This window comes from Chenopodium album, chromosome 11 (assembly GCF_948465745.1).
Source record: "Chenopodium album chromosome 11, dcCheAlbu1.1, whole genome shotgun sequence".
Lineage (NCBI taxonomy): Eukaryota > Viridiplantae > Streptophyta > Magnoliopsida > Caryophyllales > Amaranthaceae > Chenopodium > Chenopodium album.
Window position 1 is genome coordinate 5,864,946 of NC_137844.1, and position 72,089 is coordinate 5,937,034.

Below are 72,089 nucleotides of genomic sequence, written 5' to 3' on the forward strand. Positions count from 1 at the left end.
ACATCATTGAAATTAAACAGCACAAGAACCAATGCATGTTAATTATTAAATAGCAAGAAAAAGAGGAGAGCAACAAACATATTAATACATTGGGTGAATAAGTTAGGAACTTTCAGGCAGCAAACAACTTGAATAAAGACATGATTTGTACATGCACCTTCAAGAATCAGCTCTTTCAAATTATCAAGTTTTCTGAAAAGGGGTTGAAAACAAATCAAGTTTCAATGATTACAATCCAAAATCCAATTTTTTTTTTTTTTAAAGTTTTCTAGTGGGAGATAAACGGAGTTTAAAGAGACACGGTTATGGCATTGAGCCTATTACAATTTAATTGTTCCCTCTTTCTACTAATTCATTTATACCAGATCAATTGAATGTATATGAGCCAGATCTGCCGACAATTCTATCTGACAAGCTCAGTCAGCCACAACTTGTCCATTTCATTAAGATGACTTATCAAGCCCACATTTATTCCGGCAACTAAACAAAAACACAGTACAAATACTTTGTACCATTGGTAAAATCAGAATCTTAACTTCTTTCCCAAGAAAAAGTGAAAAATACAAGTAAAATATTAAAATGGAAAGTTGACTTCCAAACCAGAGTTAGAAAGTTAGTCATCTGATGTCATTACATGTGTTCTCTGTAACGCATACTCCCAATAAAAAGCATAAGATGTTTATATCATGAGATCTAAGAGTTAAATTGGACAAAAACAAAGAACCAGAAATGGAAACATTGACAACAACCTCTATTTTGCTATCAATTTTCAGTATACTTGTTGTGACAGGATTTTTCAAAGTACTAAACTAGATATAGCTGAGGCCAAAGAAGCTGGAGAAATGGTTCAGACAGCAAGGTCTCTCTGGTACTTAATACAAGCACTTGTTTGGAGACATGAAAGATTACTCGTCATTGCACACTCAAGCCTTAGAGAATCCCATGACCAGCTTCACCAATGATTATTTTCCATGTGTTGATCCTTTTGCTCATCGGCTTGTCACCATATTTGGTATGTAATCTAAAATATATTCAAATTCATGAAATCAATGCACTTGTAAAAACACGGGTTCACCATTGTTCCTATCCTTCTAGATACTGTGATTTTGAGTAAAGGGAGAATTAGTATCATTGATGAGCATTCATGCAGGAAAGGACTACTTCGCTTGGGCTGGATCTATACCAATGATTGCATCTCAAAGCCAGAGTTAATCAAGGAGGCGATGAAGACGAATGAATTTCGAAAGGAAAAGTTTTAGCCCCATTAATGATAAGCTTACCGCAGGGTTTGCTAGCTAAGGAGGAAAATGAGCCAGACAGAGGATCATCAACCCTACCTTCCATAAGGAGAAGATAAAGGTCAATCTCAATAATTCTTCATTTAAATTTCATCCACAATTGAATAAAGAAACAGCCTTTCACTATAAAGCAATGAATTCATCACTGTAATAAACACAACTGATAGGAGGCCATTTGAGCAGGGCCGGCCCTTTCCCTGTGCAAACAGACCAACTGCACAGGGCCCCAAATTTTATGGGGCCCATTTTTACTTAAAGCCCACCCTAAAAAAAAAAAAAAAAAAAAAAGAAAAAGAAAACTAAAGTCAGCAACTCAGCATTGTTATCTCCGCACTAAACTACTCAAGCATTCCAACTTCCAAGCAAGCAATTTAATTTCCAAATTCCAATCTACTTGCCATCAATCTACCTTCTATTTTCAATATCAAACTTTCCAAATTCCAATAATCCAATCTCCAATTTAATTTCACTACTTTGAATATGAAATTTCCATTAACCTTCTTATTTTACCCAAAAATAATTAGTAATTATCTCACTTTCCTCTTCCAATTTTCAATGGGAGAATTAAGTTTTCAATCCTTACCATTACTTCTCTTGATTTTCGTTTATCATCAAACATTCAAACGGCTAATTTTTTTACCATTTATAAATTTCCAAACAATTTCAGAATTTTCTACAAATCCTACTCAAAATTATTTTTGGGAGAAAAAAAAAATCGATTTATATATTGTTTGATGAGATTTGATCTTTCTGTTTTGGAATTTTGGTTGTGGAGTTATCGATAGCCTTAATTGCTGGGATTTGCCGATTTGCCGATTTGGGATAGTTGGATTAATGGATTTCTAACCAAGGTATGAAATTCATAAATATATATGATTATTTGATTAATATGATCTAATTAAATTTCAGATTTTTGAGGAATTTGTAGAATTGAAGTAAAATTAACAATACTGTATGTTTTTTTTTACAGATTGAAATATACAAATTGTTCGATTTTTGTTGTCAAGCAACAAACAGCAATTTTCAGCGCAGGATGCCTGGGTTTGACTGTGGTGTTTGATCGATATTGCTGGTCTTAGTGGTCTGCTGGACTTTTTAGGTTGTTTCTATCCTTTCAGAGTTTCAGCTCTTTTTTTTTGTTAATTAAATTTATAACTTGTCTGATTACTGAATAATTATCATACTTTTAATTATGCCTCCTATAACAAGAAAGTATAATTCTGGATATGAGAAGCGGAAGAAAAAGAAAAAATTAGAGGAATTAACTCAATCTCTAAGAGGGGGTCTTTTATAAGATTTCTTTTATATATATATATCCTTGTAATATGACATTATTTTTGATATAATATTTAAGTATTATAATTTTTTTCCGTTAGGGCCCCATTTTATAGTTTAGAACAGGGCCCCGAAATTTAACGGGACGGCCCTGCATTTGAGCAACAATGAATACTCAGATTTCTTTTAAAAAAATTGCATTTGGGGTTTGTTACAGCTTATGTTGCCAGCATTTTGAGATAGTTGTGCAGAGATGATCAGTTAATGGGAGGGTTATCATTGCTGAAATGGCCTGGGTTCAGGGAAGCTAGATGTATGACATGATCTAATAAAACTCACTGCTTATGTGATATCTAGAGCAGCATTAGGTAGCAGCTATGAGGAGGGGAAAAAGATATTTGAACTTGTCAAGGAGCAGACTGATACAGCCCTTCTTTTGCACCCAGTGTATATCCATGACTAAGGTAATACATACTATAGCATAATAAAGTCTTCCTGAATTAGACCAAAGAAATTCAGTCTGTTATTACATAAATTTACTTGAGTAAAATTTGTCCTTTTGTTGGGGTTTTAAGAAGACGTGGATTATATATATATATATATATATATATATATATATATTCAAATTGAGCTGATCCCAAGAAACGAATCTATCCTTAATGGACAAACTCTTCATTGCCATGTTGAAAGGACATGATTTAGCCAACATGTTGACGGTTTGATTACAAAACTAGAAACCTAGAAATAAAAAGAGAGGATCAAACAGACCATTGTTTTTGGAGTTCTCATGCATGAAGACAATCAATTTGTTTGTTGTGCTTAAGATCATCTCCTTCCCATTTTTGGAAGAAAAAGCCTAGTCACTCTAGATTGAGGGGTAGGCCTCGAAACAACTTCTCCTTTTGTCTTACTTCCTTGAATACCCAGTTAATAGGTCTAAATGTCTAATCCTCCACAAAATGTAAGGAATATCCAATTTACATTTAGATCAAAACCAGAAGGAAAAACATAGAGTTTCTCACTCATCTGCTCATTAAGCAAAGTAATGTATGATGCTGCCACGTGTCTTCAGATACATTCCGAAATTCCAACATCAAGAAATAGAAGATTTAAGAACATAGAAGATCAAATTCACAGGTCACTACGTGCAATCATCAACAAGAGAAAGGAGGAAATGGAGGCTGGAGAAGCAATAAAGGGTGATCTGTTGGGTACAGTCATATATGCAATTTAAAAGAAATTCAGCAAGCTGCAGGCAATAAAAGTATCAACATGCTGGGATGAACCTTCAAGAGGTAATCAAGGAGTGTAAACAATTCTATAGCTACATCATCACTATTAGTTTGGACATTGATTTTGAAGGATTGACAATAATAGAAGTCTAGTTGCATTATCACTTCCTATGGGCACAATAATCACTTTCCCAATAATCTTTATTCACGAAGATAAGGAATTTTGGGGTGACGATCCAGACAGGTTCTCTGAAGGGATTTCCAAAGCAGCCAAAGGTAACAGCTCTTTTTTTTTCCCCTAGCTGGGACCAAGAATATGTATAGGAGAAAGATTTGTCTATGACTGAAGCTAAAATGGCAAGAATTTGCACCCATGAATGTTATGTTTCTGTAGCCTCAACATGGAGCTCAAATAATCTTACACACGTTCAGTAAGGAAGGAAAAAGTAATAATCTGATACGGTCTTAAATAATCCACCTGTTATGTTATGTCGCATATTGATTTCTTTTATAGGTGCAGCAATTAATAAAGCATTACGAAACAACTAATGACAGTAAGATATAGATATTTCTGTAAAATGGTGTAGCAGACCAGCAGTAAATTCACCAAAATATGTTCTCAGGCACCAACTGTTTAACTCACCTGAAGAATAAAAGCCTTGTTATCTCTGGATAAACAAGAGCAAATGCTACTCCATCAGCAACTAACTTCGCCTTCCATTAATATGCATTACTGCCAGTCTGCCAATGCCAAATAATACAAGTTTTTACTGTCATTGTATCATTTGAAGATGAAAACATAGAAACAATGAGAATTGCCTTTATATATATATATATATATATATATATATATATATATATATATATATATATATATATATATATATATATATATATATATATATATATATATATAAGCATTAAGTACCAATTACAAAAGCACACAATGCTAGCAATTTATCATATTCCACACCCAAAAAAACAGGCTAAAGAGCAATTTCTCTTCAGAATGCACAACACATTCTGATTTTGTATAATGTACAGTTAAAACTGAAGCAGCATGATATGAATTTAAGTTAAATGAGATCAAATTTTGACAAAGTACACTTTAGTTCATTCTCATTACCACAGAATAAATGAAAAATCATCACCACAATTTATTACCGGCTACCAAACGAAACATTAAAGGAAACGGGAAGGAACCTCATCCCTTCCTCTAAATTAGGCATCAAAATCTCAAAAACATACATACTTTATCTACGGCTAGTAAGTAGTAACTGAATTTTGGCGAAAATTGTTCTAGAAAATTAACTAAAAAGAACCAATTTTGACAAATGTACCTGAATCGGAGCAAGGTTTTCACCGGCGAAATTGCGAAGATCTCCGGCCATAATTTCAGCGGTAAATAGTTTTTTCCGGCAATTTGGCAGCGATTTTCTCCTTGTTTGAGTTCTCGATTCTAGCAGATTACTCTGAATTACTGGAAAGTTTCAGGCGTATAAATTACAGAGTAGGGTTTTGGTGATCAAACGCACTTATAATTGTGATTTTGGAAGCGCTGATCTTCCTCTTTCCGATGGAGTAAATGATTTATGAGTAAATCAATGTAGTAACGTACCACTAGTCCACTACCATGTCACAAACTCACAACTCACAAGGAAGTCCTCAAATCCAGGCGTAGTTCAAGTGGTTAGACCTTACTTTTAGATTCCAAAAGATTTGAGATCGATTTAAACTCCTGTCGACTGTTGTTGTGGCTCTCTAAACACAAAATAAAATAAGTCTTCAGTAATTTTTTTTCTCTTTTTTTTTTTTTTGTGCGCGATTAGAGAGCCACAATCAGATGATCACCAATATTCCTTTGAATCGGGAGGAGAGTTCTAACCAGTTAAGTTATTCCTCACTCTCAAGAAAGTCCCTGTCATGATAAACAAAAATTTTACTAGTAGTTATTTTAATCTAACATTTACCAACCCACATTTAATAAAATATTTTTAATTTATTTAAGATGTTTATATTATACTTGTGTCAAAAAAAAATGTATATATTATACATTTTTTCTTTAAATGTGTATTTTTCGGTCACACATTGTTGCACTTGCATTTTCTAAGCTTTACTTTCTTCGCTTTTTTAAGATTTACTCACTTGCAACTCCAATATATATACTTCCTCCGATCCGTTTTTTAAGTTTTACTCACTTGCATTTTACGCAATCATCAATGCACTACTTTAGCCATTTATATATATCTTGAATAAATGGCAAGATTTAGGGTTTAATTTTTAAGTCATAACTTTTATTATAGCTGTACCTCTGACATCAATCTTGCTCGGGGGAATTCTCTATCTCTAATAATTTGAGGCATTAATGACTCTAATAACGTTAAATTAGTTGGTATAAAATTGTGCTTAGATGGCAAACTATTACCATGATTCAATTACTCTTGCATTAATACCAACAAACGTAAATATTTTATTGGTATCTCTAGTATTAGTTGTTGGTATTAAAATCATACGAGTACCATAAAACTACAATTTTATATCAACATATGTTATTAAAGTCAGTAATAATGACTCAAGATATTAGAGGATGAGAAATGCTCACTTAACCATTCCCATCCCTCCCATTATTACACTTTTGCATCTAATCTTCTATAGTTCCATTCAATTGATATTTTTAGGCACGTAGCTGTCAATATATGATAAATGTATAGTACCAAATATATATATTTAAAAAAAAATTAAAAAAAAAAAAAAAAAAGGCACGTAATAGTACTTTTAGGCAAAAAAAAATTATACGTAGTAGTAGGAGACTAGGAGGGATATTAAGGCAACCAAAACCATCTACTGGTTATTTTATTCATTGAAAACATTATAAGAATTAATTCATTACATATTTTTTCTGGCCTTAATCGAACTTACTTTAGTACTAGAAGAATAAGAACAAGAACAAGAACAAAAACAAAGAAACTAATTAATAAGATCGACTTTATATTTAGAACAACTTTTGCTTATGAATGTTGCTGACTTGACCACGAACAGTAAACCCTTTGATAGATATTATAGGATAATTATAATATTTGTCGCAGAGTAGGATATATTTGTATATATTTGTGATATAGTTTGTATTCTTATCGTACTAGGTTTCCTAACAAGATTAGGACTAGTATTGTAACACTATATATATTATTCAATGGTACACACTCCAACCCAAGGAGTTTTCCCGAAATCTAACATGGTATCACAGCCAAGATTTTTTAGAGTTCCACAAAATTAATTTTTTCTAAAAAATCCGATCCTCTTTTTCTTTCTTCCGCAACCTCTATTCTCACGTGGTAATTCATCACCTAAAATTGCTACTTTTATTTTGGTCCACTTTGCTGCAACATTAAGTTTTTAATTTGCACTTTAGTTTACAGTAGCATCCTTGTTTTGTTTTTATACTAGCAATGGCCAAGGATGATGACCAACCTGCCACGCCTCCTCCTACTCCTCCCCCCTCAAACGACTACCACCCTGCCAACTCTATCAGCAATATCAGGAACGAAGTTCCAGAAATTCTTGATCGTGACAAAGGGAATTATGGTAGTTGGGTTGAGCTCTTCGAGATACATTGCCATTCCTGCAATGTTATTGATCATATAGATCCCAAATCACCTCGTCCTACGGACCTCACCTCGGCGCAGTGGAACCGCCTTGACTCAATTGTGAAAAAGTGGATTTATAATACGATTTCTGCAGACCTACGAAGCACGGTGTTGTACAAGAACGCTACGGCACAGGAAACTTGGGATAGGCTCGCTAATATATTCCAAGATAATGGTGAAATTCGTGCGATCTATCTTGAAAATCAATTTAACAATCTCTTTGTTGAAAATTTTCCGGATGTATCTTCCTACTGCCAGAAATTGAAGGAATTAAAAGACCAACTAGCTAATGTCGGTCAACCTGTGTCTGAAAGAACCTTGGTTCTTCGTCTATGTGCCGGTTTAATTGACTCCGACTACGATGGGGTGGCTCAATCCATCACTCAAATTCGACCTCTTCCCGGGTTTGATGAAGCACGATCAAGAATCTTGCTCGAGGAGTCCCGTAAATCTGCCAAAGACAACTCTGGACAGGCGTTTGTCACTCAGGCAAACAACACCACCACCACCACGGCAGCCGCTCACCAACAGCAGCAGCCGTCGCAACAACAGGGCAGGGGTGGTGGTGGTGGTGGTGGTGGGCGTAACAGTAAAGCAAGGGGTGGAAAGTCCAAGCCTAAAGGCCGTGGACGTGGCCAGCAGCAGAACCAGCAGCAGGCCCAGTCCGGCCCAACCCAGCAGCAGCTTTGGGCCAGCTTCCAGCAGTGGGCTCAGTAAGCCACATGGGCTAGGCCCCCTGCTCCATTCCCTGTTCAACAGCAGCAATCAATCTTGGGCCAGCCCAAGTCGCAGTAGGCCTACACAGCCCAATTCGGACAGCCCATGACTCCTACGGACTTGGCAGCTTCGTTCTCAACAATGACTCTTCCAAATCTCGACAATCAGTGGTACGTGGATTCGGGTGCCACATCTCACATGACGAATAATGCCGGTAATCTCTTACCCCTGTTTAATTTAAGCACTAAAAATCATATTTTAGTTGGTAATGATCATCGTATTCCAGTAACAGGTTATGGTCATGGCACCCTTCCCCATACTAAAACACCTCTTGTCCTTCGTGACGTCCTCCTAGCAACTAAACTCATAAAGAACCTTATTTCAGTTCGTAAATTTACCTCTGATAATTCTGTATCTATTGAGTTTGATCCTTTTGGTTTTTCTGTGAAGGATCTTCGTACGGGGAACATAATAACGAGATGTGATAGTTCGGGAGACCTATATCCAGTCAAAACCACCAAGTCCACTCCGTCAACCCATCTTGCTACTTCTCTCACTGTTGTTTCTCCATCTACTTGGCATAGTCGTCTAGGACACCCTGGGGCTCAAGTTTTTAGCCATCTTAAGTCTAAAAATTATATTTATTGTAATAAGGAGCAAGCCTCCAATTTTTGCAATTCATGTCAATTAGGAAAACATACTCGTCTCCCCTTTGATAATTCTAATAATACTACTATTTGTGCTTTTGATATTATACATGCCGATTTATGGACTTCCCCTATTCGTAGTGTTCAAGGTCACAAATATTATCTAGTTTTATTAGATGATCATACTCATTTTGTGTGGACAATTCCTCTTAAATACAAGTCACAAGCTTTTCAATCATTTATCAATTTCCGAAAATATGTTGAAACCCAATTTGAACGTCAAATTAAATGCTTTCAATGTGATCATGGTAGGGAATTTGACAATGACCCTTTTAAGCAAAAATGTATTGACCATGGAATGCTTTTCCGCTTTTCTTGTCCACACACATCCTCAAAAAATGGCAAAGCCGAGCGCATGATTCGCACTCTTAATAATATTAAGCGTACAATTCTTTTTCATGCGTCTCTTCCCCCCTCGTATTGGTTTTATGCTCTTGAAATGGCCACTTATCTTCTAAATATTTTGCCAACAAAAGCCCTTAAACACAATACTCCTGCTTTCGCCTTATTTGGAAAAACTCCTTCGTATGATCATATCCGTGTCTTTGGGTGTCTATGTTTTCCTAATTTGTCTGCAACAGCTCCACATAAATTAGCTCCTCGGTCAACACCGCGTGTGTTTTTGGGTTATCCTATTGACCATAGAGGGTATAGGTGTCTTGATCTTATCACTAATAAAATAATCATATCGCGTCATGTCACTTTTGATGAAGCGACTTTCCCATTTCGAAATCTAGCCAATTTTCGTACCCAAGATTATGAGTTTTTATGTGATGAAGATCCCCCACCTCACTTGTTGCGTCCCATTATCCACAATCCGCAACAACTAAGCCCACACTCTCCTCCTCTACAAAACAGCAGCCCACTTACAAGAGGCCCATCAGTCACCCCACAAAGCAGCAGCCCACACACTCCACACTCCACGTCTGCCCAGCTCACACATCAGTCCACACCGCAAGTCACACCCACCCACCAGTCCACTCCGCGGCCTGGCTGCGGCAGCCCAGCGTCAGCCGCGGGTGGGCTGCGGACCCCACTGCCCACACCATTTCCGGACAACAGCCCAGCCACGCTTAGTCCAACTTATACACCGCCACCTTTGCGTGGCATTCCACCCATTCAACCCACTCGGCCACCGCCTCCCTCTCCCCGAGTCACCCGTAGTCAACGGGGTATATTTAAGCCAAACCCGAAATATTGTAACCTCACCGTTCAACCTTCGGGTCCCCTTCACCATAAATCACCACTTCCAAAGTCCTATAAACAAGCTTTAAATGACCATAATTGGAATGCGGCGATGAATGATGAATATAGTGCTTTAATTAAAACAGGGACATGGGAATTGGTGCCTAGGCCTGCGGGGGTGAATATTGTTAATTGTATGTGGCTATTTAAGCATAAATACAAGTCTAATGGTGACCTTGAAAGGCACAAAGCTCGTCTTGTATGTGATGGCAGGTCGCAGGAAATTGGTGTGGATTGTGATGAGACTTTCAGTCCGGTAGTTAAACCGGCCACTATTCGTACTGTTCTCAGTTTAGCCATGGCTAAAAAGTGGTCGATACATCAACTAGATGTCAAAAATGCATTTTTACATGGTGACTTGCAGGAAACTGTTTACATGCACCAACCTCCGGGTTTTATTGATCAGAAAGCACCCACTCATGTTTGTCGACTCCGCAGGGCTCTCTATGGTTTGAAACAAGCTCCCAGAGCTTGGTACCAACGCTTTGCTAATTTTCTCATCAAACTGGGCTTTGTCATCTCTCAGAGTGACAACTCTCTGTTTATTTTTCGACAGGGTGATGATATGACATATTTGCTTCTATATGTTGATGATATTATATTAACTACCTCTTCTGACAAGTTGCGTACAGGGATCATATCTCACTTACAAACTGAGTTCCCTATGACTGATTTGGGTCCATTGAGTTATTTTTTAGGGATAGCGGTAACCCGTACTCCCTCTTATTTGCTACTTTCACAGGAAAAGTATGCACAGGAGATTTTAGAGCGTGCAGGTATGGGCTCATGTAAACCTGCAGCTACTCCAGTTGACACTAAGTCAAAACTTAGTGCAGATGCAGGACCACCATTTCGGGATCCGACTTTGTATCGCAGTTTAGCAGGTGCTCTTCAGTACCTCACTTTCACTAGGCCAGATATTGCCTATGCGGTACAACAGGTGTGTCTTTTTATGCATGATCCTCGGGAACCTCACTTTGAGGCATTGAAACACATTCTGCGTTATGTTAAGGGTACCATTGATCACGGCTTACATTTATATCCGACTGTTTCTCATCGACTTATTACTTACACTGACGCTGACTGGGGAGGTTGTCCCGATACCCGACGTTCCACTTCGGGCTATTGTTGTTTCCTTGGGGACAACCTCGTGTCTTGGTCATCTAAGCGTCAGCATACTTTGTCTAAGTCGAGTGCAGAAGCAGAATATCGAAGCGTCGCGAATGTTGTCTCAGAGGCATGTTGGCTTCGTAATCTTTTACTTGAGTTACATTGTCCTCTACGGCAGGCTACTATTGTTTATTGTGATAATGTCAGTGCTATCTACCTTTCTAGCAACCCGGTACAACACCAACGCACCAAACATGTGGAGATGGATATTCATTTTGTTCGAGAAAAGGTTGCTTTGGGACAAGTTCGGGTTTTGCATGTTCCTACTAGATATCAGTTTGCAGACATTTTCACCAAAGGCCTACCACGAGATTTATTTCTGGAATTTAGGTCCAGTCTTAGCGTACGCCCTCCTCCCGCTACGACTGCGGGGGTGGATAGATATTATAGGATAATTATAATATTTGTCGCAGAGTAGGATATATTTGTATATATTTGTGATATAGTTTGTATTCTTATCGTACTAGGTTTCCTAACAAGATTAGGACTAGTATTGTAACACTATATATATTATTCAATGGTACACACTCCAACCCAAGGAGTTTTCCCGAAATCTAACACCCTTCAATTTTATCCTCGCTGGATTTGATGAATTGAAGAAGAAGAAGTGTTTCCCACCAAGGAATGAGCTTGGTTAGCTATATTCATGTTAAGATTCTCCATTGAAGCTCTCAGAATTTCGAGTTCATTTAACCCAAGCTTATCTATAGGTTGCTCCCACCACCATTGGCTAGGATTTTTCTTCAAGTTGTCAAACACTTCGCCCCTAGCCTTTTCAGCCTCTTGGAGTTCAACTATTTTGGATAGTTGCGAGTTGAGTTCGCGCATAGTACCACTTTGTTGACGACCTTCATGGACACCACCGTCAGAATTATTGGTGGTACCATTAGGACATATTTGGTTACGGTTAAGGTAACGATTGACTATAGAATCAACATCTGGTTGACCAAAAGAGAACATCTTTTGACCAGGGGAAAACACGATTATTGTGGCTTCTACACCACAAAGGGTGCAGAGTTCACTAGCCTTCTTAAAGACACCTAAACGGCGTTTTGAGAAGGTCACTTGTCTATGGCTTGGATTCTTAATCTTAGCCATTTTGATCTTTTGACGGCCTCGCGATTCCTTCTTTGGCATGGATGATGATGAAGACATGATGAATTGGAAGAAAGGATTAAATCAATAAGCTATTTTGTGGTGGTGGTGTAAGTATGCATACTAACTTGAGGGGTATTTAAAGGCTAATGTGTTGTTCTTAAGAGAGGCTTTGAAAGTTAATTTTAATAATTCTTCACTAATTACTGTTGATTTAGGAGCTGGTAAAATCTTATCCAATTAATATATTTCTCATTTTGGAGATTTATGTACCATTTAGTTAATAATTGTACTGTTTCATCGTAGAAGAGATTAGCATTTGACTTTATTATATGTGTAATTATTTGAATGGTTGATTGGTTTATGAATCGGCATAAATATCTTCTTTCTTAAAATTATGTTTCCTTAATTCATTTAGAATTTGTTTTAACTATGAGTATGAATACAACATAATGAATCATGTACAACTAAGCAAGACCCTAAAATGATAGATTTATAAAACGCGGAGGCAGTGATCCAAAATCCAAAGTTAGGGTCTCGTATAGAGATATAGAATACAGGGGAAAATGCGTTGAATTTTCCAATATTTTAAGTTCTAAGTGTGTGGAAACCCTTCAAATATATGTGATTGTAATCTCTTATCTTCCCAATGTGATTGATTTATTTTGCCAATGTGATTGTAATCTCTTATCTTGCCAATGTGATTGTAAAAAAGTATATTCGCTAGTTAGCATAGATGGAAAAATATAAGGGAGATTATGTACAAAGATTATGATCATGATAATATAAACAACGGTGTTATGAGTCTTCCAACCAGGTGTAAAATTAGTAAGTTAATTAATCTCGATAATATATACGAACATTGGTGTTACGAGTCTTCCAACCAGGTGTACAATTAGTAAGCTAAGCTCGATAATATATACATCAATGTTACGAGTCTTCCGACCAGGTGTAAAATTAGTAAGCTAAGCACAATAATATATATACACCAATGTTACGAGTCTTTCGACCAAGTGTAAAATTAGTAAATTTATCTCGATATTATATATTTTGATGTTACAAGTCTTCCGACAAGGTGTAAAATTAGTAAACAAATCTGAATAAGATATAATTCGATGTTAGAATCTTCCGACCAGGTATAATATTATTAAATTAACCCTCTCACATAAGAGGATGTAAACCAAGAGTAGGATAGAAATTCTGATTTACGAAGTTTTTAAATAAATGTCATCCTTTACTTTAGTTATCACTTTTTAGGAAAAAAGATCAGGGTTTGCTTATTAAAATTGAAGAGAGGGTAGACTAAGATTCAATGTGGGTTTTATTTCACCGAAGAATGCGGGAATATTAATTAAATTATGTAATAAGTTTAAATTTATTTCTATTTAGCATTGTAAACGTTTACAAGGATTGTGTTAACTTGGTTTCCTATATATGCATCGTAATTTGAACTAGTAACATGATATTTAAATTATAAAGGAGAAAGTACGTACAACATCACAATGAACAATTGCACTACAAAATGAATATGTGGGATAGGGTTCAAGTGTTGTTCAACTCAACAAAAAAGAAAGTTCATTTCGCTACTCCTCGTATTGTAACTGTTAAGATATATATGTAAATATATTTCTGTTATGTTAAGTAAATATTCTTGTATAGCTGTTCCTATTTTATAGCCTTAGATTATGCCTTGTATTGAGCCTTGTACTCGGTTATATATTGCACAGTTTAATGAGAATTCCCTTGAGGAAAATATTCCACAAACTCTTTCATGGTATCAGTTGCCTAGGGCACGATTTCCTTCATCTTCCGCTGCTTTCCTCGGCTATTCTTGCTCACGATCTCTGTTCATCTTTTCTTTCTCATCTCTTCTCTTCTCTGTTTCTTCACCATGGGTGAATCTAAGTCTCAATATCACCCTGCTCTTGTTGTCCCTAACATCAAGGCAAACATTCCCATTACTCTAGAAATGGCGAATATGTAATACTCTACGTGGGCGGAGTTGTTCAAACTTCACGCAAAGTCTCATCGGGTTCTTCACCATATCATTCCCCCTGCTGAAGGCAAGGAGAAAGTTCCGTCTACCGAGGAAGAAAAGGAACTATGGCAGACCCTTGATGCCGCGGTTTTATCGTGGCTTTATGGTACTATTTCGACTGACCTTATCAACACTGTTATTGAACCAGATGCAACAGCAATGGATATATGGAATAGGTTGCGTGACCTATTTCAGGACAATAAACATTCTAGGGCTGTTACTCTCGAGCAGGAGTTTTCAACCACGAATTTAGAGGACTTTCCCAATGTCTCGGCTTATTGTCAGCGTTTGAAGTCTCTTGCAGATCAACTCAAGAATGTAGGTGCACCGATTTCGGACAGTCGAATGGTTCTTCAGATGGTTGGGGGCCTTACGAAGGCGTACAGTGGTGTTGGTACGCTTATTAGGCAGAGCAATCCCTTACCTGCTTTTTATCAAGCACGATCCATGCTCACTCTCGAAGAGGCCGGCTTGGCCAAGGATGCTTCACAAGGTTCGGACTCGGCAATGGTTGCGGCATCATCTGATAATTCTCAGTTTGACTCCGGTTCTCATAGTCACTCGAAAGGGAAAAATCAGAAAAAGGGGAAAAATTCCGGCAACCGCAAAAATTCTGGTGGTGCAGGCCGTGGCTCTGGTGGCGGCAAGGCGGGTCAGTCCTCCGGTGGTGGTTCCGGCGGTGCGCCACGTGGGTCAGGCGGCCAGCAGTCCTTCTCCCCGTTCTGGCAGCAACAGTATCCACCATGGGGGTGGATGCCTCAAGGGTGGCCCGTGCCACCTTGTCCTTACCCAACTCAGAATTGGGCCAGGCCCAATTTCCAACCCAGGCAGCAACCTGGCATCTTGGGGCCACGACCTCAACAAGCCCAGCAGGCCTATGCAGCTTCTTCTCAACCCGGGTCCTATGCTCCGTCGTATGTTCCAACTGACATTGAGTCCGCGATGCACACTATGACTCTTTCTCAACCCGATCCGGCATGGTACATGGACACTGGAGCTACTTCTCATATGACCTCCTCTCCCGGTAATTTCTCGTCTTATTTTAATTTGAGCACTCATCCTAATAATGGCATTGTTGTTGGTAATGGTCATACTATTCCTATACTTGGTTATGGTCATACTAAATTGTCTTCCCCTACTACTCCCCTTACTCTAAAAAATGTTCTTCATGCACCTAAACTCATCAAAAATCTCATTTCTGTTAGAAAATTTACCACCGATAATTCTGTGAAAGTTGAGTTTGATCCTTTTGGATTTTCTGTGAAGGATTTTCGGACGGGGAAGCCAATCATGAGGTGTGATAGCCATGGGGAGCTTTATCCATTTACCACAAATCACGCTCCTCATTCTACTTTTGCCGCCATTTCACCTAAGCTTTGGCATGATCGGTTGGGTCATCCGGGTGCTCCTATCTTAGATGTTCTTAGGCATAATAAAAACATTGATTGTAATAAACATTCTTGTTCTAGCATTTGCAAGTCTTGTGTTTATGGCAAACATGTTAAATTGCCTTTTGCTCCTTCTACTTCTAATACTCTTATGCCTTTTGATATAATTCATAGTGACTTGTGGACTTCACCTATTTTAAGTTCTATAGGCCATCGTTATTACATTGTTTTGTTGGATGATTTTTCGAATTATTTATGGACTTTTCCTATAGCCAAGAAATCGGACGTGTATGACACTTTTCTAGCTTTTAAAGCCCATATCCACACTCAACTTGAACGAAACATCAAAAATATTCAATGTGATAATGGGAGGGAGTTTGATAATGGTCCTTTTTGGGAATTTTGCAAACGCAATGGCCTATCTTTCCGTCTTTCTTGTCCCCATACCTCTCCTCAAAATGGGAAAGCCGAACGGAAAATTAGAACTATTAACAATGTCACTAGAACTCTTCTTGCTCATGCATCTCTACCTCCTTCTTTTTGGCATCATGCCTTGCAAATGGCTACATATCTTCTCAATATTCTTCCAAGTAAGTTGTTGGGTAATAAGTCTCCTTTAGAAATTCTTTATCAACGAATTCCTTCTTACTCACACTTACGGGTTTTTGGGTGTTTATGCTACCCTCTTATTCCTTCTACCACCATTAATAAGTTACAACCAAGGTCTACTCCTTGCGTCTTTTTGGGATTTCCTTCTAATCATCGTGGTTACAAGTGTTTTGATTTGTCGTCTAATAAAATCATTATTTGTCGCCATGTCTTGTTTGATGAAAGTGTGTTCCCATTTGCTAACCTACATACTCCGTCTTCTACCTCGTATGATTTTTTGGGGGATGGTTTACATCCTTTGGTTGTTCATCACTTGACCCAAGCTGCTGGACCTACACCAACCGTCCAACACTATTCCCCACCCTCCTCACCTGCGGCCCAGCCCGTAACTCCTCCCTCCAATCCGGCCCACGCCAAAACTCCTCACGTCTCCCCTGCAGTGAGTACCCAAGAGGCGCTTGGGCCACCCCTGCTGTCAAGCCCACAAAATTCCTCCCCACCCAACTCCTCACCTCCCTCTCTCTCGGCCCAGATCCCACATGGCCCAACCGCACCACCTACTGCCCAAATTCCATTCCAGAAGCCAAATGTTGTGACTAGAAGTCAAAATGGCATTGTAAAGCCTAATAAAAAATATTTTTCCAATGTTGCTGTCACGAGGTCTCCTTTACCTCGTAATCCGATCGCGGCTTTACGTGATCCTAATTGGAAAATAGCCATGGATGATGAATTTAGTGCTCTTATTAACAATAAGACGTGGGAGTTGGTGCCCCGTCCACCTACTGTGAATGTTATTCGTTCTATGTGGATTTTTACTCATAAAGTCAAGTCTAACGGTGATTTTGAGAGGCACAAAGCCCGTCTTGTAGGTGATGGCAAAACTCAACAGGTTGGCATTGATTGTGGCGAGACATTTAGTCCGGTTGTCAAACCGGCTACAATCCGCACTGTTCTTAGCCTTTCTCTATTGAAGGCATGGCCTATTCATCAGTTGGATGTGAAAAATGCTTTCTTACATGGTGAGTTGCAGGAAACAGTTTATATGCATCAACCAGTTGGTTACAGGGATAAGGATCATCCAGATTATGTGTGTCTCTTGAATAAGTCTCTTTATGGACTTAAACATGCACCTCGGGCTTGGTATAAGCGTTTTGCTGATTATATGTTGTCTATTGGTTTTACTAATAGCAGGATGGATAACTCTTTGTTTATCTACCGCAAAGGGTCGGATATGGCTTATCTTTTGTTATATGTGGATGACATTATACTGACAGCCTCTTCTGATGCTCTTCGCCGTTCCATTATCTCTCTTCTTAGCTCTGAGTTTGCTATGAAGGACCTTGGTCCTCTGAATTATTTTTTGGGTATTGCTGTGACGCGACACAAGGGTGGTTTGTTTCTTTCACAGCGGAAATATGCCGAAGAAATAATTGACCGTGCAGGGATGTCATCGTGTAAACCGTCTCAGACACCGGTTGACACGAATTCCAAGATCGGCGCTACTACTAGTGCTCCTTTTGATGATCCTTCTTTGTATAGGAGTCTTGCAGGGGCTCTACAGTACCTCACATTCACCAGACCGGATATTTCTTATTCCGTTCAGCAGGTTTGTCTTCATATGCACGACCCCAGAGTTGATCATATGGCTGCTCTCAAACGGATTATTCGGTATGTTCAGGGTACTCTTGATTATGGCCTTCATTTGTATCCCTCTTCTATTTCTTCTCTGGTTGCATATACTGATGCAGATTGGGGGGGATGCCCTGATACGAGACGATCAACGTCTGGTTATTGTGTTTTTTTAGGGGATAATTTAATCTCTTGGTCGTCTGAACGCCAACCCACATTGTCTAAATCTAGTGCAGAGGCCGAATATCGTGGGGTGGCTAATGTTGTCTCCGAATCATGCTGGATTCGGAATCTTCTCTTGGAGTTACATTGTCCGATCAAAAAGGCTACCCTGGTTTATTGTGACAATGTTAGTGCTATTTATTTGTCAGGAAATCCAGTACAACATCAACGTACGAAACACATAGAGATGGATATTCATTTTGTCCGAGAGAAGGTTGCACGTGGGGAAGTTCGGGTTCTACATGTGCCTTCTAGACATCAGATTGCGGATATCTTTACTAAAGGTCTTCCGCGAGTATTATTTGAGGATTTTCGTGACAGTCTTAGCGTCCGTGGTCCTCCCGCTTCGACTGTGGGGGTGTGTTAAGATATATATGTAAATATATTTCTGTTATGTTAAGTAAATATTCTTGTATAGCTGTTCCTATTTTATAGCCTTAGATTATGCCTTGTATTGAGCCTTGTACTCGGTTATATATTGCACAGTTTAATGAGAATTCCCTTGAGGAAAATATTCCACAAACTCTTTCAGTAACCTTTGCAAAAGGTTATTCGCCCCGTTAGTGTAATGAGATTGCAATGTGGAGGAGGGTATGTTTGGAAAGGGCTGCATATTGGATAGAAGATTGTTCAAACCAACCTAAATATGAGGTTCATCATGTTGTCTGTTTCGACTTTGATCTCGAGGAGTTCAGGTTCATTGAATTGCCAATCCATCTATATATATTCGGATGTTCTATCAGCTTCAAAGGTTTTTCGATTTTGTTATTTCAACTCAATTTTATACTACGGTATATAAGATCTCTAGAGATAATTACATGTATACCTAGGTCACTTAGAAAATGTCTGGCATGCATATAATCTGGTTGTATAGTATTGTAATAATTGTATGGCTATAAGTTAAAATTAAAGTTATATGATCTCGTGATTAATCTGGTTGTATAGTACTACGTATATCATCATTATGTTGTATTTATATTAACCCACTATTCTCAATATGGAGTATATGATGATATGTTTAAAAAGGCAAACATATTACAATCTTCAGAGAAAACAGTGTCATTGTTATTATTTATCATTGTTTGTTTACCGATCTTTTTTAAGGTTTTGTATACAATCATCACTCTTATATCATAATCCATTTCTTCTCCTTTTGAAAATCTTACTCCAAAGTATGTACGACTTTGTATACATGTACGTAGAAACCTCACACGACATCTCAGATTCTCAGATCAAGTAGTAAGCAGTTTTTACAATCATAGAAACTCAAATCCATTGTAATTAAAATACTTAGTGCTACAAAGTATGGATTGATAAACATCAAAACACTAATTAACGATTCAATTTTTTTTCACAGAAAAAGAAAGAAAAGAAAATAAGTATAGATAGCAAACAACCCCTAGATTGATGTGCTATGCTCTTACATGTCGCCTTTTAATATCCACCATTATATATGTACTGATTTTGATTTGTGAGTGAGGCTAAAGTTGCACCTTTGTACCCTTTGTGCAGCACCAAACTTTCCACATAAGTACCAACATTATAACTACGGAAAGTTTTTCTTTGTTGTACTCGATGACTCATAATGTTATAAAAAATCAATTTGTTATAAGTATGTACCAACAACAAGCTGGTATTTTCAATATACATAACCTTAAGCCCGTCACGTGTGAATTCTGTGTAGGTATTTAATATATATAAGCATTTGCGCTATTGTTCTTGTAAATTTTGAAGTGTGTGGAAATAAAATCAGAAGAATCAATAAAAAGAACACCTGGTTTTACAAACACACCTGAATCGTAATAGGTCTTTAATTTTTTTTTTGTTTTTTTTGAGGAATCACAAACTTGTACATGTAAGTATGTATAGTAACATGGGTGTTTTATGATTTTTCTTCTTGATTCTTAATGAACATATTATTATTTCCTAAAATTACAATTGAAATTAAAATTAAAAATAATCATTCGCCAGCAAAACAAAAAAATAAAATAAAAAATCTACATAATTAAAAACTTTAAATCAATTAAAATCTATAATATGATCTTATTATAAAAGGATAGGTTGTAAACAAAAAAAAAATGAAAGATCATTGCAAAAGAAATAAAGTTTTTAATATTTTTCTAAAAGGTTTTGTAACACACACACACACACAAAAAAAAAAAAAAAAAAAAAAAAAAAAAAAAAAAAAAAAAGAAGCTAATGTGTGATAAGTCTAATAAATGCCATTTAGGCATTTATGGGCTAGTTTGATACAACTCGACAAATAATAGTTATCATTTTAGTATAAAACAAATTGACGTTTAAGTTCATCATCCTTATTTATTTATTTATTTTATATTATCTTACTAGAATATATTATCCATGCTAATGTATGGGATATATGTATGTTATAAGGGGAAAAAAACAGTAAAAATGGAAGTTATTGTTTTTTTTTTAAAAAAGTTAATTATTTGAAGTTGTGGGAGTTATTTGAAAGGCATTTTCCAAAAAAAAAAAAAAAAAAAAACAACGACGTAGTAATACTTTTAGGCAAAAAAAAAACTATATCGAGTACGTAGTAGTAGGAGACTAGGAGTGATATAAAGGCAACCAAAACCATCTACTGTTCATTTTATTCATCGAAAACATTATAAAACACAATTCATTACATATTTTTCCTGGCCTTAATCGAACTTACTTTAGTACTAGAATAACAAGAATAAAAACAAAGAAACTAATAATAAGACATTCTATATATATTTAATTTAATTTAGAAGAACTTTTGCTTATGAATGTTGCTGACTTGACCACGAACAGTAAACCCTTCAAATTTATCCTCGATAATCAGCAACTAACCCCGACACTGCTATCCATTCTTAGGGTTGGATCGGAGTAGAAGAAGTTTTTTCCACCAATGAATGAGCTTGGTTAGCTACATTCATATTAAGATTCTCCAATGCAGCCCTCAGAGTTTCGAGTTCATTTAAGCCAAGATAATCAACAGGTTGCTCCCACCAATTTTGGCTAGGAATTTTCTTCAGATTGTTAAGCAACTCACTCCTAGTCTTTTCAGACTCTTGGAGTTCATGTATTTTGGATAGTTGCGAGTTGAGTTTGCGCATAGTACCACTTTGTTGACTACCTTGATGGACACCACCCTCAGAATTGGTGGTGGTACCATTAGGACATATTTGGTTATGGTTAATGTAACGGTCGACTATAGAGTCAACATCTGGTTGACCAAAAGAGAACATCTTTTGACCAGGGGAAAACACGATTATTGTGGCTTCTACACCACAAAGGGTGCAGAGTTCACTAGCCTTCTTAAAGACACCTAAACGGCGTTTTGAGAAGGTCACTTGTCTATGGCTTGGATTCTTAATCTTAGCCATTTTGATCTTTTGACGACCTCTCGATTCCTTCTTCGGCATGGATGATGATGAAGACATGATGGAGGGGAAGAAATGATTGAATCAATAAGCTGTTTTGTGGTGGTGGTGTAAGTATGCATACTGACTTGAGGGGTATTTAAAGGCTAATGTGTGGTTCTTAAGAGAGGCTTTGAAAGTTAATTTTAATAATTCTTCACCAATTATTGTTGATTTAGGAGCTGGTAAAATCTTATCCAATTAATATATTTCTCATTTTGGAGATTTATGTACCATTTAGTTGGTAATTGTACTGTTTCATTGTAAAAGAGATTAGCATTTGACTTTATTATGAAGTCAATTATTATATGTGTAACTATTTGAATGGTGGATTGGTTTATCAACCGGCATGAATATCTTCTTTCTTAATATTATGTTTCCTTATTACATTTAGAATTTGTTTTGATTTTAATTTGAGTATGAATACAACATAATAATGAATCATGTACAACTAAGCAAGACCCTAAAATGATAGATGTATTGAACGCGTAGGCAGTGATCCAAAATCCAAAGTTGGGGTCTTGTATAGAAATATAGAATACAGAGGAAAATGCATTGAATTTTCCAATATTTTAAGTTCTATGTGTGTAGAAACCCTTCAAATATATGTGATTGTAATCTCTTATCTTGCCAATGTGATTAATTCATTTTGTATCTTGCTAACAAAAGAAAGGACATTAGAAAAAATATTCAATAGTTAGCATAGATGGAAAAATATAAGGGAGATTATGTACAAAGATTATGATCGATCATGATAATATAAACAGCGATGTTGCGAGTCTTCCAACCAGGTGTAAAATTAGTAAATTAATCTCAAAAATATATACGAACATCGATGTTACGAGTCTTCCGACCAGGTGTAAAATTAGTAAGTTAATCTCGATAATATATTCATCAATGTTACAAGTCTTCCGACCAGGTGTAAAATTAGTAAATTAATCTCGATAATATATTGCTCGATGTTACAAGTCTTCCGATCAGGTGTAATATTAGTAAATTATACCCTCCTACATAAGGGTTTACTAATTATTTACGGAAATGGGACATTAAGGGTCTGTTCTGCTCATCTCTTATTTTCACTTATTTCATCTCAGATAAGTTCAGTTAAGTTCTAAGTGTTATCCTAGTACAAATTACAACTAAAATAAGTTTTAGTAAGGTCTAATAAGTTCAAATGAGTGAAAATTGTCATATCAGATGAATAGAACACACTCTATTTAATGTATAGTAGGTTTTATGTTATCGAAGAATGCAGGTATTAAATTATATAATAAGCTTTTTTTTTTACAACAAATTTTTTTTTATTTGAGTAATAAAATAAATTCATTAATAAAATGTCATACGATATCTACAAAAGATTTTCAACTTTAACAAATACATAAGATTTTGCATCAAATAAAAATTTCCTTTATAAAAACTACGATCTTCGAGTAGATCTTACACTGTGGAACATCTTCCGCTTATATCACTGGAAAATAATAAAGCTTTGTTGGAGAGACAATCTAACGATCCTTTGTAGCCATGAGGATATTTTCCTTCTGATTTATTCGATTGTATTCGAAAGCTTGCATTGATAACCCTTATGATCTCACGTAATTGTTCACCAACGGAATAATTTCACGACAATCCATTAGATCTAATATCATGGATTCAAACCTAAGAAAATTCTCCCCCGAAAAGAGGAGATAAACCTTGTCTTGAACCCTTTTTTTCAAGGGAGAAAAATTTCTCCCAAAAGGAGGAAGCATTATTATAAACCTAAAAACTTTTAAAGAAACAAGAGTTAGGGCTTCAAAAAACAACAGTGGAGGCTAGCTAAGGTTTAGGAGAGAGGAAGGAGGAGAGGTCCGACAACAAATTATATAATCAAATTAATTTTACTTCTATTTAGCTTCGTAAACGTTTACATGGATTATGTTAACTTGATTTTCTATGCATTGTAATTTGAGCTAGTAACATGACATTTAAAATATAAAGGAGAATCACATCAAAAAAATTATAAAGGAGAAATTATAGTGCATACATTACGGGAAATCCTCTGTTTCTCATATTGAGAAACGAAATTTATTTCTCTTGGGGGCAAAACAATATTTTCCACACCGTTTAGAAGTCACATGTATTGTGATGTGGCAGAGTTGTTTGTCCAGCATTCACACGTGGGTAAATACATGCCAATAAATACATGATCAAGTTGTCCCCACTATGCTCAGTCAGCAGCACAGAATACATGCCAATAATTTCCAAAATGTCATTAGAGAAACAAAAATCGTTTTTCATAATGAGTAACTGGGGTGTCCTCATACATTACAATGAATACATAACTATTAGGATTTTTAATTTATCCAATTTCACTACAAAATGAATATGTAGGATATGTTAGGATTTGTGTGGTGATGGATAAATCAAGGAGGCATAAGGTGAAATCAATGAGGTGAAGAATTTGACCACTTTAAGAAAAGGGCTGACTTCAAATGAGCATATCTCTCAATCTAGGAAAGATTTTGAGATGATTCTAGTTGGAGGTAATAGCTTATCTTAAGAGTTTTCCAACGACTGGTCATAAGCTAAATTTGGCCAAGAAACGAGGAAGATATGACTGTTTTACGAGAAGTTGTCCAGCAGGGGAATACGGAGCGGCCGCTCCTCTCTGTAGGAGCGCCCACTCTTTTCAATGCTCGTTTTGGCTATTTTTCTTCCAGTTTGCTTGAGTGGCCGCTCATGTTCTTTGGAGCGCCCACTCCACTGGGTTTCACGGAGTTGCTCTGTTTTTCGAGCCCGGTTTTCTTTGTGTGGCCTTGATTAACTTTCTCATCCCTCTTGATTAATCTTAGCCTTTGATTATCTCCTAATACCTAGACTATATATATTGCTTTAGATCTCTTATTTTCATAATTCACAAACATTAAACACTAATAGAGGGTTTGAGAGAGTTTGTGAGGAGCATTTGAATTCCATACAATTCATGCTTGTAATCTTGATTTCATTCATCATCAATACTACTCCATAGTGCAAAGGTGGGTTTTTTCTCCTGGTTCTCGGGTTTTCCCACGGTAACATTGTCTCCTTTATTTGCTTAATTTTCTTTCATGGTTGTTCTTGATTGTTATGCTTGTTTGTTCATTGTTGTTGTGGGTAAATTGCAAGTGTTCTGAGTTTGAGCCCTTAATCCTTACAGGATAGGGTTCAACTCAACAAAAAAAAAAAGTTCATTTCGCTACTCCTCGTATTGTAATGTCCTTTGCACAAGGTTATTCGCCCTATTAGTGTAATGAGATTGCAATGTGGGGGAGGGTATGTTTGGAAGGGGCTGCATAATGGATAGAAGATTGTTCAAACCAACATGTATACCTAGCTCACTTAGAAAATGTCTAGCATGCATATAATCTGATCTGGTTGTATAGTATTATATGACTGTAAGTTAAAAGTTATATGATCTCGAGATTAATTTATGTAGTATATCAATAATATCATCATTATGTTGTATTTATATTAACCCACTATATAAATCTTCAGAGAAAACAGTGTCATCCAAGTATGCACGACTTTGTATGTAGAAACCTTACACAACATCTCAGATCAAGTAGTAAGCAGTTTTACTATCATAAAAACTCAAATCTATAGTAATTAAAATACTTAATGCTACAAAATATGGGTTGATAAACATCAAAACTTTAATTTAAAGATGCATTTTTTAAAAAATAAAATAAAAAAAGAAAGAAAAGAAAACAAGCATGGCTATACGCCAATATAATGTTTGATGAAGAAACTTTAAAAACAAGTATTGATAGCAAACAACCACTAGATTGATGTGCTATGCCAAAGTTACACCTTCGTACCCTTTGTGTAGCACTAAGCTCTCCACATAAGTACCAAGATTATAACTACGGAAAATTTTTCTTTGTTGTACTCGATGACTCATAATTAGGGGTGTAAATGAACCAAGCCGATCAATAAACTACTCGTGTTCGGGCTCGGTTGAAGCTCGTTCATGTACGTTTATTTAATAAATGAGCCGAGCTTGAACAAATTTTGAACCTCGTTTAATAAATGAGCTTGAACACGAACATAGATATGCTCGTTTATATAAGTTCATGAACAACTCGTTTATTTATGTTCATAAACTACTCATTTATTTATGTTCATGAATTATTGATTTATTTACAATTGTTAATTTAGTTATTAAATTTATAATTAAGATTCAATTATTATGCTTATTTTGAAATTTTCAAATATTAAAAGTACAAAGCTCATTTATTGGAGAAGCTCGATTATTATTAAGTTTGTTCATGAAAGAGTCATTAAATAAACGAGTTGTTCATGAACCGTTTGTGAACATATAGTGTACTCAATGAGCCGAGCTTGAACAGAAATTTGAGCTCGCTTGAAAGCTCGGGATCGTGCTCGAACTCGCCTAAGTTAAATGAACTTGAACATGAACAAGGTAATACTCGGCTTGGCTCAGCTCGGCTCATTTACACCCCTACTCATAATGTTATAAAAAAATCAATTGGTATTTTCAATATACATAACCTTAAGCCCGTCATGTGTGAAATCCGTATAGGTATTTAAATTAGAATCTCCTGAAAAGAATAGGCGCCATAGATCCTTTCCTTTATTCTTTTCAATTACCCATACGCAAGCTCTTACTCGAGAAATACCAAAAATAGCTAATGATCCCCCGAGGAGGAAAATAAACCTGAACATTTATTTCCCAATATCAGGCATCTTCACATAGCTAAATTCCTCAGATCCAATGTCAAACGAAAAAAGACGGGTTTCTTCTCCTTGAAACCTAGGATGAGGTTTCCAATACCAAGCTCCTTGATAAAAAAAATAACCTTATTATGATCAATTAATTCAAAACACCACTTGGTAACATTCGTCTAGGGGTGTAAATGAACCAAGGCGATCAATAAACAACTCGTGTTCGGGCTCGGTTGAAGCTCGTTCAGGTACGTTTATTTAATAAATGAGCCGAGCTTGAACAAATTTTGAAGCTCGTTTAATAAATGAGGTTGAACACGAACATAAATATGCTTGTTTAGATAAGTTCATGAACAACTCGTTTATTTATGTTCATGAACTACTGTTATTTATGTTCATGAATTATTGATTTATTTACAATTGTTAATTTAGTTATTAAATTTAGGCAAAATTGGTATAAACCACCTTTTTTGTCCAACTTTTTTGAAAAAACCACCTTTTATATTTTTTTATTTACTAAACCACCTTTAAAGAACCAAAATTCTTGATTGCACCACCCCTATTTCGGTCAAAGACCTATTACGATTTGACTTTAACATTATTTAAACTTCGTATGTACCACTTTTGACTAGCTGCTATGATGATTTATATTTAAGAAAAAATATAGTGATGTGATTTCGTGTTAGATTCATCCCAATTAATATTAATCATATGTTTATAATTTTAATTAAAATAATACATTGCCAAACATGAAAAAATAAATGTTATAAAAAAACAGAGGAAGTATATATAACGCTTAAAAATGAGGTAGTCCCAATTAATCAATTTGATAAACAAAATTTGTTTATCAAATGACAAAATGGTAAATAAAACAACATATAAACATATATGTCTAGTCATCATGACATTTCTGTAAATAAATCAACAATAGCAGGACCCATATTTAATACGAAAATGTTGATTTATTTACAATTTTGCCATTTGATGAATAAATTTTGTTTCTCAAATTGATTAACTGGTATTTCTGCTTAAAAATTAACAAAATGGTAAATAAAACAACATATGTCCAGTCATCATGGCACTTTCGTAAATAAATCAACAATAGTGGGACCCATATTTAATACAAAATTGTTGATTTATTTATAATTTCTCCATTTGATGAACAAATTTTGTTTATCAAATTGATTAACTGGTATTTTCTGCTTAAAAATTAACGTTACATTTAGATGTATTAAAAATAAAACAAACCTGAACAAGTCAATTTAGATTTCAACTTAAATAAAACACTGAATAACCAGTAGTTGAAGGCTGGTCTCGAGACCAGGTAGATATTTATGGCCCCTTGTTCAAAAATGAACATTTACTATAACAAAAATGAATATTTTCTAATTGAACATATTTTACAATAATGTTGTATTTTTCAATAATTAAATGTTCATTTTCATGCAGTATGATGTTCATTCTTAATAAATAAATGTTCATTTATATAATATTAAATGTATATTTTTTTTTCAGTGTCATATTCTCTTTATTTTATATTATATTATAAATGTTTATTTTTATATATTGCAATGTTCAATTACTAAATGAACATTTACTTACACGAAGTGTACAAAATAACATGTGCACTTTTTATTGCATAGATGTTAAAAAATAACATTAAAGAAACTATGAAATGATATGTTCATTTTTTACAACTCAAATGTTCAGTTATATAACATTAGATGTACAATCTTTTTTTCAGTTTCATAGTCTCTTTGTTTTATTCTTATATATTATAAATGTTCATTTTTATATATTGCAATGTTCAATTACTAAATGTTCATTTTTTTTCTAATAAATGTTCATTTTTTTCTAGTAAATGTTCATTTTTTTCTAGTAAATAAACTTAAACAAGGAATATACTCACAATCAACCGTAAAGAAGGAATTAAAAACACACAAAATTATTCAATAAAAAAAACGTTGAATCAAAAAAGCAATAAATAAACTTACTTCATCCAATAATGAAGGAAGAATTGCAGATGAACAATCAGTAGCAACCTCCATTGCTATTCATAAACAAAAAAAATAAAAAATCTTGAATACCTTGAATATGTAGAACAATTCAACACTAGAAATTAAAAAAAAAAATCGAATATGAATAATGAAAGAGAAAATATTGTAAAATCTAGAAGAGAGAGAAAGTTTGAATTAAATGAAAAAAAATACTTTATATACTCAACAAAGGAAATAAATATAACTAGAAATTAAAAATGGAAATATAAGCTGAAAAAAAAAGCAACGTCGTTTAGAGGAAGGATCAGCCAAATAAGAGTGGGCTCCATATTACAAAACGACGTCGTTTTGACAAGGGACCATCAAATGATAGCTGGTCACGAGATCAGGCAAAAATTTACGCTGAATAACCTCGACCCGACCTCATCAGACCCGACAAGGTGACAACCCATGGCCAATAAAAAAACCAAGGGACCAGGAAGTAACACAATATACAAGACGACTCGCCAAAAAAAAAAAAAAAAAAAAAATAAAAATTCTCATAAGAAAAACCCCAAATGCAAAACCCCATCAACTAACAGTCCGTCTTCTTCCTCTTACAGTGATCCTCCATTCTGCAAATCGCTCAAAATGAGGGGTCGGAAAAGGCAAACACCATTGCTAGAACACCAGTATTTAACCCCAGATCTATGGAGGGAGATCTTGGCCAGGTCGCCAGTGGAAACCCTTTTACGATTCAGGTGTGTTTGTAAAACCTGGTGTTCTTTAATTGATTCTCCTGATTTCATTTCTATGCATCTCAAATTTTACAAGAATCCTCGAATTTTAACTGTTGAACCTATACCCAAAACATTTTCTGATTTCAAATTTATAACTCGTCGGAGTGATTCAATGAGAAAACTTGCTCAACTTGATACGAATTTAGAATCCCGAATGAATTTTGAAAGTGTAATGGTTGATGGGTTGATGTTGATTGGGCGATTTACTTTCCATGATTCGGATTCGAAAGAATTGAGTTTGTTGAACCCTTCTATTAGGAAAACCATGTTACTTCTCCATTGCCCTCTTAAATGTATTAAGTTTAGTAATGTTGGATATTATCTAGGATTTGCTCCTTTAAGTAAGGTTTATAAGGTGGTTGCTTTGGAGGCAGTGGAGCTTGGTGGTGCTCAAGCTTCGGAGTTGTCGATTGAGATTGCCATTTATTCGCTTAGTGGCCGTGTTTGGAGGGTTAAACCCGTCTGGAGAAATGTTCCAAGGTGGTGTTTTAGTTTAATGAGGTTGAGGAATGGGGCTGTTTTCTGCCAAGGGGCATTGTACTGGAGACCTTATTATGGATTCATAGGGAAAGATACTCATCTTCTTTCTTTTGACTTGGATTCCGAGGAATTTAGTTTTCTGAAGATGCCGGATTTTGGGGAGGAAATGCGCAAGTTTCTTTTTCTGTTTGGTGGGTCATTAGCAGTTTTTGGTATTTCTCGTGTTAGAGCTTGTGTATGGGTAATTGAAAAGAATCACGGAGAGGAGCCATGGTGCCAATTTTCTTCTGGAGATTCTAATTTGGATGCCTATAATTTCTTTGACTGTTGTTCAATGCTTTCGTTGTTCATGTCTGGATACTTATGTGGAGAGCTTGGTGTTGCACAAAGGATGTGAAGGCACAACTTTGACCTCACTCGCATAAAAAGGACTACAATGTAAACCGGTAGATGCTGAATGATGACAGGTAACAGTAATGCATTTTATCTACGGGCTGTTTGTTGTTTGTTTTTAAAGCTTCGTCAAGGTCATATTATTGGATGTTGTTTGTCTTGCTGTTTGGCCTGCTATATCCCACAACAAATTTGTTACAAAAGCTTTATAATAATGTTTGTTTTTGGACTGTTTCTCAGTTCTGTCTGCCAATTTTTATTTCTAAGCTCAATTTTGCTAATTACTCTGTAACACTACCTTGGAAGCTAAGCTAATAAAGAATGTTTGGAACAATTTTGCCCAATAATCTGATACTGTGTCTTCAATAATTAACTGAGCAATACTTTTGTAGGATAGACAATGGGATAGAGTAAACATTTGTAGGATAGACAATGGGGCAGAGTAAGATGTCTTAAAATTTACTTCAGTAAGCCTGTGAATTAGCTTTTGAGAGTATCTCTTATGTTACCTAGTATTGATGGTGGACTTGTGGTTGATATGTACAATGTTAATGCCTGAATGTAAGTACTGTTTTAGCATAGAAATTGAAACATGCATATAGGTGGCTTGGTGGGTTCTTTATATTAGCAAGAATTGGGCAAAGATGATATAGGTAGAACTCTGAAGTACACTCTGAAATACAGTAAGGTGCTTGTTTGCCAATCACGTGGATGGCTGAGTTATGCTCTACTTTAGTCACCATCATTAAAGTCTGTATGAAATTATGAATTTGTAACCGCTGTGACTGAATTCACTGAACTGCAAATTTATAATAATTCTTGGTACATGAGCATAGGCTGGAAATTACAACTAAGATTTGTGAGATGATGTTTCAAGTAAAGTTTGAGACTAGATAGCAACCTGTGGAAAAATTAACGCATGTAAAAAAAAGTATATCATGAGAGTTCAATAACTGTGTAAAAAATAGCTATTCAGAAGCACCAAACATACTCTGCTGTGTCCAGAGTCAAGTAGAACCACACTTACATATAATGTCCAATGTTTAACTCAACAGTCATCTGAATAAGTAATTAAATGGGTTCTATCTTTCGGTTGGATGTAAATCTGGTCTTCATAATTCAAGTTTTGGCTCCAAGAAAGAGATATTCTACGAAACTACAAGAATAAATTACCACAAATTGTAACCATTTGTATAACTAGAGTTATAGGCCTTATAGCATTGTGAAAAGAAAAAGATTCTGCTCTCATCTACTCATTACCGAGACCCAGATTCCAGGGCTTAATTGGATGAGGTGCCACCAAAAAATGAACCATGTTGTAAAGTATTGAGTTTTCCCTAGTGATATGGAGTCTTCTATATGTGGTAGAAATCAGTCAACAAAAGTGTATGGAAACCAGTGTATCTCACCAATTTTGGAATATGATTAATTATTTTTTCTCTCAGGTGTAACATTGAGTGTATGTTCCTGTTGTAGAACTCTTGAGTACCCAAAAATGAAAAATGGGTACTTTTCATGAAATGTGGAATTTAAAACATAAGTTAAAATTCCATTGTAGACATTATATTTCTCTTTTTCATGAATGTTAATGTTAACCTTGATTTTTCATGTAGGCATAGTGTCTTGCAAGTCTAACTTGTTGGTTTCATGGGTGAAAGGATATGTTTTCTTCTAATTTATTTATTTATTTTTATACCACATACATATGCAGACAATGCAATTTTGCTGGAGTAATGGGTTAGCAATTGGTGCAAACTTACATTAATCAATGAAAACCGAAGATTGTGAAGAGAAATCCCAATAGTTAACTTGAGATTTTGCTGAAAGTGCTCTGTCCAAAAGAAAGAAGAAGAAAGAAGAGGAAGCCGTGATCTTGAATAGATTCAGAAGTCAGAACCATCATTGTTCTTCAGGTCAGTTCTTAAAATTAAATTTTCTTAATTGCATTTAAATTTGTTCTAACTTTAATTTGAGTATAAATACGACATAATTATTCCTGGACAACAAAGCTATAAGTGTATAGAATACAGAGGCAGCGACATGAAATCTAAATTCCAAAATCCTAAGTTTGGGTCTTGTATAGAAATAATAGAATGCAGAGGAAAAGGCATTGAGTTCATCTATTTTTTGAGATTTGTGTTTGTAAAATTTCTTCAAATATGTGGTTGTTAATCTCATTGTCTTGAAAATGTGTTTCATGTTGTATCTTGTTAAACAAAGAGTGAACTTAAAAAAAAAATCCCTAGTTATCATAGATGATAAATATATAGGAGATTTTTTCCAATTTTGCAAACAATTTGTAGTTACATACCCTTTATGATCACGATAATGTATATGTCAATGTTACAACCAGGTGTTAAATAAGTAAATTATACTGTACCCTCTACATTTTTTTTGTTGCGCTATGTAGAGGTGTCAATTCGGGTCACTGATTGGGTTCAGGTTGGGTCTAGTCGGGGGAGTTATGCTAAATTATTGTGCCTATGCACATCGAATTTTGGATTTGTACTGGTCACGTCAGTTGTTGATAGCTCTAGTCCTGTGCGTATGAGCATGTGTGGATAAATATATAAGTAGTAAGTGGATGTAAACCTGGGGTAGGATGGAAATTCTGATTTACTCGTACAAAATTTAAATATATGTCATTCTTTGCTTTAGTCAACACCATTGCTTTGTTAGTCATACATGTAAAGGATACAACAGACTTTTCATTCATTCATGGCTAGAAATACACAATGAAGTAGGTGGCTCTGATGTGGTTTGGACTACAACAGTAGCAGATCATCTGGAACAAAGATAAGGGGGTAGTTAGTAGTATTACTAAAGTCGAGTTGATATGGAAATTTGTGTTCTGAAATAAACATGTCGACTGATATTAGCTAACCTGTTAGAGGATCTAAACAACTAGATCTTATTGCTAATCCTGTACAGCATGACCGTAGTAACTAATAAGCATATAGATGTTTATAATTTTGCTAGCGTGATGGTTGCTAGGGGTGGTTGCGGGTTGACATATTCCTTCTCGTTTTTGTTGCGGATTTTCTTACAAAATGCCTCACTAATGAATTATTTTCCGTCACAAGTGCAATATTTCCATCTGTCATTTCACCCTGTGCAGATTGAGGGGTGTTTTCTAAAGTTTCAACTAGTATTTAACGGAGGTAGTATCTTCTTTGTATATACGGCTCCCGTATCAGGGTTGAGCCATTATTCATTCTGTTGCTTGGGGTTTGGGGTTACTTGTTGAGAGTGGAGAAGGGAGATTAATATTCAAGGGGGTTATTGAAGAATATGGGGATATTAAATTTTTAACTAGCGTGATTTTACTTTTATTCAACATTATGGACATCTACAAGAAATATGTTAGCTTGGTCTCCTAAACACTGTAATTTTAACTAGTGATATGAGTCATATGACCTTTAAATCTATAAAAAGAAAGCATAATATGATGAATATGAAACTATCGTGATTTTCAATTTACTCAATTGCACTACCAAAAGAATATGTAGGATAGGGTTCGTTTTACCAAAATAGAATAAAAAAGGCAGGTTCAAATCTCACTCGCTGCTAAGGTGTGGTTTTATAGACAACCACTCTATGTTGCTACTTCTAATGCTAATTCTCACCACTATAATCTTGCTAAACACTTTATATGATATCAACTATGTTTTGACTTAGTCAAACCATTAACCTTTACATGAAAAGCTATCACGTGTTGGTAGTAGACGGGTTGTCCAAATATCAGCTGGCTTTATGTTATTCTTCTCCAATCTTGGGATGTATATCTTATATTGATTCTGTGTTGTAGTAGTAGGGTAAATTATTATCAATTTTGATTCCTTATCATGCATGATATTTCAGGGATAGTTGTTGTTGTGTTTGCTTTAATTCCTTTATCAATAATCGCTGCTTTGTACTGCCTTGTTCTTTGCTTATGTTGTTAAGCATACGTGAGTTTACAATATGAAAGCAAAACTCACCATGGAACATCCAATAATTGACTTACCATGAATTTGATCTTAATTTGATGCAGGTTATGTAGGTTTGAGCTTAGCTTCCTTCAGTTCTTTCGTACAAAGTTCATATTGGGATTCTTCATTTTCTTGGGTTTTCAAGACATCAATACTTTAATGATTATGAAACAATTAAGATTTTTGGCCCCTCCATACAGGTTCTGGGTAGGTAATACTTCGATTTTTTGAATTGGGCTTGAATCTTTCTTACTAGAGTATTTATTCAGTGCCTAGTGTTTTTGCCCTTTATTATAAAATAAATAAATAAATAAATATGGACTATATATTCTTATTTCCTAAGCAAAATCCTTTTTTTTTTTTTTTTTTTTTTTTTTTTTGGGTTCACTATGTTCCAGTGGTTCCCATGATATCTCTGGTTGGCTTCGTGCTCCATGAACTTGGTTTTCCCAGGGTTTTATTTTAATGTCAATCACTTCTTTATTTTCACTTTTTCTGAGTGTAGTTTGGCTCATCTTAACATATGAGCAAATTTTATGCTACGTAGAAGACATGTTGCATTGAGCCATTGTGGCCAGGGAACCCACATGATGATGGAGTTCTATTTTTTTAAAAATTAATTTATTTTGCTGTAAAAATCCTATATTATTAACCTACTTTTGTCAATTTTTAACCTGATTAGTGATAACTTTTTATTATAATTTTAATGTTATCACTTATCAGGTATTCAGGTTATAAGATAATAATTACTTTTGTACAATTTTTTTTACAAAAAAAAAAAAAAATGAACTCTTAACCCAATCTGTATAAAACTTTGTTTTCAACCAATTCAAAACTTATAAGATAACCAAATCTCTAATTAATTTTCCAGTTAAAGGTTAAACGTTTATTATAATTTTACTAAGTACATACCATGATACCAACCTCTGACTTTCGGCAGTCAAGTCTCCTTCTACCTTAACAATTTCACTTTGAAAAAAAAAATGAATTGCAGATGACAAGTATTTACCAATGGAATTATGGACGGAAATCATGGCGAGGCTACCGGTGAAAACCCTTTTACAATACAGGCGTGTTTGCAAAATATGGTGTTCTTTAATTGATTCCCCGGATTTCATGTATAAGCATCTTCAATGTTACAACAATAATCATGACATAACTCTTGTATCAACCCAAGAGCAACTCGACCCCTGTAAAAACATAGGATGCACTTTCGCTCTACATAAAAATTACACTTTCAAGATGTATATTGATAATTTGCGTTCAACTCTTAAAACTTACACCTATTTTGGAGTTTGTAAAGGTTTGACGTTATGGTATCAAAAATATGGTGTTGAGCTCAGATTGTGGAACCCTTCTACTAGAAATTCAATGGTACTTCCCCAAATCATTGGAATAATATAAGAGTCTTTTCGACGGATATATAATCGCTATCTTGTAGGATATGCCCTTTCTAGTAATGATTATAAGGTGGTTGAATTCGATCTTTTCAATATTTATAAGGGGTCCAACATATGCTCTTGTGTTTATTCCTTCAATGATAAGCGTTGGAGGCTTAAGAACATTAATACTGTGAATTTCCCAGTTGATGTTAAATTTTCATTATATGCATGTCGAAGAGCCTATGTTTATTTTGAAGGGGCTGCATATTGGATTGGAGGTTACCATAAAAGTCATCCTTCGACTGAGACTCGTGTTGTTTACTTTGATTTTGATATTGAGGAATTTGGTTTCGTCAAATTGCCTGATGTTGGGAAACAAATAATTGCCAGGTTAATCTTCGTTTTGGGAGATTCAATAGCTGTTTTGAGCATATATTTTGAAAGCACCCGTGTTTGGGTTATGGAGAAGACGGATTGTAAAAAGGATTCGTGGAGGTTATGGTTTTCTGGAGGTGCTTATTTATGTGCTACCGTGGATCTTGTAAGTAGCCGGGTGATTGATTTTGATTCAGAGGTTCTGTATGACCAGAAGAGCTGTACAGTTTTGATACGAATCTCCAATAAGATATATTATTATGACTCCAACAATCAGAAATTACAACCGATTAGAAGAAAGAGTGATTTTCCAATGTGCTTTACTTATGAGGAGAGCTTGCTGTTTTCCAAAGGGCAGACTTTGATTCCCCTTGCTCGCTCTACTTTGATTAATTTTAGTGATTACTTATGACAGTCTCACTGAGTTGTTGTTTGGTTACTCTGAACTTATCATAAACTGATTACTTGGTTATTGCTCTTTAAAGATTGCATTCCTTACATACCGCGATTATTTTATATCATTGTTTCAACTATGGAAGGGGTGATATGATGTCATCTAGCTTTAACTTCTCCATATTCCAATCATTAGTCATGAAAACTTTCCTATTGTAATTACATATTTACATTTTTTTTTTTTTGAAAGAATTACATATTTACATTTGTAGCAAATAGAATAGAGTTTTTGAATGCATTGTTAAAGGAAAAATTTGCATGCCACCGGCCTGTGTTGAATTTCAATGGTTGGAGCTTCTTAGTCTTCTTCTACCAACGTGAAGCTTGGTTGGCTTCAATGGATTCATTGGAGCAGTCATGTTCTTCGGTTGTTGGCTTCATCAGTTGGCCTCAAAGATCAAAGAGTTCTTGAAATTTGCAAACAAATTACTTTGCATTGTAGTAATTTTCTTGACATCTTCTGCTATACTCCTCAAAAAAAATCAATATATTATTATTAAAAAAAAAAAAAAAAAATCATCAAAAAGATTGAAAAAACGATCGGCAAAGTAGCGTGAAGATATTGGGGTTTAATTAGTTATTTGTTATGTTTAAAAAGATATACTAACGTATAAATAAAAGATGTAGAATAGGTAAATAGGTAATTATTGATTACTAAAGAATAGGTATAAGTAATAAGTGGCTGCTAAGCAACTCATAATCTATGAACTAATTTTTTTTTTTTTTTTTTTTTTGGTGTTCACTCGGTTCACCCTTTGGGCTAATCCCGGAAAAAAAAAAAAAAAAGATTAACTTGGCAATCATTTCTTTCCCAGCATTAGGCGATTTGACAAATCCTCAAGATCAAAATTAAACTAAACAGCAAGAGTCTCAGTCAAAGGTCTTCTAAGTTTACGTACGATCCAACCCTTCCAAGAAACATATACTCTTATCAACTGGAAATATCACAGTATAAATGTTCTCAACATTCCAATGGTGATCATTGACAGAATAAACAAAAGCAGACCATACGTTCGACACCTTATAATCGACAGTGTCGAATCCTACAACCTTATATTCATTGCTAGAGAGGGGCAAATCCCATTAGAAAGTATTCATATTTTTCCACATTTAAACTATGCATAAGCATAGTACAAATCAGAAACGTGGTTGCTATCTCTCTAATGCCCGGGGTTACCTGGCTCAGCTGGCTGTTACCTGTTCACAATGTCTAAGGGGTGCAGTACATATTCTGCCAGATGTTTAAAGATCACATAATATAGAACAAAGAAATTGGTTGCCCGCAACATTTTTCATTAAAAACAATTAGAGTATTCTGTATTTGACATGACAAATGATCACCAAAACATCTATCCTCAACTGCATCCTACTAATGAAGAGCATGTACAAATCAGATTTATCAGAAGCCTGTTTATATAATCTTCAGAATGCTGAGACGATCCCAGGATATCCAAGTGCAGCAAGTTCAGCAAGAATAATCTTAAGTCCACAAGTTCCTGCTCCCATTAATCATTGTAGCTCATAGACTCATACCTTAAGTCCTTAATTCAATGCTGCTCCTTTAAAAACTGTTACTATAGAGAAAATGCATATGAATTAATGAATGAGGAGTAAAAATAACGAACAATGGAAGAAACTTGATCATGGATTATATTGTTATCTGCAGCTCTCTGAATCAAGGTACATCAACTAGTCAACTACACATCATTTTTCAGAAACAATTGGGTCTAGACATTAGAGGGTATAGACTAAAGTAAATCTTTGTGGTTTTAGAATCAGTACTAAGTTTGGGAAATTAAAGTGTCCAGAAATTTAACAGAGGGCCAAGCAAGGTTGATTCCTGTTATTCATATTCAAATACATTTCAACAGCAAATATAGGGACTTGAAAAAAAAGGGGAATTGTCAGAGAGGAAGGAGGCAACAGAGAAAAGGCTTCCAAAATATACTCGTGAAGAAGATTTCTAAAAAGATTCTACAAGTCACCGTTGAAGACAAGAATTAACAATTGATAAAAGTCTTGAAGAGGTAATCAATGAATATGAGATTACATCACAGGACAAGAGAGTGACAGACTACTCTGGTACTTGCTAGTGTGAAAAAAATTAAATGAGATATCACTAGATTCTTATTATAGAACTATTTTCCAACATGAAATTAGCATATTTTATAAATTAAAATATTTAGCGATACAATATTTGCTTAAATTAGCTGAATTGAACATAGTTTAATTTTTGTTTTAAGCGACCTACAAATAGGATCTTACAGTTAATCTACACAAACAAATCAACTAGCCTGAATGGATTGTAACGACACAAGTAGGATTGCAAAACATATAATTTATAATATTACTATGCCAAAACATTTGAATATATCATAAATTCTAATGAATATTTGTGTAGTTCACATCCATAAATCTTTCCAATGATCTTCCATAGTTGGCCAGGCCACAACCTTCTTGTCATGGGCAGGATATGATGATGTCAAATTCTGACCGTTGTTTCCTTTGTACAACACCAAGCTCTCTGCATAAGCATCTAGAGTTACTACATTACTATAGCTATAGAATGATCTCAACGTTTGTACTTTCCGGGTAGAAATTGAGTAAGAAAACACTTCATTGCTGGTCTGAAAGATAAATGTATCTCTATCCCATCCATTATAGAAAATCCTTGAATGTATGTACGACAAACCGTGAATTTGACATGATAAATCCTCAATAATAGTTGAGTCTCTTGAAAGCCACGGCCTCCACGATGGCTTCTTTCTGCTATCCTTATCCATAATCCATACACAAAAGCAATTAGAAGCTAGACACACTCAAAACCGCTAATTTCTCACAAAGAAGGAAAATAAACCTAGTGATTTTTCCTTCCATGACATCCACCGGCAACTCCACATAGCTTAAATCCACGGAATCAAAATCAAAGGAGACGAGATGAGTCTTGGTAATCCAGTACCAAGCCCCTTGATAAAATACACGATTGTTTAGAGATGGTGGGAAGAGGACATCATTCCTCTTTATTGCAGAACTCCAGCTATGACCTGGAGATGAATAAATTGCAATCGAAATATTAGTTCCTCCATGAAAAGAACTTTCTTCATGACATTCAAAGGCAGCCACCTTAAAATTATTGTCTTCATCGTCAGAAGAAGGATATCCTAGCATATATGTCAATGGATGACATGGGTAGGAACTTATTGGAGTTCTTGAACTCAGAACTCAGAAAAATACAGAGAAAAAATGTAGAAAAAGAGGAGAGAATTTTATTATGACTAAAAACTGATGATTTCATACAAGCTAGAAGAAATATATAGCATACATCACTAAGGGAATCTCTAACAAACTCAATACATCACCAAAAGCGTGGGAAGTCAGTCATAACAGAATTATGCCAGCTCATCAACATCATAACATAATGTGCCAGCTCATCGATCCAAACCTTAGGGAAAAACTGTTGTGTCATCTTCAGCTTGATCAAAAGTTATATGCTTCAATGTATGGTCTTGATCTTCTGCAGTGAGATCATCATGATCAAGGTGATCATGATTCTCATTACCCCCCCCCCCTCAAGCTAGGAGGTGGCTGAGAGAAAGACATCCCTAGCTTGGACAACAGCTCTAGAAGATGAGGAGAAGGTAAAGACTTAGTAAAAAGATCAGCTAACTGATCTTTAGTAGGTAGATAGGTAAGCTCAATAAGACCTTCCAAGACCTTTTCCCTAGTGAAATGACAATCAAGCTCAATGTGCTTGGTCCTTTCATGTTGAACTGGATTTTTGCCCAAGTGAATAGCAGAGAGATTATCAACATTCAGCCTGACAGGTTTCAGATCTGTCACACCCAAATCTTGCAATAATCTGACTAACCAAGTAATCTCATAGGAAGCAGCAGCCATAGCCCTGTATTATGCTTCTGTAGAAGACATAGAAAGAGTAGTCTGCTTTTTAGACTTCCAAGATATAGGACTTTTGCCAAGTAACATGAGGTAGCCAGTAACTGATCTTCTAGTATTAGGACAGGTTGCCCAATCAGAATCTGAATATCCTTGCAGAGTCAGCTGTTGGGAAGACTGACAAGATGCCTTGACCAATAGAACCAGCTACATATCTTAGAACATGTATTAGAGCTTGAACATGTTGAAGCCTTGGTGACTGTAAGAACTGACTGAGAGATTGAACAGCAAAGGAAAGATCAGGTCTAGTGTGAGTGAGGAAGTTCAATTTACCAACCAAACACCTATACTTGCTAGGATCACCATAGAAATCCCCTTCTTCTGCAAACAACTTCAAGTTGACAGGCAATGGTGTTTTTGCAGATTTTGAGACATCAAATTCACAATTTTCCAAGAGTTCCTTTGTGAATTTCTTTTGACTGAGAATGAGTCCATTTGAAACTCTAGTAATCTCAATGCCAAGGAAATAGCTAAGCTCACCCAAGTCCTTTATGCTGAAAACAGTATGCAGATGCTGCTTCAAATCCTCCAGAATAGAAACATTAGTGCCAGTCAAAATAATGTCATCTACATAGACTGCAGCAATGCAAAGATCAATTTCTGACTTGTAGATGAACAAGGAATAATCATTTTTGTTTTGAACAAAACCTTTCAACTGCAATTCTGAATTCAGCCTAGAAAACCACTGTCTGCTAGCCTGTTACAGCCCATAGAGTGATTTCAGCAACTTGCAGACTTTGTTTTGTGGATTAGGAAGACCAGGAGGCATTCTCATATAGACTTATTCATCAAGAGTGCCATGAAGAAAGGCATTATTGATGTCAAGTTGAAATAAAGGCCAACTTTTACTTGCTGCAATAGCCAACAGACACCTTATTGTAGCCATTTTAACTACAGGTGAGAATGTCTCATCATAATCCAACCCATATTTCTGAGTGTAACCTTTAGCTACAAGCCTTGCCTTGAACCTTTCAACTGTTCCATCCTTTTTTAACTTGATTTTAAACACCCATTTGCATTCAATAGCTTTCTTGCCCTTAGGTAAATCTGTCACCTCCCAAGTACCAGTAGAAGCCAGGGCTTCCAGTTCTTTGTTCATAGCTTCTACCCATTCTGGGTATTGAGAAGCCTCAAAAAATGTTGCAGGCTCAGTGAGAGAACAAAAGCTAGTGATCAAAGCTTTACAAGGTGTTGGAAGCTCATCAAAACTCACCAAATTACACCAATGCGAAGAACCAGTCACAACACACACAAAATTATCCATCCAACTTGGTCTTTTTGTGGGTCTAGTTGATTGTCTTATTGGTAAAAGAGGTTGAATATGTGTATGAGTATGTGTTTGGGTTTGGGGTTGAGGTATTTGGGTAAGTGTTTGGTCATTTTGTGGAGTTAGAACAGGAGAATCAGGAATAACAGACTCAGAATCAGAAAAATTCTGTTGTCCAGTTCCTGAGTTAGGGTCTGGATTCTGAACAAAAATATCAGGAATCTCAAGATCAGTTCCAAAGTTAAAGGGTGTATCTGCTGGTAAGAAAATAGGGTAAGGCTGTTGGGAAGAATTTGAGAAATGAAAGGGAAAGTGTTTCTCATGAAAGGTAACATCTCTTGAAACAAATATTTTGTTTGATTCAAGATTAAGCAATTTATAAGCCTTTTGGCCAGTTGGATAGCCAATGAAAACACATGGAGAAGCTCTTGGATCAAACTTAGACCTTTGTGTCTTCAGAGTATTGGCAAAAGCAAGACATCCAAAAACCCTCAAATGATCTATGTTAGGTTTTGTTGAAAACAACTATTCATATGGAGTCACAAACCCAATACTACTCAAAGGCATTCTATTAATCAAGTGTGTGGCTGTCAAAAGACATTCTCCCCAAAATTTTATAGGTAATTTTGACTGGAAGAATAAGGATCTAGCTGTCTCCAAAAGATGTATATGCTTCCTTTCTACAACGCCATTTTGCTGTGGTGTATCAACACAGCTAGTTTGATGAAAAATCCCAAACTTCTGATAAACTGGCAAAATCCTGCCCTCACATAACTCCTTGGCATTATCAGTCCTAATAGACTTGACCTAAACCTCAAACTGATTTTGGATGATGCCAAACAAATAATCCAAAATATCAACAGAATCTGATTTATTTTTCATTAAAAAAGTCCAAGTGTGTCTTGACATATCATCAACTACAGTGAGAAAATATGTACAATTATCATGTGTCATAGCCTTGTAAGGCCCCTAAACATCAATGTGTAACAAATCAAAGCATCTATTACACTTAGAACTAGAGATAGGAAAAGGTTTCCTAGTTTGTTTAGCCATGGGACAAATTTGGCAAACAGAATCTAAACAACATTTAGAAGGAATACTTGCATTCAAATAATGCAGTTTATTGAATGGCAAGTGCCCTAATCTTAAATGCAGAAGTTTTGCTTCTTCAGCTACTGCCAGATTCACAGTCAGAGTGTTCTCCATATGATCTTCATCAACAGCATAAAGACCAGACTCCAAGTTACCAAGAACTAGGGAATTTTTCTGAAAATCCTGAATCATGCACTTGTCATGAGTGAAAACAATTTCACAACTCATGTCCTTACACAATTTATGTGTAGAAATCAAATTAAACTGTAAATTTGGGACATGCAGGACATTATTCAATATTATGCCATTGCCAAATTTTATAGTTCCTATATGCTGAACCTCAACCTTTTTACCATCAGCTACTGTAATCTTATTAGGCAGTTTATCAAAAGGCACATAAGAATCAAAGAGATCTAATCTTGAGCATATGTGATCAGTAGCTCCACTATCTATAATCCATTTGGAATTAAGACAAGTGATTAAGCAAGTGTTTATACCTGCCATATTTGCCATTCCAACTGAATTTCCAGATTCATCAGCTTTGTTCTGTTTGATGAAGCTTAAGAATTGATTGAACTGTTCTTTGGAGATATGTGCAGCATCAGGATCTTCATGATCTGAATCATCATCACCATATACAACAGCTGCAACTCGTTTTCCTTTGGAAAATCTGCTTTGGTGAGGCCTGGGAGGATAACCTTTTAACTTGTAGCACTTATCAACAGTATGATTAGTCATCTTGCAGTACTCACAAAACAAGTTAGGTTTCCTGTAACCTCCAGCATAAGCTTGTCTTGCATCAAAATTAACAGAACCAAACCTGTGATTATCACCAGTTGCAAAAGCCATGCCTGAGTGTTTGTTATACACATCAGTAATCTCTTTCTGTCTCTCATCTTGAATCAGTAAATTATAAGCAGCTGAGATTGTAGGAAGAGGATTCATCATCAAGATATTAGTTCTCACACTTGCATGCTTGGGATCAAGTTTCATAAGAAACTGAATCAACCTCTCATCCTGCTGAGCTTTCAGAAACTTCTTAGTCAAGCTACAGGAACAACCATTGCAAGAGCATACAGGAATAGGATTTGCTGCACTAATTTGATCCCAAACACCTTTAATCCGAGTGAAATATTCTGCAACTGATGAATTATCTTGACTTATTTGACCTAATGACTGCTGAAGAGAATACAGTTGAGGTCCTGAGATTATAGAGTACCTATCTTCCAGATCCTTCCAGATTTCATGTGCTGTAGTAAAATAGAGAACACTTTTAGACAGAGTATTATCCAGAGATCTCAGCAAATATGAGATGATCATATTATTGCATCTAGTCCAGGCATTGTATTCTGAAGCTGTAGGATCTGGTTTTGGCAAAGATCCATCAATGAAAGCCATCTTATTCTTCATAGAAAGAGCCAAAACCATGCCTCTCTTCCAATCTGCATAGTTATCACCATTGAACTTCTCTGAAACCAAAGAAACTGTTGGATTCTCACTAGGATGAATGTAGTAAACTGAACTAGGATCTGAAGTAACAACTGAAGTGAAATTGTTTGATTCTTCTGATGCTGCAGCCATTTTTGGTAATTCTGAAGAACAAAAAATGATCACAGATTTGTGATGTAGAGGATGAAATTTAGCACAAAACTCTTCGAATTTTGGCTAATTAATCTGGAAAAATGAATTTGATCTTCGATCAAACATAGAATTGAATGAATTTTTTTTTTTTGTTTTTTTTTGTGATTTGTGCGGAAAAATTAGCAGGAAATCTTCTGCTCTGATACCATATTGGAGTTCTTGAACTCAGAACTCAGAAAAATACAGAGAAAAAATGTAGAAAAAGAGGAGAGAATTTTATTATGACTAAAAACTGATGATTTCATACAAGCTAGAAGAAATATATAGCATACATCACTAAGGGAATCTCTAACAAACTCAATACATCACCAAAAGCGTGGGAAGTCAGTCATAACAGAATTATGCCAGCTCATCAACATCATAACAGAATGTGCCAGCTCATCGATCCAAACCTTAGGGAAAAACTGTTGTGTCATCTTCAGCTTGATCAAAAGTTATATGCTTCAATGTATGGTCTTGATCTTCTGCAGTGAGATCATCATGATCAAGGTGATCATGATTCTCATTAGAACTCAAAGGACACGAGGAAAGTACCAAGGACTTTCGAATAGAAGGATTCCATATTCTCAATAAACTCTTGTCTTGTAACAACTTCTGAGACATTAACATTAACCCATTACAGGTTTCATGAAATTCATATGTTCCATATGTTTTACAAAGATTATCTACTGTCTCAAATGTATCAATGCTTTGAAGAGTAAATATATTTTGACCGGTCCAACTGTGGCCTTTCGAATCAATGTAGAGTAGATGAGGGCTTTTACGAATTTTAGGATGTATCCTAAAATCTTGGGAATCAATTATAGAGCACCATAGCTTACAAACACACCTAAGTTTTAGTAGGGATTTCACCGGTAGCTTTGGTAATATTTCTTCCCTTAGTAAATCCGTTGGTATGTAAATTTCTCTGTCAATTAATTGGTCGTCCGACATCCTCATCTTTTTGCACTCCATGTTAAACTTCCTACAAAAATAAACTGTTAAGTTTTTGTAAATTGTAATTATATTGTATATTGTATTTATAAAGTATAATAAACTTTACAATACCTTAAGGCACATGTAACAACCATATACAACGATACCCTAGTATGGTTAGGAATATAAGATACTTTACATAAATATAATACTCTGCTTATCCTAATGCTAGATTATATATTAATCCTTTTCTTTCCAAAAAAAAAAAAATTATTAATCCTTATTTGTTTTTATCTTTTTTCGTCTGAATCTTCCATTCATTTTTTTCCTGTCTTTATTTTTGATGAATTTTTAATATTGAAGGTTAAGATCAGTTATAAATAAATCAATATGAGTAGTTGCTATCAAAAGAATGCTTCGTAACGTATGATGGTTTTTTCTTTAATTATTAATTCTAGAACTAGACCATAACTGTCCAAATTATATATACATTGAATCGATTTAAACAACATATAACCTATTTTTTGTAAACTTTTAACGTGATTTGTGACAGCTCAGCTTTAAATTTGATACAAGAATGTAACACAGGTTATGGATTAGTTTCCTAAAGAAGTAAGGATAATATGATTGCTTTTGTACAATTTTTATTTTTTTTTAAAAAAGAAGTAAACCCAGTCTATATAAAATTTTGTTTTCAATGAATTCAAAACTTATAAGTTTATTGCATTATTTTACCAAATACCTAACACTAAGCTTCGGTAGTTAAGTCTTCCTCCATTCTTACAGTTCTATTTTGAAAAAAAAAAGATGCAGCTGATAAGTATTAACCAACGGAATTATGGACAGAAATCTTGGCGAGGCTGCCGGTGAAAACCCTTTTACGATTCAGGTGTGTTTGCAAAACATGGTGTTCTTTAATTGATTCCTCGGATTTCATGTCTATGCATCTTCAATGTTACAACAACAACCGCGACAAATCTTTTGTATTAACACAAGATGGCGATCCTGACACACGTAGACACACTTTCACTCTACGTTATAATTACACTTTTGAGAAATTCTATCAGCTGCATTCAACTCACAAATTTTACAGTATTATTGGATGTTGTAGTGGTTTGATATTATTGAGTGATATATTTTGCCTTGATGGGAAAAAGAGTCTCATATTGTGGAACCCTTGTATTAGAAAATCGTTTGTTGAGCAATTAGGTTTTGATGATTATAAACTAATGATGATTATCTATCTAACGTGTATGTTAAGTTGTGCATAGAAAGAGCAAGTTATGTTTGGAACAGGATACAAGGAACCTGAGCAATGACAAGTATATATACAAGGAACTTGAGCAATATAGGATAAGCAATAGAGGAACAAGAACAATGATAAGTGTTACGGTTGATAAGCATGATGATGGCTAAGGAACCATGAAGGTAACTATGTAAATAGGTGTTTACATATGTTAGCTTCACGAGGTAAGTATCCTATACATATATAGGTCATGTATGTGTAGGAGTCTTTTAATTTAGTTTAGTTTTCTTTATTGTTTTTATAAATGAAAAAACTAACCTTCTGAGTTACTTTGTTATCCTCAGAAGTTTGCTCAGTTTGTCATCATTAAAAAGGGGCAACTTGTTGACCCTTATGAGGTTTTGATGATGATGTTAAGAATTGAGCAAACTTCTATTTAATAAGGATTTTCTAGTGTTGTGATGTTTGCAGATTCAGTAAGCGTTGAGGGCTGAAGTAGGAACTGAAACAGAGGAACTTTAGAAGATCCACGAGGATACAAGTAAAGTTAGAAGAAGAGTTCCAGAAATGGAACTTCCAGAAGTTTCTTAACAGGAACTTCGAAACGGGTGTAACGACCTGGTTCTGGTGTAATGCTGGGGCAAACCCTAAGATCCAGAATATATCAAGACTACAGGATTCCAGAACAAGAGTTTCAGAGAAGCAACATGAAGACAGAGAAATAGAAGTATATTGCTCTAGGATTCATGTAAGTATGTTGGACATAAAAGTCGGTCTGGAACAAGTCTATATGGAACCAAGGTGAACTCCAAACAGTTAATGAAATTAGAGTGACTGACTTGTCAGGAACTCAGAGACTGTCAGAGTTCAGGAACCTAATAGGAACTTAAGTATGCACGTCGTTAAAAGTCGGTTTTAATGATATATATTTACTTAATACGTGCATATCTTTTAGGGATTTGGTTTTACTGAATAAAGATATTTATCTTCTAATAAATCCCTTTTGGAAAAAGATAAATTTTGTTTAAAAAGTATTTTTAAACTAAAAGATAAGATTGGAATTAAATCTGATTTTATGTTAAGTTTATCTTATTATTATTGACAGATTTTATTCTGAACAAAAAGATATATTTTCGGAAAACTTGTTTTTAGAAAATATCTTTTAAACTTATCTTTTCAGAAAATCTATCTTTTTCAAGATGAAATGAATATTTCGAGTGTACTATAAATATGCTCATAAGTATTCATTCAAAGTTGAGGCTGACGAAGTGTAGTGGTCGTGCTTAATGGTTTTAGCCTTCACCACGAAGCTAAGTCAGTTCTCCTGGTCAAAGTTCCTATCAGGTTTTGGTTACAGTATGTCCAGTGAGTTCCAGACAGGTCTCGAGTGTTCAACATATTAGTTTTATCTCTTTATTCATAGATATGTATTTAGGGATATTCAATGAGATCTTGTAATGGGAAAAAGGGTTTTTGAGTGTTTTGTATTTTGGGGTGAGATTGTGGATTCTCTTAAATTCACACAAGTGATGAGTTTGAAATCTCGTAAAATTCGAGTGGTAGCTGTGAGTGCACAGTGAGTGAAAGGAACCTGAGAAGTGTCTTGGGTCACCTAGGAAGTGTCCTGGGTAAGGGGAGAAAAAGGGTCCTGAGAAGTGTCTTAGGTCTGGTAGGAAGTGTCCTATCATAGAGTCAAGTGTCCGTGGTGGAACTTGCAAAGCAAAGGTCTGTGTAATAGGTTGTACTAGGAGAGTTGCCTATTATAGTGGAATTTGTTTATAAGTCCCAATGGGCCGAGGTTTTACTTCCAGTTAGGCACTGGATGGTTTCCTCGTAAAACTTGCTGTGTGCTTTAAGTTCCTTTACGCTTTAATTGTTTATTTCCGCTTAAGTTCCGCGATTGGAACCTACTACCATTCACCCCCCCTCTTGTAGTAGTTCATCTAAACTAACAATTGGTATCAGAGCCGGTGCTCTTGATAAACCGGGCAACCCCGAGGAGCAAGTTCCAGGCTAGGATGGATATCTACAAGGAATGCAGCGAATGGAACTCAACCCTAGAACATTCCCAATACCACGTGAAGACCAAAGTCTGCTTGTGAAGCAGAAGTGATTCAAAGATGAACATCTTTGAGGTAAGTGTCTCGTCTTGAAATCTTGATTATATGCATGATACTATGTGCAAAAGTTTCTTGCAGTATTTCTAGTTAAATTTTGGATTTTGTTTTGGAAGATTGTAAATCAATTTTGTGTAACCTCAAATCTGATTTATAGTGTGAAAAGTATTTGTCAGATTTACAAATTGATTTATTTTCAAAGAATCGGTTTACTAGAAATAGTTCAAGGAACGTATTGTGTAGAATTATGCATATTTGGTCTCTTGGAACCTGGATTACTGCTGTATGGAAACTTAATTCTTTGGGCAAGGTAATGAACGTATATTTTGAATATTTGCCAAAGAATGACCTTATCATGTGTATGTGTTATTCTGAATATTTATTATGTAGACACATGATGCTTATTGTTAGTAAAGATAGTTGGTTTAACCGTAGTTGTTTTAATTATGGATTATTGACGTCAATTACTAACATGAAGGTACCCAATATATATTGGGTAACCAAAGCCAAAAGATGACTGATTTTGCAGGCTATATGAGTGGAGACAACTGATTAATAACGATGATCTTTGGTTGTTTGTATATAAGGAATTATGTGCAAGTTCCTCTCACTAGAAAGCCTTTATAAGAGGGTTATAGTAGGTGAAGCGACAATATGGATAAGTGTGTAAGTCACCTATACATCTCTCTGTAAATATTGGTCATGTGCTTTTAGTATGTATTAATCCTTCACAAATTCCTATTGAAATTCAATTCCCTATTCTTATGAAGGTTATTTGTGAATGGATGAAAAGAGAAGTTGCTTTGATGTTTATAATGTATATCATGACAAACTAACTTCTCTTCTAGTTTTGTGCAAGTTATTAATGATTGTTTTGTAGGTTTGTCCATTGAGACAAATTGGTGCATAAAAGTTTGTTCCATTAGGAGCTCAGTGCTTAAATTGGTTGGAACTTGGTGAACTTGAAATGATAGAACGAATTAGGGATACAGGAACAACAAAGCTTCTATATCAAGGTGCTATAGGAGATAGTGTATACGTTCCTGTAAAGATTCTGGTTCAATTTCCAGTTAAGTTCTTATTATTCAAAGTTCCTTGGAACAAAGCATGAATTCCTGTAGCAGACTCTTATGAAGGATGATGAGTAAAGATGATTATCTTTGACTGCGTGTTGGAGATTCATCATTTCGTTGATGGAACGACATCTAAAAGGGAGTATTCTTACAGGAACTTTATGTTTCAACACTTTTATGCTTTAGGTTTTATCTATCTCTTTTGACTAACCTACTGACATTTTAAAGGCACAAAGGAATCTCTTGGGTTGTGAACTTTCAGGTTATATCTTTTGAATGATAATATGAGGGACTTTGATAAGGTGTTGAAGAATTTGAGATTAAATCAACACGTTCCTCTACCCAAGATACAATGGTCTAAAGGACCAGAAGGACATGTTCCAACTTTATGTCAAAAGGAACATGGAAGAGTTGAAGGTTTATAATAGGAGGGAACTCGCAATATCTCGACAGCGAGGTTCCAAAAGAGATGATGATAGCCAAATCAAGGTATCTCTTACTATAAACCTACAATGGAAGAACTTTGACTTATAATACTAACACAAAAGGTAAAATTTCTACATAACAAGAAGTTAGTAAGTCAAGTTCCTATCCCATTGTGAATATTTTTCTCGTCGAGTTTTTAATGCACATTCTGGTTTTAAATTGCTTGTAACTCTAGCTGTTTCATGGCTTCAAGATGACATCATCAATAAAGAGTGGAAATGTCACATGTGAAGGGAATCAAAAAGGGAACACATCATTTGTGGATCTCAAGGTGATTCCTAACAACAACCTGACATTTCTAGGTTTTATTGAAGATGAGATACTTCTATGCTTCAAACTGTGAACATGTAAATCTTTTCATGCTTGATAAACCTAGTAGGAACTCGATAATAGGTATATGTATATGTAAGTTCCAAACAGGTTAAGATCGAGAAGCATGAGAATCAAACACATGTTACATTCTCTTTCAACATCAGGTAGTTGGTAAGCAACACTAATCCATTTGATCTTAGTGATATGGATATGTTTACCATGTGATATGTAGAGACTAATTGAAAGAGATGTCTTGTTTATAAGTAATGAAAGCAAATGTGCACTTGGTTACTTTTCTTAATAGAAGAGACGATGAATTGTTTGTTGAAAGTCTTTTCTATCACAGGGTAAGTGGCTAAGTGTTCATCATCTATGAGGTTATAGATCTAACAACGGAACCTAGTTCCAGTCATGTTTAGTGTTTGTTGCAGGAACACAGATTGATAACAAGTTTCCAATTTTGAATCATGAAAGACAAGAAGAGAACAAAGTTATATACTAATGGTCTTTGCAGGTTCTTTGGAATAGTTTTCAATGCCTCTTGCTACATCATTAACACTGAAGCAACAGATCTTTGATTAACAAGACACCCTATGTTCCACTTAGGGATGTTTGATGATAGAAGTGCCAAGGCGATTTATCCATAAACGCCGAGAACAGCAAAACATAAAGAGTTTACCCTATCTTGTTTAATGTGCAATAAGTGAACATATTTTGAGACTAACATGTTTGTTCCTATCAGACAGGTGATAAAAGGTGAACTCGCAAGTTCTTGAAGAACTATATGAGTTCCTAGTAAAGAAATATGTCACTAAGAATAACAGCAAGGGATAGCTACATATGTTGAGGAACTTCGAGATGTTAAGTTCCAACTGATGCAGCAAAGTTCAAAGAACTCAATACAAGAAAGCAAGTTCCAACGAAGTTCCAGAGCTGAGATAATATTTGTTCCGACCAGCAATATCTCAAGAAACTATGGAACTAAAGTGTCTTTCATGCATATGTAACCAAAGGGAAAACCTCAACAACCAAGGATCAGAGAAGAGCTCAAGATATCAACCGAAAAAGATGGACTTCATAACTCATAGTTGTATAAAAGATAAGTTTGTTTTTAAGGTTGATGTAAACATATAATTGGTTGTTATCAGGTTAGATGTGCAGCAGGAACTTAATAAGCTTAAAAGGAAGAGGATGCATGTCACATCCTGAACCTATTCTAGAACACCTAAAAAGGGTCGGAGATTAAAAAGGGTGTTCTGGAAAATGCTTATTGAGTAAGGCACGTGGATGGAACAAGGCCAGGTTGGATCTTAAAAGAAACAACCAATACAAAGGTATGTAGTATCTTTAAGGAACTTGTTGCGTGTGTAGCTAGACTTGAAGCAAATTGAATAATATTTGTTCTTGCTGTTTATATGGGATTAGAGTTGTACCACATGGATGTCCTGATATGAATTTTTGTAGACGTCTATGTGGAACATACTCTAGGATAGAATGCTATCCAAGTTCCTTCTTGAAAATTGAGTTTTAAAAGTATCAATTTTTGTTTTCAAGATGAGCTGAGTTATTAGTAGTACTTGTTTAAATTGATATATCTCTAGTACTACTAACGAGCCATTGTGCAGTGGTTTTTGCTAATTTATGATAAGAAAATATATTTGTGAGCATTAACCACTGACAATGGAACTTGAGTTAGAAGTGGAAGTTCATATTAGATTCGAAGATCATCAAGGAACATAACAGCCACTTCAAGAACTCCAAGGTAAGCCATCATATTCAACCAATGCTTTAAAGTTATATTTTTATTGGTAAGAGACTACATAAGATATAAGTTCCTTTTCACATGTCGGCATTAGATGAATTGAATTGATATATTTTTGGTATGAATGCAATATGTGAATTTTTGAATTGATTCTCTTATGGTTTTGTCTTGACTTGTCATATTCTTGTTTATTGCTTAATGGAACAAGACTTGATGAAACATAACATGAGTATAAAGTATTTTTTTTCATAAGTTATGTCAAGCTGGGGGTTCCTATGCATGTTATACTTAAAGTAAAGAATATGCGCTTATTGTTTATGTGTCACACTTAGTTCTTGTGTTGTAAAAGACATACTCACTTGCCTAAGAGTATTAGAGGTCTCATAATAGAACTATGGGTGCTGTCAAACACGAAGTTCCTAAGTTGCCAAAGGAACAATGAAAGAAACTTTGATGGAACAAGACAGGTAAGTTCCCAGATCGTTTGTAACTCACTTGTTTAAATTTCAGAGGGAACTAACCTATCTTTTAGCCAACTTTCAAGCATCCACGCCATATATCTTTGATCGCAACATTATTCTACAACTCTAAGTTGTGTGTCCGTGTTGCATATACTTTAATTGTCCCATATTCAGAAAATCGAAGATTCTTATTCACCCAATTCAATTTCCTCTTTCTGTTCACACACTTTTACTTCTTATTCTTGATTCCCATGTGCTCTAAGTTTGTTGATCATCTTTTTATGATTCGATGAAAGATGAAAAATGGTGATTATATGTTGAGGGGGAAGTTGAAGAAAAACAAAGAAGTAAGTACTTGAAAAGGAAGAAGAATGGTGAGGGACTTAGGGGGAATAAGGTAGGAACCAAGAAATCAAAATGGATCATGTCTGGTTGTGGAAATCAAGTGTATGATTACGTAATATCTTCATTGATTTAACATGTGTTGTTCCAGGAAAGCATGCAAAATTTGTATAATGACACCCTTTAAAAAAAAAAAAAAAAAAAAAAAAAAAAAAAAAAAAAAAAAAAAAAAAAAAAAAAAAGAAAAGAAAAGGGTGATCAAATATTTAATTTCCTGGATATCTAAAGATGAAGAATATTGACTATAACGATGTAGTGTACTCGTATACTTGGTGAGCTAGTGAAGGAACAATAAAAAAAAAAAAAAAAAAAAAAAAAAAAAACGATGAAGGAACTTGACTATGATGAAACTGAAATCTATTTAAGTTCCAGTGTGCAGAATGTTCCTCAAAGTAGTTGGTAGTTGAAGTAAGGGAACTTGGTTATTAATTAGCAAGATGAATATGTGTTGTGTTTAGCAGGAGGTTCAAGAGTATGAAATGAAGAACAAATGTGATGAACCTCGTCAAACGAAGAGCACAAATTCCACTTCATGTTCCCTCTACTTATTTTGTTCCATATGCTTCTTTATTTATCCTTTGAGCTTGCGCTTTCATTTGTTTATTCATGCAATCCACTTCTAACTTTTTAGCTCTGATCTTTCCTTGATTCTTAACTTCTTATTTGTCAAGTTCAATTAAGGGTTTTGAAGTTGGGCCTTTGGATTGTGAGTTGGAAATTAGTGTGAAAATGGTATTCGTGTTTGAAAAGTGAGTACCTTGAGGCTTTTAGGAACAACAAGTGTTTAACCATTATATATTTACTTATTATATGGTGGTAGGTGTGACATATGACTTTAAGTGTGTATAATTTACGAAAAACAAACATGTGGAACAATACCCTTTTTGATAATGACAAAAGGGGGAAGAATATGTATGATGCTTATGGTATGCAGTAATTAAGTCTAAAGTTCATACATCATGATCGTTGAAAGTATATATATATATTGATAATGATGTGTATTGCTAAGTTCCTAACTATGTTAAGTTCTTGTGTATGTTCTTAATGTTCTTAACTTGTTCATATGGTATTTCCTTGAAAAACTAAGGGGGAATAAATGTACAATGATTATCCTTTAATATGTGATAAGCATCATTAGTTTGTCATCATCAAAAAGGGGGAAATTGTTGAGCAATTAGGTTTTGATGATTATAAACTAATGATGATTATCTATCTAACGTGTATGTTAAGTTGTGCATAGAAAGAGCAAGTTATGTTTGGAACAGGATACAAGGAACCTGAGCAATGACAAGTATATATACAAGGAACTTGAGCAATATAGGATAAGCAATAGAGGAACAAGAACAATGATAAGTGTTACGGTTGATAAGCATGATGATGGCTAAGGAACCATGAAGGTAACTATGTAAATAGGTGTTTACATATGTTAGCTTCACGAGGTAAGTATCCTATACATATATAGGTCATGTATGTGTAGGAGTCTTTTAATTTAGTTTAGTTTTCTTTATTGTTTTTATAAATGAAAAAACTAACCTTCTGAGTTACTTTGTTATCCTCAGAAGTTTGCTCAGTTTGTCATCATTAAAAAGGGGCAACTTGTTGACCCTTATGAGGTTTTGATGATGATGTTAAGAATTGAGCAAACTTCTATTTAATAAGGATTTTCTAGTGTTGTGATGTTTGCAGATTCAGTAAGCGTTGAGGGCTGAAGTAGGAACTGAAACAGAGGAACTTTAGAAGATCCACGAGGATACAAGTAAAGTTAGAAGAAGAGTTCCAGAAATGGAACTTCCAGAAGTTTCTTAACAGGAACTTCGAAACGGGTGTAACGACCTGGTTCTGGTGTAATGCTGGGGCAAACCCTAAGATCCAGAATATATCAAGACTACAGGATTCCAGAACAAGAGTTTCAGAGAAGCAACATGAAGACAGAGAAATAGAAGTATATTGCTCTAGGATTCATGTAAGTATGTTGGACATAAAAGTCGGTCTGGAACAAGTCTATATGGAACCAAGGTGAACTCCAAACAGTTAATGAAATTAGAGTGACTGACTTGTCAGGAACTCAGAGACTGTCAGAGTTCAGGAACCTAATAGGAACTTAAGTATGCACGTCGTTAAAAGTCGGTTTTAATGATATATATTTACTTAATACGTGCATATCTTTTAGGGATTTGGTTTTACTGAATAAAGATATTTATCTTCTAATAAATCCCTTTTGGAAAAAGATAAATTTTGTTTAAAAAGTATTTTTAAACTAAAAGATAAGATTGGAATTAAATCTGATTTTATGTTAAGTTTATCTTATTATTATTGACAGATTTTATTCTGAACAAAAAGATATATTTTCGGAAAACTTGTTTTTAGAAAATATCTTTTAAACTTATCTTTTCAGAAAATCTATCTTTTTCAAGATGAAATGAATATTTCGAGTGTACTATAAATATGCTCATAAGTATTCATTCAAAGTTGAGGCTGACGAAGTGTAGTGGTCGTGCTTAATGGTTTTAGCCTTCACCACGAAGCTAAGTCAGTTCTCCTGGTCAAAGTTCCTATCAGGTTTTGGTTACAGTATGTCCAGTGAGTTCCAGACAGGTCTCGAGTGTTCAACATATTAGTTTTATCTCTTTATTCATAGATATGTATTTAGGGATATTCAATGAGATCTTGTAATGGGAAAAAGGGTTTTTGAGTGTTTTGTATTTTGGGGTGAGATTGTGGATTCTCTTAAATTCACACAAGTGATGAGTTTGAAATCTCGTAAAATTCGAGTGGTAGCTGTGAGTGCACAGTGAGTGAAAGGAACCTGAGAAGTGTCTTGGGTCACCTAGGAAGTGTCCTGGGTAAGGGGAGAAAAAGGGTCCTGAGAAGTGTCTTAGGTCTGGTAGGAAGTGTCCTATCATAGAGTCAAGTGTCCGTGGTGGAACTTGCAAAGCAAAGGTCTGTGTAATAGGTTGTACTAGGAGAGTTGCCTATTATAGTGGAATTTGTTTATAAGTCCCAATGGGCCGAGGTTTTACTTCCAGTTAGGCACTGGATGGTTTCCTCGTAAAACTTGCTGTGTGCTTTAAGTTCCTTTACGCTTTAATTGTTTATTTCCGCTTAAGTTCCGCGATTGGAACCTACTACCATTCACCCCCCCTCTTGTAGTAGTTCATCTAAACTAACATCGTTGCTACTTCCCCCGAATCCTTATAACGAAATTGTTCAACAAAAACATGGTTACTATCTTGTGGGATATGCCCCTTCTAGTAATGACTATAAGGTCGTCAGATTTGATGATGATACTATTGATGGTAAGGTGTTTGTAGTTGTTTATTCCGTCAATGATCACCATTGGAGAATTAAAAACATTGATAAGGCGAATTTCCCACTTGGTGTTGGTTTTTGGTTGTTTCAATCAAAGAATGTTTACTTTCAAGGGGCTACGTATTGGATTGGAAGTGCACCTACAATGCCTTGGACTAGGACTCACGTTGTTTACTTTGATTTTGATCTTGAGCAATTTGGTTTCGTCGAATTGCCTGATGCTGGAAAAGAAATGATTGAGAGGTTGATTTTCGTCCTTGGAGATTCAATAGCAGTGATGAGTACATGCTCAGAAAGCACCCGAATATGGGTTATGGAGAAAGATTGTGATCAAAAGGAGTCTTGGAGGTTATGGTTTTCGTCAGGAGGTACGGATTTAGATGCTTCCGGTGTTGTTATACAATACCGGTGGAAATATTTTGATTCAGAGATTCCGTATATTCGGAATAGTGATACACTTTTGTTAACAATCTCTGAAATGCTATATTCTTATGACATTAGAAATCGACAATTACAACAGATTGGAAAAAGGCTTCATGATAAGCCTTTCGGTACTCATACTTACGTCAAGAGCTTGGTGCTGCACAAAGGATCCGAAGGGCAAGATTTTATTCCTCTCTCATGAAACTATTGTATTATAGGTTACATTTCTTAATTTTATGCAATTTGGCTTGTTCTCGACAAAATCTCTCTTTCAATTGTTTTGTTGCAAACAAATTTGGATGTATCCGGAATTAGGGTGAAATTATTTACATTCGCGAATTGGATTTCATCAAGAAATTAATGAAGATTAAAGATGTTGATGGGATGTTGTGTTCTTTAGATTGTGAATATTACGAAATTTTCATGAAGTCACTTTGATTTTAATCTCGATTTCAGTTACTTTTTCATTCATAAATTGTTGGTATTTATGTACTCTGTCTGATTAAATAAAATTATGCATTGCAATTTTAAAATTGATGGTCAAAAGATGGAATTTTAATTCTTTTTTAGGAATTTATACCAAAATGTTTGTTTCTGAAACTACTTTTATGGGGCTGTTCTTGAACAAATTAAGGACCCGTTCACATTTACTTAATTTCAGTTCAGTTCAGCTCAATTCAGTTCAGTTCCAATCAGTTCAGTTCGGCTCTTAATTTCCCTCTCTCATAAAATATTCATTTCAGCTCAGTTCAGTTCAGTTTAGCTCCAATCAGTTCACTTCAGTTCAGTTCAGCTCAGTTCAGTTTAGTTTAGTAAATGTGAACAGGCCCTAAATTAGTTTAATCTTTCAATAAAATAAATAAAATAATAAATTAGTTATTTTAGGTTCTAGAACATTAAGGTTCAAATGAAGGAACTCCATGTGCATAGTGCATAGTGCATAGTGCATAGTGCATTACATGGGCTGATTGTACTTTGTACTGGGTACATGACACTGCATATATATGGAATTGCTTCCAATCCTAAAAGTATATTTAGATGTTGTGGAAAACAAGCGAAATTGAATATATTTAAGAAATTTAACCTAAAGGGAATTGGCTGTTGGTAAAGGAAGCACGAAATACAGGAGAAGGATTATTAATCAGCAAACCCTAAACTATACTCATTTGATAAAATGTGTTAATACTTTATATTAACTAAAGTAATGGATGGCATTTTTCTAAAAATTCGTAAATCAAAATTATATATTATCTAGATTACTTTACTAAAGTTACACTTGATTGGAAGACTCGTAACATGGAATTACATATTATCGAGATTAATTACATATATTACTAATTTTACACTTGGTCGGAAGACTCGTAACATTGATGTATATATTATCGTGAAGTTAATTAACTAATTTTACACCTGGTTGGAAGACTCGTAACATCGATGTATATATCATCATGAATTCATGATCATGATCTTTGTACAAAATCTCCATATATTTTACCATCTATGCCAACTAGTGAATACTTTTTTTTTTTTTTTTTTAAATGTTCTTTCTTAAGTTAGCAAGATTCAAAATGAATCACATTGGCAAGATAAGAGATAATAACCACATAATATATTTGAAGAGTTTCTACAAACTTAGAACTTAAAAATTGAATAATTCAATGCATTGTCCTCAATATTTTATAGTTCTACACAAGACCTCTTTGGATTTTGGATCACTGCCTCTGTATGGTAGTCTATACTCTATCATTTTAGGGTCTGGTTTAGTTGTACATGATTCATTATGTTGTATTTATACTCAAATTAAAAGTTAAATTTTTTTCTAAATGCAATAAGGAAACATAAGTTTAAGAAAGAGGAATCCAAAGTATTCATTCCGGTTCATAATAACCACTGATCAAATAATTACAATACATTATTGATACGTACTAATTGACTTTATAAAAGTCAAATGCTAATCTCTATGTTTTAATTTTTCTATGATGAAACAGTATCATTATCAACTAAATGGTAACATAAATCTCCATAATGAGAAATATATTAATTAGATAAGATATTATAAACTCCTAAATCAACAATAATTGGTAAGGAATTATTAATATTAACTCTCAAAGCCTCTCTCAAGAACCACACATTACCCTTTAAATACCCCTCAAGTTAGTATGCATTCTTACAACACCACAAAATAGCTTATTAATTTTATCTTTTCTTCCAATCCTTCATGTCTTCATCCATGGCGAAGAAGGAATCCAGAGGTCGTCAAAAGATCAAAATGGCTAGGATTAAGAATTCAAGTCATAGGCAAGTGACCTTCTCAAAACGCCGTTTAGGTCTCTTTAAAAAGGCTAGTGAAATATGCACTCTTTGTGGTGTAGAAGCCATAATAATTGTGTTTTCCCCTGGCCAAAAAATCTTCTCTTTTGGTCAACCAGATGTTGAATCTATAGTCAATCGTTACCTTAACCGTAACCAAATATGTCCTAATGGTACCAATTCTAAGGGTGTCCATGAAGGCCAACAAAGTAGTACTATGCGCGAACTCAACTCGCAACTATCCAAAATAGTTGATCTCTTAGAGGTTGAAAAGGCTAGGGGCGAAGTGTTTAACAACTTGAAGAGAAATCCCACCCAATATTGGTGGGAGGCACCTATCGATAAACTTGGCTTACTTGAACTCGAAGTTCTAAAATCTTCAATGGAGGATCTTAAGATGAATATAGCTAACCAAGCTTGTTTTTTGGAGAAAAAAACTTCTTCCTCCTCAATATCGAGGATGGATAGCGGTGTTGGAGTTAATGATCATCAACATTTTGACATCAAATCAATCGAGGCAAAAATTGAAGGGTTTTCTGTTCCTAATCAAGTTAGCAACATTCATAAACAAAAGTTCTTCTAAATAGAATAATTGTCTTAGTTTTTGTTTCTAATCTTCCAGTATTGAAATAAGTTCGATTATGGCTAGGAAAAATCAATTATGATAAGCCTTTAAATAATTTTATGTAATAAAATAATCAGCATATGCTTTTAGGTGTCTTTATATCACTTCTTCTATAATAATTTGGCTAAATATTATTTACAAGTATAGTTACTTGCCAGGTTGATTATGTTTCTTCTACTATAATTATTCGCCTAAATGATTATATACCTAAATCAAGTATATTGACAGCTAGTCATTTTACTAGCTTAAGTCCTGTGTAACATACGATTTTACCATATACGAAGTACTACCTAATTCAAGATATTTAAGTTATACGGAGTATTATTTTGTCATAATTGGTAGATTATATATATATACTACCTCCGTTTCATATTATTTGTACGATTAGACATTTTTTCTCTCTACTTTATGTCAAATCATTGCAAATAATATGAAGCAAAGGTATGTAATAATTTCTTAAGCTCAAAACAGATGAAAAATGTGGAAATTTTCAAGTAACGGGTTCACAACTCGTAATTTTTTTTTTACCCTAATCGTTTATACTTTCAACGAATCGTATCGAATCTGACCTTAACCACGCACTAATAGTCTAAGACTAAATAGCACACAAGGAATTTGCAGATTTATTCATATATATATATATATACTTGTTAGTATGGTTAGTTTTTATATGGCAAATTAGTAAATTATTAATCACGGTGACTCCAAAAGTGAGTAACATTCAATTCATTGATTTGTAAAAAGTCTAATAAACACAACAATCAATAGAGAACATCAATCGAATAATAAATTAGTAACCTTTCTTCAACTAATTTAAGGTATACTAACACCCTCACAACGCACCATCAATTAGGGGGTTACAAAAGTTGTATTGAACAACTCAAAAGAATCCCAAGGGACGAACAATGTTATAAGTGACGCTTTTCTTATTAATCACTAACATTAATCACTAATAAATTCTCGGTTACAAGCTAAGGGAGGGGAATCAAAGTCTGGCCTTGGGATCCTTTGTGAAGCACCAAGCTCTCGACATAATTAAAGCAGTTTGGAATATCCCTCATAGTTTGTAATCGGTTGTAATTGCTGATTTTTGAAGTCATAAGAATAAATCATATCTGAGAATCCAAACAATAGTGTACCACTCTTCTCGTCATACAGAACCTCTAAATTAACGTATGGCCACCAATCAGACTCAAGAACCTCATTAGCATCTAAATAAGCACCTCCTGAAAACCATAACCTCCAAGACTCCTTTTGATCACGGTCTTTCTCCATAACCCATATTCGGGTGCTTTCAGAACATATGCTCATCACAGCTATTGAATCTCCAAGGATGAACATTATTCTGGCAATCTTATCTTTCCCTGCATCAGGCAATTCCACGAACCCAAATTCCTCAACTTCAAAATTAAAGTAAACAACACGAGTCTGAGTCCAAGGTTCGTCAAGGTCACCTCCAATCCAATACGTAGCCCCTTCAAAGTAAACATAGACTGTCCGATGAATCAAAAACTCAAAATCAACTGGGAAATTGGTGTTCTTACGCTTCCAAAGGTGATCATTGACGGAATAAATAAAAACAAGATCCTTAAAATTATCGTCGAATTCAACCACCTTATAATCATTACTAGAAGGGGCAAATCCCACAAGATATTTACCGTCTATCCATTCAGGAAGACGGTTATTCCAAGGATTCGAAGGAAGTATCATTGAATTTCTAGTGGAAGGGTTCCACAATACGTAAACATAACCATGTACCTGCCACACTAACATCAAGCCTAGACAATCTCCAGCATACTGGTAAAGTTGATTAGTTGAATGCAGATTATCATCATACATATCAAAAGTGTAATTATTAAGTAGACGGAAATTGCATCCTAAATCTATTTCATAGCCATAGCCGAGATCCTCTTCACGTGATACACGATCCTCTTGGAGTAATACAAGAGTTTTGTCGCGATTGTTTTTGTATAATTGAAGATGCATAGACATGAAATCAGAGGAATCAATTAAAGAACACCATGTTTTGCAAACACGCCTGAATCGTAGAAGGGTCTTCACCGGCAGCCTCGCTAAGATTTCTGTCCATAACTCCACCGGTAGATGCTTGTTTTCTGCAAAATCCATCCTTGTATTTTTAATTTTTTTTTTTCAAAGTACAATTGTAAAGAGGGAAGGAGGCTTTGGTACTTGGTAAATATAAATAGGGATTTGGTTTATTTATCAGATTTGAGACGATATGAAACACATAGACTGTATTGTATGTCGGTAGTAAAATTACCATAAATAATCAAAAGTAATCCAGTTAAAATAAAAATTACCTATTCATCATCGAAAAGCCAATTTCCTAAAAAAATTAAAACTCCCAATGTGGGAAGGTAATCCTATTATACTTATCCCATAATCTGTTTTTACTGTAGTATAATTATAACAAAAAGTCAAAAATTAATTATAGAATGTTTTTTTCCCTTCTAAGACAACCATCATAATCTTTTCATCTCAAGTCGCAAACATTGATTAATAAATGTTAGATGGTGTTGAATTGCAAAGATGGAGGTTTTTTTTTTTTTTTGAATGGACAAAGATGGAGTTTGGCGCTCTCTCATTGATACAATTTCCAGTAACCTAGGCACGAGCTTAAAAATTATAGGTAAAGGGGCTGTTACTTTTTAGTACTAATATTAATGGAGGTAAACAACCAAGCCACACAAAATTTCCAATACTTCTATACGACATGATACAAACGAGCAAGATACCTGTGCAGCAGAAAAGGCGCCTTAACATACTGATCCATCTCGATGACAGTGTTCGATACAGGTTTAAGAACAGGTTCCCAAGGGATCGGAGCAGGACAAAGTCAGGTCCCTAAACATATCAAGGTCGCGCAGTTAGACGAAATTGCATCCTTAACAAGAGAGATGAGTATGTAAAAAGCGACACAAGTTCGGTGATCCCACACGTACCTAAGGAAACATCACATTTTGCAGCAGTCGAAATAGCAGGAACAGGAATAAGAACATGTTTGTCACAAATTTTTCCACGGAGACAATTTTAAACAAAGTCAGCACCAATCGAAGGAGCTAAGGCAGGGGTAAACAGAACTACAGAGTGAGAAACTAAATTACAAAGCTCTGAGCCGGTAGGAGTTTGATACCCACAGTCATGAGCATCAAGAGCAGCCGGTACTCAGTAGAGTATACTATAGTACAGCAAACAACGCACATACAAAGAGTGCAACACAAGAGTACAACGTTACAAACCACATGAACATAAAACTATTGTCACATACACATACAGCAGTTTATTAGTTGGGAATTCAAATCCTGTGGTAAAATGTGGCGAGCAGGAAATATAATATTCCAGGCTTTACATGGAGAACTTTGAAGAAAGGGTGTAGTTAAGAATCCAAACAACGTGATCCTCAGGCAAAAAGTGGCAAATAGGAACACTTCCAGGCTTGACATTGAGAACTTGGAAGGCCAGGTGTTTTGGGTTCCAAGCGCGGGTATCTTTATGGCATATAGCCACTGCCCTAACTTTTGATCCATCCACATTCATCAGGGATACCATGTACGCAGATGTGTCAGCGGTCTTGTGGCAATAGAACACAGCATATGGATAGTTCTGCTTGTGGCACACTATAGTTTCATTACTTTCACCAACCTTTTCCACCGCACTAATTATGTACTTTTGGACCTTGTTGTCGACCACTTTGGCCTCCGTAGATATGGCCTTCACATTCTTTCCTATAGTGTTTGTTGCATAATCAACCATGGATTCCAGAGAAGTTGCGCAATACTTCTGCTCCCCTTGGATGCCCTTAAGCTCACACCTTTCGATTGTTTCCGCAAAAATCTTGGCTTCATCAGAGTTGGGTTGAATTGAAAACTCCTGAATGATTACCGGAATTTTATTGGAAGAAAAAGGCAGCAATTCTACCTCTTCCCTTGGCAAAAATGTGGCTGTATTAGTGCTTTCTGTAAATTGCAAATTCATCCAGATTCCATGTTTCATGTCCTTTTTTAAGAAAAAAAGAGTATGGATTGGATCACCATGTAATTGGGCAGGAGAAGCTGCATAATAATAATCAAACGGACTCAGACCAAGATGTATTCCAACATAACCAAGGATCTTCTTTGGGCCTGCTTCAACAAAATCAATAATACTTGTATTAATAGGTATTTAGTATAGTATATACTGTATATAACTAGAGCTATTAAAACTAATCCAATTCGTGAGACCACCCAAACCCAGCAACATACAACCCAATATCAACACGGGAAATGGTGACCCATAACCAACTCAACCCTACCAGAAGTCAGCCTGAATTTTACCATAAATACATACTTGTATTATATAGTAGAATAATACAACACAACAATAACAAACGTTTTATTATAAGTATTATTATTTTCTTTAGGAGTGAAATATCTAGTGGTTTAATGTATTATTGGAAAAAACTTGTAGGTAATTACACCAACAGAGATAAACATATAGCATTCCATGGGTTTTAAACACACACCTTGTGATACTGAAGAAGCAATACTAGGCTTAGGCAATGAACTCTTGACAGCTCTTGGCATGTCAACATTTGGTAAGATATTCTTCCAATAAAGTTCAGGTGGTAGAGCTGCCTGGCTGCTAACCACTACAGCAATCTGAAAAAGATAATAAAAATTAGTCATGAGAAAGAGGAAAAACTATAATCCTATGCAAATAGTGGGAGTTGTATATAAATAAAATCAGTGCATTAAGGTTTTTTTTTTTTTTTTTTTTTTTTTTTTTTGAATGGATATTAAACTTACATATAGAAAGGTGATAATTGGCTGAGTATTGTACTCCATCTGAAAAAGTTACTTTGTCTTGCAAAGGATGGAAAGAATAAGTGAATAATTATGTATTTATAAACAAATGTCATACCCTTTAAAAAAAACGAACATGATTAATTATGGTGAGGTATGTGTCATCCACTTATGTGAAATACTCCCTCTGTTATTTTTAAAAAAATAATTTAAATACTCACTATCCTTTTTTGGATTTTTTTTTTTTTTTTAATAATTTACTCACTCTCACGGTGAATATTTATTAATTGTCACTTTCACAGTACATTTTCTTTCTCTTATAATTAACTTTATATACGTTGTACAATTTTTGGTTTCCATGAAAAGAGAAATGTGTTAGAAAAATACAGAGGAGTAGAATACCAAGTGAAGGATCTTAATCTAGAAAACAGGAAAACTTCAGGACATGAGGTTTCTCCATGTTTCAGAAACCTCAATGTTTCCCAAGCTTTTGAGGCTCATAAATGGTTAATACTTGGAAATTTTCCATATTTGTAATGTTCCTACTACTGGATTTCAAATTAATTTCATACCATTGCTACACAGATTATTATATAATATAGTAAAATAAAACACATACTTCCTCGATTTCTCTTTTACTTGCAACAGAACCTTTATGCACACACTTTTAGGAGGTCATAAATGAAGATAAACAAACAATTTTATCAAAGTAATTTTAACATCAGGATAACGAAAGGGGTAGTAGGTACCATGTGCAATAATTATTTCGAATACTTAATCCGTTTACATTATATAATCTCAATCTCATAGTGTGTGTCACATAACTGTAATGCAGGTAAAAAAAAACAGATGAAGTAACATGTGAAAATAGAAGGCAAAGTAAAAAAACAAAAAGGTGATATATCTTATCTTATTGAATAAAGCATAGTGGAAACATGACATAAATAGAATAATGTTCTTTTCCTTTCTTTTAATGCTTTTTTTATAGTAAGAGAAAGCAAAAATAAATCATTCTATAAAAGGCTTAATTAGAAAGGAAAAGAACAATATTCTATTATGTCACGTTTCCACTATACTTTGCTCAATAGGATGAGATATATCACCTTTGTTTTGCTTTTCCTTCTATTTTCACATGTTACTTCCTCCGTTTTTATTTACTTGCATTACAGTTATGTGATACATACTTTAAGGTCGAGATTATATAATGTTTGCCATCACTTATGTACTCTCATGAGAGAAATTCTTAGTGGCAAAAATCTATTCCGTAAAATAACTTCCACTTCTAAGGAAAGGAAGCCTCATTGTCTATCCTCCTTTTTACTTCTCTAGTTCTCCATCTCCTTCCTTCTATCTTCACCTTTTCACTTCCATTTTCTATTTCTCTAGGGGGCGAAAAATTATAAAATAAATAAAAAAGAAAGAAAGAAATTTGAAATTATTTTCGTCAAACCAGACGTAGTCTAATTTGCAAAACCACATTTACATAACTGAATATCTCATTTCAAAACTCGCATGCAAATCAATAAGTAGTGTTAAAATCACCAGTTTGGTGCTGTCCTCTATTTTAGCTTATAACAAACAAATCAAACATACTCCTATACAAAGATAAGATGCTTTACATCATAAAATTTGTGAATAACAACCACCAATGGAGTCAGCAATCGCAATCATAAAAGTAAATGTTATTACAGGATAGTCAATTAACCAAGGTTATAAACGAGGAGAGGGTGAAGCCTAAAAGGCAAAAGGGTCATCAGCTTGTGACAAACATAAAATATAATAAATAAGTCGTGGCATGTTCATTCTGACGTCTTTGATGAAGTGATAAAGCAGCTATACAACTGTGATATAGTCTTGAGGCATAGTAAATATGGTTAAATGAAACCAGAGTTTCTATTTCAAGGCTGAATCATACACTGATATGGGAGCCAGCTTTTGTAACTTAGTTGTGTTAGGATGATCAATAAATGAGAGATGATAGTTTCTGATCGAGTTACACTGTTTCAGAGAGATAGCAGGTGGCCATATCTCATGACATTCATTATTAATGTAATCTCTGCAGCACCATTTGGTAGAAGCTATGAGAGAGTTTATATAAGCCTGCCGCAGTTTTCCAACTTATGAGCAATGTTTAAATTACTGTCAGTATATATATAAATTACAGTACAGAAGAAGGTTTAAGGAAGCTGTAGATCGAATACTAGCTCAATAACATGCAATTGTCACCAAGAGGGAGGAGGAAACTGAGACCGGTAAGGCGGTAAGACAGTAAGTTTATTGTCAGCTTAACATGATGTTGTATAATATTAATCAGGTACTTAAACTATTTTATATGTTTGTCTTAGATGACAACAGGTGTAATGAAAAATATGCAAGGGTTGCTATGTCATTGCTCAGAAGCAACATTCCTGGCACCCGAAGGTGGTGTCAAATATGCAAGGGTTCCCACATGACGGACAAATGCAGGCAAAGAAGCTAGTCCATGGAAATAGTAATAGTAGTAGGATGTGTTTAGGGGCATGGAATACATATATAGAAATTTCACAGCAAAGACCGATGAAATTTGCAATGTTCTATAATACAAGACCTATCAAAATGTGAATACGTTACATACCTGTTAATACCACCATCTTATGGCCATAAAACAGAACTTGAACACCTTTGAAAGCCCCTGTTGCTTTGGCAAAAGAAAACCACAGAGAGCATCACCTCTGTTAGCATGCAGCTTAACTCCTACCAATTTGCAAAACTTCCCAATCCAAAGTTCCCAGCACAGCTGACTTTTTACTGTAATACAACATTATTACTTTATGGAGTAGATATGATATTAAAGAAAAAAATACCAAGTTTACTACTTCCATACACCAAAGAGCAAGCACAAATTGCAATGACACATGATTAAAATATTTAGCAGATCAACAAGCTAGAAACAAGAATATAGTGAATTGCTAGTCAATACAATACGGAGTAACATTTAATGAATAATGAACATTGAACCATCATAGAGGAATCTAGTGCAAGGGTGATCGCGACCAATCTCAAGGTCTTGCAGCATTACATTTCCATCTAACTAATTTAATCCAAGGACAAAATATGATGAAGGCATCAAATTGTTACAACACTTGAAAATTCAACACATTGTTATTAAAATTAGATTTGCCTAGTCTTTCAAAAGTTAATGTGGGAAAATTCAACACATTGTTATTAAAATTTCAGATATTATCATTAATTGAATAACCTCTAAACAATCTATTGCATAATTATTCTGGAAAACACTACCTTGAAATCGTTAATTCATTATTGTAAGGGGAAAATCCCACAACTCTAATGATTAATGGGAAAAGTACTAATGACTTTCTAAATTCTAATTGAAGAGTTTCAAATCAACAAATTCATGCAATTTTGTTCAGAGAATAATCGCCACAACAAATGTAACCCATTACAGGTTCCGATACTCAAATAATTTCAGTAAATTTTCAACAATTGTTAGAATTATACATGGAAAAACTGTAATTGCTGTTGTAAAATTGAAAATTTAGAGGGATCAATTAAAGATCACTAGGTTTTATGTATACCTGAATTTCAGTTGCGAAGACCTATATGGCCATTTTGGTGTCAAATACTTGTTTTCCGATTACTGGTTTTCCACATACTCTGGTTTTCCGATTACTGGTTTTCCACATACTCTGGTTTCCCGGCAACCCCTTTCGACATATTAGGGTTTTGCAACTCCGGAGGTGAATCACGCTGGCACGACTAAGAACCTGCGCGCCATTAGGCTAACCACGGCCAATTTACATGGGGGTTAATCCGGTTATTCTTAATAAGTTCAGGTTTTTAGTTTATTTTTCGTTTTTTCACAAAATAACCTTGAGTTTTCATTTTATCCATTTTATAACCATTAAAATTTTCAAATTCACTGAACAAACAAAAAAAGTTAATTGTGTCACGCAATAGCCTTTAATTGATTATTATTTAAACTATTTAATTAAGTAATCAAAAACAAGTTTTTAAAAATTAATTTTTTAAAAATGAATAAGCTATTGATTTTTAATGGTTGTTGATTCTTTGGGTGCTAATTTTCTAAATTCAATGTCACTCAAGCAATTACAGTATACAAAATGATATTTACATAAGTTATTACTTCATTATGTTTCAAAAAAAAAAAAAAAAAAAAAAAAAAAGTTATTACTTCATTATGTCAAGTAAAATGAATAAAAACTAGCTAGCACCCATTAATCTTAAACTAGTGTGTGTTCTAGGCGATGCCTCGTATTGCTAGTTTATACTTTGTACTTGTTTAATCTCATAATCATATTCAACTGTTTATATAGCTAGTGTGTGATCCAGGCGTTGACTCGGATGTTACGATTTTTTTTTACCTCTTATGCAATTATTTTCTAATGTTGTGACTAATAAATAAATTAAAATTCTTCTAATTTGAAAGGAATATATAATGTTAATTATGAGAAATTTAAAACAATAATAAAAGCCGGATGAGATGGTAAGTGTATAATCTTTATTTGTTGGAGGTTGCGGGTTTGAATCTAGATCACTTGGTCGAACCAATAGTTCATGTAAAAATCCAACAAAAAATCAAAATAACCAAACTTATATTTTAGTTGTTCGATCACATCTAAAAATATGAAAAGCCACTTGTCAAACAAGTCCATTATGATATTAGAGGTGAATCATTTTTCCAACATAACAAGGTCGTGTATCTAAACGTCTTCATTCTTGTATGTATGCTCCATTGTTTGGGCATCCATAAAAGAATGACTTGTTACATCGATAGGAATGTGCATACATTTTTTGTACAAAATTTGTTAATACTGGATTTAAGAGCAACTCCAATAACAAGCTAATTATCTTTCTAGTTAGTTTGAATTTCAATGACTAGCTAATTATTAATTTATTGTCTTCATCTTAAATTCTTAATTACTAATTTACTTTAAACATTTTCTTTTTGACAATTTTTTTTTTTCAAACAAATTGATTACATATTATAGCACCCATAATCAAGCTTATAGCTAGAAACTAATTAAAATTACTATCAAGTTCTTAAGGACAACCATTGGAGTATGAATTATTATATTTTGTGTATCCTACAATAATTCCCAATAATATGAATCTTAAATACAACAATCCCTTAGGAATTCCGAGATACCTTGATTTCAGAGTTTCACATGAGTGATGATAGAGCTAGCAGCTAATTCTGACCAAAGCGTACCGTTCAATTATAATCAACACCTGTTACACCTTCCTGATGTCCTACATCTAGAATATGATAGGATAATTTATTTTATTCTCATTTAAGCAACTCTTTGAAAAACAACAATAAAATTCACTAGTAAAAATACAAAATTCCTCTGCCTTTTCTTTTTCATACATTGATTATTAGCTTTAATTTGACAAAATATTCAGCAAAAAGATCAAAAAATGGAAACCCCAACACTATATTCCATCTTAATTTCATTACTAATTATAGGAATTGTAACAAGTATAATCAAAGTGGTGAACTGGGTATGGTTAAGACCCAAGAAACAAGAGAAATGGTTAAGAAATCAGGGTATACCTGGTACTTCTTACAAGCTATTCTTTGGTGATATGAAAGATTACTCCTTTATGTGTAATCAAGCTTTGAAAACCTCCATGAATGGCTTCTCCAATGATTATTTTCCGCGTGTTGACCCTCTTCGTCATCATTTAGTTACCAAATTTGGTATGTACTTCCTCTATTTTTTATTAGTTTTTTCAATCAAATCGTGTTTAATTTATATATGGCCTTGTTTGGCAATTGGCTGATGGCTGATGGCTGTCGGCTGATTTGATTGACTGTTTGTATTGGCTTTTTTGTTGGCTGTTTGACTTTTTATTAGTCTAAAAACATGTTTGGTTAACTTGGCTGTTGGATGTTATTAGTAACTTAGGCAGCCAGAAGCTACTCCAAGTAGCTTTTTCATTTTAGCTTAAAGCCAGCTTTTCAGCTGGCTGAAAAAGCCATTTATCAAACACAAATTTTGGATGTTTAACCATATAAAAAAGCCAAAAACCAATAAAAAAGCCAATGAAAAACCATTTACCAAACAAGCCCATGAACTCACAAGACACGAGTAATTAAAAATATTTATGATTAAAATTGTACATGGCAAACGTACAACTCAAACTTTAATAAGTAAAATATAGAGGGAGTATGTAGAGAGCTGATACACATACAATCATTGTATGTTGTCTCTACATACAACACCATTAGAAATTTGACACATCATTAAAAGAGGGGAGGACATTAAGAGTAAAATATAAATTGAATTATAATGAAATATGGGCCCATTATTATAGCCAATAAAAATATGACAAAGTAAGGTTGTATGTAGGGATCGGACCACATATAATAATTGTATGTGTAGCCTTTACCAATACATTGATCCTATATTAATTTTTGAAATGTTGGAGTTTGATATGACTTAAATTGTATGGGTATTAGATTTCATATAGATAATTATTTGTCATGAATTATTAGCCATATATACAAGTGTTTTATGCTAGTTATAAAAAATAATATTTTGTAATGTTGAATTGAAAGTGAGTGAAAGCTCAATGGAAAAACTCTCACCTAGGTTGAGGTTCGGAGTTCAATCCTCATAATACCCAACTTTATATCTATGATCGAATTTTAAGATTGTCTTATGTATATTAGATGGATTGAAGGAAGATTATTCTTGGAAACGACTATATGAAGTGAATGATGAGGAAATGATGAATTGGTTGTTGGATTTTAATGTATGTAGGACAGGACTATTTCATTTGGGCTGGTGCAACACCAATGATAAACATCTCAAACCCTGACTTGATTAGAGAAGCCTTAACAAATATGAAGGATTTTCATAAACCGAGGTTAAACCCAATCGTTGACAAGCTCTTCCCGGGGTTTGTCAACTATGAAGGAGATAAATGGGCTGCACATCGAAAAATTATAAGCCCTGCCTTTCACATGGAGAAGTTAAAGGTATATACCCTCCGTGTTTAAATAAATAAAACGTTTTTATTATTCACTTTGACTATTGTCTGTGATTTATACATTCTCCTAATTGTTAGGCAATAAAGTTGGTCCTTTGATTGTTTGAAATTTTGTTGGTGTTTGTTACAGCTTGTGTTGCCTGCATTCTATGATGGTTGTGTGAAGATGATCACTAAATGGGAGAAGATTTTAGGTGAAAAGGATTCTAATGAGCTAGATGTGTGGCCATATCTTACTACACTCTCGGCTGATGTGATCTCTAGAGCGGCATTTGGTAGTAGCTATGAGGAAGGACAACAAATATTCGAACTTCTCAAGGAGATGACTGTCATTGCTCTTAGTACTCTGCAGTCAGTATACATCCCAGGACTCCGGTATCATACATATATACTTTTAATTTCTAGCAGTAGTACTACCTGTTCAGAAAATCCACATTTGCTCAGCTTGATCTTGCCCTGCTTCTTATGTGTAGGTACATTCCAACAGCGAGTAATAGGAGGTTGAAGAAAATCGAAGATCAAATACACACATTACTAACACGAGTGATTAACAAAAGGAAGCGGGAAATTGAAGCTGGAGATCCACCAAAGTTTGACCTATTGGGAACACTCATGGATTCCAATCACAATGAGACACAAAATGCTGCTGGCAGTGTCAAGAATCA

At 34.8% G+C, this 72,089-nt stretch overlaps 5 protein-coding genes, 1 long non-coding RNA gene and 3 pseudogenes across 7 annotated transcripts in view; 5 read left to right on the forward strand and 4 right to left on the reverse strand.

Moving 5' to 3' along the window:
- Positions 1–1,473: 1,473 nt before the first annotated feature.
- Positions 1,474–4,226, forward strand: LOC145568368 (uncharacterized). Its single transcript, XR_014095818.1, has 3 exons — positions 1,474–2,149; positions 2,269–3,037; positions 3,646–4,226. It is a non-coding gene; the product is annotated as an uncharacterized LOC145568368 (long non-coding RNA).
- A 7,632-nt stretch (positions 4,227–11,858) lies between these two features.
- Positions 11,859–12,443, reverse strand: LOC145566140 (agamous-like MADS-box protein AGL62 pseudogene; annotated as a pseudogene).
- An 8,681-nt stretch (positions 12,444–21,124) lies between these two features.
- On the reverse strand, positions 21,125–21,679 carry LOC145566142 (agamous-like MADS-box protein AGL62 pseudogene; annotated as a pseudogene).
- Positions 21,680–28,897: 7,218 nt separating this feature from the next.
- LOC145568369 (F-box/kelch-repeat protein At3g23880-like) lies at positions 28,898–36,286 on the forward strand. 2 transcript variants are annotated; one of them, XM_081627797.1, is made up of 4 exons: positions 28,898–30,103; positions 31,741–31,942; positions 34,063–34,211; positions 34,995–36,286. In XM_081627797.1, exon 1 carries the CDS (start codon positions 29,008–29,010, stop codon positions 30,031–30,033), a length of 1,026 nt encoding a protein of 341 aa, XP_081483923.1. In that variant the 5' UTR covers positions 28,898–29,007; the 3' UTR covers positions 30,034–30,103; positions 31,741–31,942; positions 34,063–34,211; positions 34,995–36,286. The 2 variants fall into 2 exon arrangements, with proteins under 2 accessions (XP_081483923.1, XP_081483924.1); XM_081627798.1 differs by having other exon boundaries at positions 34,063–34,207.
- On the forward strand, positions 35,033–36,169 carry LOC145566143 (F-box/kelch-repeat protein At3g23880-like). Its single transcript, XM_081625668.1, has 2 exons — positions 35,033–35,374; positions 35,471–36,169. Exons 1-2 carry the CDS (start codon positions 35,033–35,035, stop codon positions 36,167–36,169), a joined length of 1,041 nt encoding a protein of 346 aa, XP_081481794.1.
- Positions 36,287–58,900: 22,614 nt separating the features above from the next.
- Positions 58,901–59,563, forward strand: LOC145566144 (agamous-like MADS-box protein AGL62 pseudogene; annotated as a pseudogene).
- Positions 59,564–60,452: 889 nt separating this feature from the next.
- On the reverse strand, positions 60,453–62,705 carry LOC145567242 (F-box/kelch-repeat protein At3g23880-like). The gene is made up of 3 exons (XM_081626498.1): positions 62,569–62,705; positions 62,362–62,470; positions 60,453–61,719 (listed from the first exon to the last, which is right to left on the reverse strand). Exons 2-3 carry the CDS (start codon positions 62,387–62,389, stop codon positions 60,641–60,643), a joined length of 1,107 nt encoding a protein of 368 aa, XP_081482624.1. The 5' UTR covers positions 62,390–62,470; positions 62,569–62,705; the 3' UTR covers positions 60,453–60,640.
- Positions 62,646–64,528, reverse strand: LOC145567243 (BURP domain protein RD22-like). Its single transcript, XM_081626500.1, has 3 exons — positions 64,411–64,528; positions 64,128–64,263; positions 62,646–63,747 (listed from the first exon to the last, which is right to left on the reverse strand). The coding sequence occupies exons 1-3, from the start codon at positions 64,447–64,449 to the stop codon at positions 62,972–62,974; spliced, it is 951 nt and encodes a 316-aa protein (XP_081482626.1). The 5' UTR covers positions 64,450–64,528; the 3' UTR covers positions 62,646–62,971.
- A 5,179-nt stretch (positions 64,529–69,707) lies between these two features.
- Positions 69,708–72,089, forward strand: part of LOC145568371 (cytochrome P450 CYP72A219-like) — a 3,441-nt gene continuing 1,059 nt past the window's right edge. Inside the window, exons 1-4 of the mRNA XM_081627799.1 lie at positions 69,708–70,129; positions 71,196–71,413; positions 71,555–71,799; positions 71,898–72,089. The exon at positions 71,898–72,089 is cut by the window's right edge and continues 205 nt beyond it. Coding sequence (XP_081483925.1) covers positions 69,847–70,129; positions 71,196–71,413; positions 71,555–71,799; positions 71,898–72,089 — 938 coding nt within the window. The 5' untranslated portion in view covers positions 69,708–69,846. The remainder of the gene's footprint in view (positions 70,130–71,195; positions 71,414–71,554; positions 71,800–71,897) is intronic.

Excerpts from the sequence above, each read along its gene's own strand:
- LOC145568369 (XM_081627797.1), top strand. The coding sequence starts at position 29,008 with ATGAGGGGTCGGAAAAGGCAAACACCATTGCTAGAACACCAGTATTTA.
- LOC145566143 (XM_081625668.1), top strand. The coding sequence starts at position 35,033 with ATGGCGAGGCTACCGGTGAAAACCCTTTTACAATACAGGCGTGTTTGC. Across the intron at positions 35,375-35,470 it reads CTTCTACTAGAAATTCAATG|GTGGTTGAATTCGATCTTTT; the intron begins GTACTTCCCCAA and ends AATGATTATAAG.
- LOC145567242 (XM_081626498.1), bottom strand. The coding sequence starts at position 62,389 with ATGTTAAGGCGCCTTTTCTGCTGCACAG. Across the intron at positions 61,720-62,361 it reads GCGCCTTTTCTGCTGCACAG|AAAACAAGCATCTACCGGTG; the intron begins GTATCTTGCTCG and ends TGGATTTTGCAG.
- LOC145567243 (XM_081626500.1), bottom strand. The coding sequence starts at position 64,449 with ATGGAGTACAATACTCAGCCAATTATCACCTTTCTATAT. Across the intron at positions 64,264-64,410 it reads CAATTATCACCTTTCTATAT|ATTGCTGTAGTGGTTAGCAG; the intron begins GTAAGTTTAATA and ends TATCTTTTTCAG. Across the intron at positions 63,748-64,127 it reads TGCTTCTTCAGTATCACAAG|GCCCAAAGAAGATCCTTGGT; the intron begins GTGTGTGTTTAA and ends TTGTTGAAGCAG.